We start from the raw sequence: 72,089 nt of genomic DNA on the forward strand, positions 1-72,089 counted from the left end.
TGCCAAGTTTTGTCACTTAAAACCAAACAGAACAAAAGTTACAGCCCGCGGGCACTTTATGCCCCCCCCCCCCATACTTACAAGGGTTAAAAAAGCCCATACCAAATAGGGTTAAGATGCGCAGCTACATACAACGCCAATCAGATGTCACTTTTTAATCGCACTGGTTTCTAATTAGAGAAAAAAAACGTGTGATTCGCTGAGGCAATTGTATTTAAATACAGCGTTTGATCAAATTACTCAAAAGTAAAATACTGTGAACAAATCATAATTTCCTTTTCAATCTATGGTGTCATGTTGTATTTTTAACTAAGATTTGTGCTCACCTTTCAATTTTTTTAATTTTTAAAATTACTGTATTCTCTAATGAGCATTTAATTACTTCCCACTCAAATGTATTTAAAAGATAACAATGTTATCATTTGGGGAGAAGTTTTTGTAACAAGTCTCAATTATAATTTTCTTATCGATCAACACAACACAATGTGTCATTTGAAGCCAAGAGTGTTGTCTTTCTTGAGTATAGTCAGTCACTTTACTGTTATTGTTTTTTCTTGCAAATGTGCGTGATTTTATGTTTTAGACAAAGTAGCTTTATATAGAATTCAATTTCACCAAACAATAAAACTGATGAAAGTTATGAAGCTGGTAATAGTGTTACTTCTGCAGTTTGGTTACTTAATTTTTGTGAAAGGTAAGATAATACTCTTTTACGCATTTGTTAATTTCTATATTATTATTACTCCAAATATTTATACAGGATGTAGCCAATTCCAGTAAACACGCATAAATTAGTATGCATAAATTAGGTATAAACTGGCACTGTTTATTTAATGCCTTCTCATGGCATGGGTTGACCCTACATATGTCGTTATGAAAAAAACATCAGCTCAGACATTGTTCATGTCAATTTTTTTTTTTTAAAAGTTTTTAATCTGTGTTAGTAGCTATTTTCGAAAAAATTAATTATTAAAAGAGACAAAATATTGTAAAGTTTCTTCTTCAAAGATACGCACTAAAAATATAGAGCATTTTAAAAATGTTATAAATACTTTTTTTTAAATTCATACCAAAAGAGAATGAAAAAGGTATAGTATCAATAACCAAAATGAATGCTTACTACTATACCACCTTGAAAAAGACTGGATGATAAAACTCTATGTTTAGGGAAGAAGTAATCTTAAGAAACGTCTCTTGCTTTTTGAACGTTAATGCTTCATAGATACGTATTTTGTCCGGTGCGCTTATCGACCCTGCAAAGTGTAAGCATAAATTCATCCACTTAATAATGGGTTGATTTAATTTTTGCTAAATTGGAAGAACCAATTATTGGAACAAATTCATGTAACTTTAATAAATATATGTATTCTTGTGATGTTTAATTTTAGGACAATGCATGAGAAGAACGGGGACCAGATATTATAAACATTTTGCAGCGTATAAGTTAAGTGAAAACTCTTGTATGAAAAGATGTCATAGCAACTCACGATGTTACAAAGCAACATGGACAGCTGGTAAAGCGGCGCATAACTATTTTAATTGCTTCCTGCACCCAAAAGTGATAGATCGGGCAACTAGAGAAAATGCATTCGTTGGATACATTTGCAAAGGTAGAGAAATTTTTTCTTTTATAACCGACCGAATAGGAGCTCCGTTATCTTGTAGGATTTAACAGGGCTGGCTTTTTAAATTACTTGTGCTCGTGGAAAAGGAAGGATTAAGGACGCCATTCTTATACTTGGTTTTAAATATTCCTAATTTTTCACTGATTATTTTTCTTCAACTTTTTAAGCACGACAGCCCTAGTAAGACAATTAAAGATTACATGGGATCGTTATCGTTATGAAGCATTTTTATGTAAGAAAAAAAGTTCAGAAAGGAAATTAGAACTTAAAGGTTTTGGTCCAACATGACCTCATGGTGTCTCGTTTCCCTGAAAAAAATGGTTGGAAAAAAATTCGAAGTTCCAGATACAAAAAGTAACTAAATAATTAACATGTTAAAATGTTAATTAAAGAATATGAGTGGGGTGGGAGGTAAATGTAACCCGAACAGGGTTAACAGTACCTCCTGCTAAGTGAAACATTTAGGAAATGTATTTGTCATATGGATAAGATGGGTTATATATTTTCCTTTTTTTGTAATTTAATATCTTTCTAGCTATATTTTCACGAGTTAACGGCTGGTTTATTTCATCTTTTCCCATATATAACCTTCTTGATAAAGTATTTTCTAGAATGTAAGAAACTGGTAAATAGAATAGAGTGTTCTTATTGCAGATAGTAAACCAGCGAATTATGCTTCGCCTGTCTGGCAGGACGGCATAGAAGCCTTTTTCTAAGAATCTGTTTTATAATCACACTTTATCACGTCTTCATACGCATTACTTTTATAGCTGATTGTCAAAAAGATGGACAAAGATTTACAAGTCAAAATTACCAGTTAACGTCTAATTGTAAAAGCAAATGCAAGTGCACTCTTTTGGGGGCTCCTACATGCTACAATCCTTGCCTGAATACCGTCGTGAATTGTGTTAGTCCTAATGTAAAAGTACATTATGATATACCGCTAGATTCAAAATGTTCTTGTGCAAAACAGGCGTGTGTTGTACCAGGTATGCTGTGACGAAATTTGTTTTCTAATTTATTGTTTCAACTGCTCTGCTTCCTGTTATCATTTCCTTAGAGACTGATAGATTCCTTGTGTACCATGGGAAGTGTTAGTAGGTAATAGAGAATGACCATTTGTAATTTTGGTAATGTCATTTTAGCTACCTCTATAAGTGTCTATTTTAACTATCGTGTATTCTCTCTTTTTAGGTAATTTTAGCATCGAAGCAAAGCAAGGTCAAACTACGGCATTAAGTTGTTCATTCGAATCTAAATCGTGGACTCGCAGCGGAAGAATTTTACGGTCTGGAAGAAAATACAACATTAAAAAAAATTCCATTGAAATTTGGAATTTTCAACCAACAGATTCTGGCGTGTACACATGTGGAGATAAAAAATATTATAAAGTATATCTAACTGAAGGTAATGTGTAATGAAACGGTCATCATATTGAAGTTTCTAAATCTTTCACAGTGAAATAGGATTGAATTTAAACAAAAACAACAAAAACTAACAAAGAAACAAAAAGTAAAAGCAGACAAATAAACGAAAGAAAACCATATAGCTATAACTCCAGCTTCAACACGAAGGAAAGGCTCTCTTAAAAATTAATTTATTGATTTAACATTCCTTAATTTTTTTGTTAAAAAACCTAAATTGTGTATGTTTTAGCAACTTGCAAAGATGGAGGATCAACTTACACTAGCGAAAAATTCACGGCATCTGTAGACTGTAAACAGATGTGCAAATGTTCTATAACAGAGGGTTTATCATGTTTTTCTCTTTGTCCATTCTCTTCCATCAACTGTAGTAATGGTCATACAAACATCTCTTACAAAGAACCTCCACTTAAAGATTCGAAATGTTTGTGTCGGAAACAAGCTTGTGTACGACCTGGTAAGGACGAATTAAAGTACTTAACATATTAAAGGATATATTGCACCTTTAAATATTTTTTTTATCGCAGACATATTAAAAAAAGATGTATTGCATCTGTTTATTGGTACATAGAGTTTTAAGTTTAAAGTAAGTGCATCCCTAACATTGTGAGAGAAAATATTTTTTTCATTTTTGCAGGAAAAAGTTTCTTGATTAAAAAAGTGGGACGAATAACTCTAATGTTGGTAGGGAGTGGCATTTATTACATGATCTCAAGCCTTTTTAAATTTTATGTAAAATTTTCTTTGCGGCTTTAAATGGTACAAATTTGCATTAAATTCAGAAGTTTCATATTTTTAAAGAAATTCTTGTCAAAAATAATTTAAAAAGTCTGCAATTGTATTAAAATTAATAAAATTTAAACCTAGATGTTATGACTCAAGAACGCATTCCAATATTATCCCCATGGTATATACATAAAAAGGAATGCATCAGAGCTTCTTTATTTTAGAAAACCCCACCTTAAATTTTACGACGAAAGAAAACGTTGTCTTGAAGTGTTCCTTTCCCGACATGGCATGGACATTCGATGGTAAAAAAATTAAGAATAACACCAAGTACAAAATAAATGGGACTAGTTTAGAAATTACAAATTTAGAGTCTTCAGACAATGGCGTTTACTCTTGTAATGATGGCAAAACATACTTCCTAAGTCTATCCAAAGGTATTTCGATAAACTTTACTTCTTGTTGTCTGCTATGTAACTTTTAGCCTTTTATCAATGTGGATGTACTACATTCACATTGGCAGACATAATATAAAAAACCATCGTAAATAGCTTTGGAGTCGTCTTAATGAAATTATCATTTTATTGAAAATAATTTCCAATGCATGAACCTTAAAAATATCAATATTATTTTTGGCAATTTGCATTTAACTAATTTGAATTTTAGCTAATTCAGAGTTCTTCGAATGTCTGAATGATGCATAGGCAAAGTTAGGCAATCAAAAATACTTAAAAAAAATAGAAATAAAAATTAAAAATTTATTTGTGTATTTAACTGATGTGCATTGACGTTGTATTTATTTTATCTCTTCTAGATGAAATAATGTCTAGTCCAAGAAATTCTGGCACTAGTAATAATTTAAATGCTGTGTTGATCGTTGTTTGCACTGCAGTAGTTGTTTTGGTCTTACCTGTGGTGATTTTCATTTTTGTTAAACGCATATATCAGCATAGAAAAATCCCCAGGGAAAACCAAAATACCCATCCAGGCGAAAATTCAGCTAGTGCCAAAACAAATGAGGCGTTTTACTCAGAATTAACAAGCAGACATGTTCCAAGCAAATATTCTGAATTGAATATTGATCCCATAAAAACATCAAGTTACGAATCACATGTCTATGAAGTAAACCCATATGTTATAGAAAGTCAATGTGAGAGGTATGCCGTGCCAACGCTTAGAAGGGGAAAACACAATAATTTATCTGACAATAATACAGAGGAAACATTGGAAGAGGATCAAACTTTTGAACAAAAATATAGCGATAGCAAGAAACCAGCAATGTATATATCCTTAGGTGATATAAATGACAAAAAGGAACAGCACACAATGAAAGAACAATATGAGATATCTTCAGACCTAATATTTGGAAGTAATAGACATTCGTTTTCTCTACCTTGTGAAACTGATTGCAGAGTTGACAAAAATGATAAAGGTGAACCACACGACCGCGATAAACTGGACAGTTCTCCATATAAATGTGATGAAATAGAGGAACGAGAGGTTATTGCTAATGAATTAAATAGCTATTTTGAACTTGAAACTGAATCAAACGAGGAGCGTTACATCCAATTTGTTGAGTAAATCGGCTTAGTTATTGACGTCATATTATGTACGATTATTATTCTTTATTGTACAGTTAAATAAAGTTAATCTCTTCCTTATGACATTTATTCACGAAAACAAAACAAAAACATTCATATCTAATGCTTTAATTTTGATAAGGTAACAAAAAAATGTTACAATGCCAGTAAGAAATCAATGTTTTCCTCCTTTGCAAGGCTTTTTATTAACATATATTGACTATGAGAAAAAATAACTGAAAGTATAGCAAAACTGTTCAAAAAATTTTTAACTTAAGATTAAAGGGGGTTGGGATTAGTAATTTCTTTTCCGAAAACAAGGAATCTTTAGGTCAGATTCTACAAGTTACAAGTACCCAACACTCGGCATTACGTGGATGAAAGTTCATGTTACCTAGTTTTAGGGAAGATGGTTAATCAATCTTTTGGCTTAGATTTACACATCTTATCAGCGCCCAGCAATCGGCCTTACCTGGATAAAGGTTTATGAAATTTCCTTAATAATCTTAATGTATAATCTTGGCCATTTCATATCGTAAAATTTGGTGCTACTTGGGATATTAAAAATTTTCAACTTGTATTAAGCCGGCTTGTGGGTCAAGTTAACGACTTCATTTAATCATTTTTTTGTGTGGTTGGAGCAACTTTACAATTTTCCCATTTAAAAACACTTTTTACATCTCAATGTCGCCATGGCTTTAAACCTATGTGGATTTGTGGATTTTCAAAACAACAACACAATGTAATATCTTCATTTAAAGAATGAAAATTGAGTAAGAATATTCTAAGGTCTAGAGATTTGCTTCAAGGTAAAGAAATATTTGCCATGGATATACATTACAAGGGTTCAGATTTTATAAAAATGCAATAAAAACCATTTAAAGTTACAGTGTTTTAAAAATAAACTCAAACTTTGTTAGGTGAAACCCAATAAAAATCCTAATACGTTGTTTTCCGGAATAGTTTGGATGGACTCGGGCATTTTTAGACAGGAACAGAGAACAACCTGAACCTGAAAAATTGCCCAAACTCGTCCTCACAAATTTATATACGGTATATATGAATTGTTAGCCACCTAGCTATAAAGCTACGAAGCTGTGACGCTCCAAAGCTACTAAGGAGGTAAAATTGTATTTTGATAGGAGAAATCGTCACTTGTTAAATCACATTTTTTATAAGTAAATACACGTTCTCCGAATGACAAAATATATTTTACTATTTTATAATTTTGATGTTTTAACTTTAAGATAATATTTAGCATCATTGAATTGGTGTTTGTAAAAGTTTTTAACTTAATTAATGTGAAAATGCAGTTGATGGTATTATGTCAAAATCTTTTTAATTTTGGACTTGTGCTAACAAACCTTGGTTTCATGCTGAGATTAATTAGCCCAAAATTAAAAAAAATGTTTAAACAGGTTGTTTGTTTGCTGTATGAATCTAAAGATTTCAGATTTTATCAATTTTCAGGTTAGGATTTCCAAAAAACACATTCATTTTGTTTGAAAAATTTGAGAATATACCGCAGTACATCACAGAAAGCTATTTAGGAAAAGGTGTTTTCATGTTCTTGCACTTGTATAAGAACAAGGAAAATAGCATTTTCGTGTGCAAAGGTATTTAGCGAAATTTTAAATTCTTTTATTGCCGTCATATAATGTCATGTTTTACATATTGTCACACATAGCTACAAAAATAGACTGTTAAAATGGAAATAGTTATGTCTATACCATTTAAAAACCAATGGGAATTGTGGAAATAAAATGTGCAACTTAACTATTAAAAACGTTGGCACAAATATAAAATGAATTTGCGCTGTTGAGTTGATGGATTGCAATTATTCTGTAATTATTCTCTAGTTAACAAGAATAAAATCAGCTTTTGTGTGTCTTATTGATAATACAGAATGTTTAGAGTGCTAAGACAGCATTTGCACGAGGATTTTACTTTGCCCGTTGTAAAGTGAAATCCATTCAGTCTTTGTTGATATATTGTTGACTGTCATAATACTTCGTCCTGGTGTGAAACTTCCTTTCAGTTCATATTTGTAAATCTGTGCATCAGTTTATTTTAGTCTGAATTTCACTTTCGTCTTGTGACATTTTAAATTTTACTGTTATGCACGTAGTATTGTGCATCATGTATTATATGGACATCATGTAAGACCCATTTAATCTATATTATCATGCCCGTATATGTCTGTTTGTCTGTCTGTCCCGCAAAATGGTAGCTTAGCAGCGCAAGTAGCGAGAAGCACGCAATGCGGTATAAAAAGGACGGGCAAACCCGTGGATTTTCCACGGGCTAACGACTAGTTTTGTAAGATTGTTTCAAAAGTTGATGGCTACGAGAAACCAATAAATAACCACATGTGGTTAAAAGATTTTTTAGCACCGATATGCTGTGTATCTTTATTACCTCCCAATTTTGTTAAAAAATAGTTTTAACATTGTTAACGTATAGTTTCCAGTTTGTTTTATTTTGTGGCCACAAAAATTACAGGGTTGCATTAAAACTAAGTTGCGTGTGCATCTGTTGTATCTAACCACTTATAACTAACATTTAACTATCGTAATCATCCGATAATATTTATTTTTTGTGTCTTAACATTACCCCTTACAATGCATCTGCTGTTTGTCATATCATAAAATCTGTTTTAGTAATTCTATATTGTAAACAAAGTTATGGCTACTACGATTATATGTATAATTAGCAATATTCATGCAACTGGATTATTATAAGTTGTCCAATGATATAAAACAAAAATAACGATTTGGTTTGTTTAAACCGCTTTTATCTTCAAAAAAACTGACTTCGACTTTCTAGAAAACTAACCCAGCCGGGACAAAGAGCTCTTCTTCAGCGCTGATATGTCCGTCTATAATGCATATTTTTAACGTCTAAAAGAGGTCTTTTCAAAGATGCATTTCAAAAGATCTTTTCTAGACATCTTTTCAAAGACGTCTTTTTAAAGACGTCTTTTAAACGTTTTTAAGAAATTCTTATACGACACGTCTTTCTAAAGACGTCTTTTAGACCTATTACAGATGTAGCAGCGACTAAAATGCACCTTTAATGCAACTTATTAAGTGCATCTTTAGAAAGAGATCTTTTATCTATCTATGAGTCTTCCTTGGTTTTTATTGTTTTCATTGTTTTTTTTGTTTTTTTATTTAACTTTTCAGAAGAAATAGGCATTTTATAAAATAAATTTAAGACGTTTACGTACGTTAACGACAATGATAAATAACGATATCAAAGGCGACAAATATTTTGGGATTAAAATATTTTGAATTTTTTATATTAAACTCGTGTTAAACAATAAATATATTTTACAATTACAGTAAGCAAATATAACCGGAAATAAATAAATACAATATTATTTATAATAAACACTATACAATTAAATCATTCATATTCATATTTACAAATTGTAATTATTAAAAAGCCTAGGCCAAAAGAAAAGAATCACCTTAAAATTCTGTGAAAATTGCTAGTAGTTGAAATTTTTCGTAGCAAGGGCGAAATAAACTAAATAAATATTTGAAATAATAAAGAAATCAGTTCAGAAGAAACAAAAGAGATATATTAAATGTATTTAAATGACATTCATAAATGCATTAAGTCGAAAGGGCTTTTCTTTGTTTATTGGAAATTTATACATTTAAGGTACCCGTTATGTCCCTGATTCTTTCACTGCGGGCGTTTCGCAGCTTGGTTCCAATTATGCGTCGCATTTCTTGCTTATTTGCATCTTTGAAACGCTCGTTGACAGAATCTTTTGCTATAATGCATTGTTTTAGATGCATTATAGCAAGAAGAGAAAGACGTCTTTTAAAAGATATATTTTAGATAAATTATGGATGTCTTTTAAAAGACGTCTTTTAAATATCTTCTAAAAGACGTCTAAAATGCGTATAATATAAGATTCGAATTTATTTACTTTCAAAAGACGTACAAATGATTTCTTAAGAAGATGAATTAAAGACATTTTAATAGCGTTCTCAAACAACAGATTTAAAAAAGACATCTTAAGACGCCTTAAAGACGTCTTGTGCCGGCTGGGAAGGCTCATTACACAATACCTTGCAAATAATGTGATTTGTAAAAACAGGGCTTGCTACGCAGTACGTTTTAATAGACACGTTTTTAGAAGACAAAAGATTACTAATGACATCAAGGAAGTGTATTTTGCTTTAGATTTTATAAGGTACACTGAAAAGAGAAATCAAAGTACAAAAGAAAACGGCCTAGACGTTGGGTCTTTGGTTTTTTAATAAAAATATTACTATTTTCTGAAGAAGGTTAAATATATAAACTTATAACAAAAAACTATTTTTTCCGCCATTTTGAAAAAAAGATAGAAATAACCAAAAGAGTTTTCGTGCGAACTTGTGCCTGCGCTCGTGCGCTAATTCGGCCTAAAGCAGGTCCGCTAATAAATCATTGATGTCCGTTAGGGTTTGGAAATAACTGCATCTGCTAAATGCGAATTAACGTCAGATGAAACGCATGCTTTAATGCTCACCTTCGTAGTTAGCATCTATAAAAAATTTAAAACTTTCTTTACGAAATATATCATTTTTTTTAATTATAATTTTTTTTACCGACATGTGGACTGGTCATATGAGACAGTGATATCAAAAGGAAGGAAAAAAAGCGGAGCAAAATATGGCAAATGAGAACAGCTCCAAATCATCCTAGCGTCTACGTGACGTGATGCTTCAGAAGGTTTCCAGTGTAAAAACACATACAAATATTTTTATAATTGCAGGTTGTAATAGAATAGGCAACATATAGCTAATTATTTGCAGTATTTTTTGAAAAAACTAAATTTTTGACAAGGTAACATAAATGAAGTGATGTAAAAAGAAAAATATAGGAGCATATACTAACAAAGAATTAAGGATAAGAGACAGAGTTTGACAAATCTCAAAACAGTTACTCTGCGGAATAATATCATCTTAAATGGAAAACAAGTTAGCCTTCCTTCCCTGTTTTACTTTTAAAAATCCTAAATTAGATGGGCGATAAAAGTGCAGTTGGGAACGCGTGTATTTTTCTATTGTCCAGTGACCCGACCGAGAGATGTAGGGAGCTGAAAAAAACAAAATATTTCTTAATAATTGTTTAAGGGAGTAAAATTAGCTGTTCAAACGAGCACAAAAGAAATGTTCTATCCTGGAAATATTAAAATTGGATTCGGTGGAAAAAATGAAAAATATTTAGATACGTTTTAGCCACGCTGTATTGATCTTAAACAAAACAATTTAAGGATATTTTCTACAAACGTACATCATGGTGAGGTATGCGCTAACTAGCTATACTTTTTTTGTTCGAATAAGCTCTTTTGTCCGCTATTAAAGCCCAATACAGCCAGTTACAATAATATTTCGCGTATGTGTTCAATGTAAACTTGCGTCTGGAAGTCAATTGGTTCAATAAGAGATATTCTGTTTAAAATTACAACAAACTGAACCTGGGATACTTCACTGTGTTAAAAATTTTTAATCACGATTCACTTTGTGACAAGGAGCTATAGGCTTTGTTTCTTTTATAACTGGTAATTAAGTTTGAACTTTTACAAAACTTTTCAAAATGTATAAAATCGTTAGGTGACTAAATGGGGCGGCGACGGGATGTAGCTACCATATGTTTTAATCAGAACAACAGTTGCAAGGAAGTGAGAAAAGCATTATGCATGAATAGAGGGCACTGCAACTCAGATCAGCGCTTATTCTAGGGTAATTCACAATTACAATTTAAACTGGCATAGGAACTTATTTAAGAGAAAATGCCAAGACAGGGGTATTAGGTTATTTTTAACTTAAACAAGACTTTATTTTGCAAAATGAAAAAAAGGGCGAGTGTTTTTTCTGGGACGTAGTTAAGATAGGCTGTACACTGTGATCAGTTGTTGCTGCTGGTAAGTTTCTTTGAATAATTAGGCAGGTGTCTAGCTTAAAGTATAGCAGCACCAAGCGCTTTACACGGATGTGCAGTATTATTTACCTGAACTTAAACGCTTAATATATGATTTACCGCTGCGTTATTTATAATGTGGAATTTAGTAAGGTTTGACAAACACAATGGTTTTCTTATTGGTAAAAATCACAATTTGCGTTGACTGTTTTGTTATTCGGGTTTAGCCAATCCGATTTCGGCGAGTTTGGCGCTTGTTTCAGTATAGTTAGCCAAAGTAAAAATTACGAGTATCAAAAACCAGAATTTGGAAGCACCGTATACTTATTAACTACTCAAGGATGTTATGGGTTTTACGGTCACTAAGGGTTACTAAAAATACCTAAGCGCGTACGCAACAAAGCGATTATTCTCGTATCCTTTGATGAAAAATTTTCTATTTATTAATTGTCAGAGAGGAAATACAGACTATTGGTGGCCGGTGAGTATTATTGAACAGAACAAAAATAATATAGCTTGCATTCAAATCCGTAGAAGGCGATCTTACCTCATGTAAGTCTACGTAATCATCTTAAATATCACTAAATACTGAACCACAAAATATAATAAAGTTATCCTGTCACTTCACACAATGCCAGCAGAATTTAAGTTTAAACCAACTGTATGTTTCAAAATATTTAGAATCTTGTTTGTTTTATAGAGATAACAGTTCATGTTTCTGTTATTTATATCCTCAGCTACCAAAAAAACAAATGGTAGCTAGCTAGTTATAAAAAACGTAAACAAACAGGGAAACCAAAAAGTAGTTTTAAAAACTAAGGATTTCACAAAGCAAGAAAAAAAATCCTTAAAAAGGTTTTTCCTTGAGTCTTCCAGTAGAATCTCACTCCGCTTTTCCCCTACCGCAATAACGCCCCAACTAGAAGGAGATCTCCTCCGTACGGAATACAAAATGTCTGTGTTTTGGTTGTCTTCATGGAACAACTATTCTTGTGCACAAACATAGAATCATAATGCGGTATCATTAATATCAAAAAAGAAAAATAAAGACACAAGGAACAAAATATATATCTTAACATTATCACAAGACAGATTTCTAGTTGGTAGATTTAGCCGAATTAGAAGCGGGTGAATAAAACAAGATGTCCTCCGTATAAAACAAATGCTTGTACACAAATATACAAACATAATGCGGTATTATTAATATGAACTAATTAACACACAGGCAACTAAAGTTAGAAAAACATATTTTCTATCTTAACTTTATGACCAAAAAGAATTTTGTTCTACTGTCTAGTCGTTAATATTGTTGTAGTTCATGTGTATGCCACACATGAACTACGACAACATTAAATTCTTTAATTAATGCAAGTAATGAGTTTTTGGATATCACAATCTCTGTAAAGAGACATAGAATCTATTTCTGTAAAAGCGCACATGATCATTAACGAGTTTAAAGGAAATCGCATTTGATGAGAAAAACACAGGAAATAACCATGCTAAAATAGATCCGTAATTTGCTCATCTTATTGGCAAAGAACTAATTAGCTACCTGTGTTATGTAATTCACCATTAAACTCCCGTCAATTAAGAATATTGTAAATTCTTGGAGTATGATTGTTAAAATAATGAAATCTCCTAACATGAAAAAAAATGTAAAATATACGTTTGCAATGGTATGAAAAAATCTTAGTGTCTTCCCCTGTTTTTAGGCAACAAAGCCAATTGCTAAAGTGAAAGGACGCTTTCCTGTCAAAGGCACCGTAAACTAAGTTATGAAATAATGTCTTTTTTGTTTAGAAAAACCTTTTTTAAAAAAGGAGAGATGCATTTTTATCGAGTAAGATAAGATTTTGTTTCTAAAGTACAGGAGAAGCAACTGTAAAATGGTATTTCAAATACAAAATTCTTTTTGACGTTATCATTTTCGGGCGCAACAGTAAACTCTGGCAATGCAGTTATTAACTATATTAACAATTATGGACAAATTAATGGAACAAAGTCAATTTTTCGTTCATTTTGAAATTCAGCCGAAAGAGTTAAATTTTCACTACTCTGCGGCTGCAAGGTCCTTACTTTTTCGCACCTAGGCAGGGCAAATCCTTAAAGATTTCCTAGTGACATTCTTTAGTTTAGGACAACAAAATAATTGAAATAATTAGTCGTGACCCGGGAAGGTAGAGAAATTCGTAAGAAATGGTCTTGCTAGCGTTAGAAACAAGATTATTGATTTAGCCAAAAAAGTGATGTGAGCATTAGGACTTTCAATACCTGCGACTCCAATATAGAAACAAAACATGTGATCACTTTGTTTTGAAATTAGAAAGTAACCGTCTATAATTTGTCCATGGTTGTAGCTCACGAGTTTAACCTACTGCTCGCAAAAATGCGTAGCAAGCGTCTATAACTTGTGAGAGTTGCAAGAAAACGAAAAGTATTAGCTACATACATATGCCTGTAAAAATCCCGTAAAAATCCCGCATAATTTTTGCGCAGACATTTATATGCGACTAATTTCTAAATTGTTTAATTAAGAGCTGTAAACTGTATCAATGACATATGTATAAATCATATTGAATACAAATGATGGTTATGTTTTTTTACTGTGGTTGCAAAAATGCATTACAGGGCTTATATGAATTTGTCTTATGACTTACACGCACTGTACTCGCCCGTCGTGATCAGAGTTCTCATCGGAGTGAAGCATTCTCTGTTGACAATGAAATACGGATGTGCTATGGTAAATATTCACCTATTTAATTTCTACAATGTTTACTTCAATGGAGCATTTCCTTCCCCCCTGGTTTTGACATAAATATTATTTAGTTCGAGCACTAAATAAAAAACATAACATAAAATCGAACAACTGTGGGTGAACACTGGTAATTTTCGGTTAGGATTTTTAAGCCCATTTTACATTGCAGCATTATATTGCCAACAATTTAATGTGAATAAGCGCAAAATACTGTCACAGTATATTTATGTAATGTGAAAACAGCTTGTAATATATTGATAAGAAAATGTGGCGCAAATGTTCACATGCTCTGCAATATTTTTAAATTTAAACTGATTAATATTGCAGAGGATTGTTGTTTCATATCACACATTTTCAGCAGTTTACATTACAGTAATATATTGCTGTAGTGTGAATGTGAATCGGCCTTTAGTAATTAAATTAAAAGGAATTTTTAACAAAAGTGAAAATTTTATGTCGCCATCAAAAATACGTGTGGTTAATTTATGAAGTCAATACATGGTAGGTCTTGATGAGAGCTGCCAATAATAAAAAAATCAAACCGCCATCGTCAATTTCATTATAGGGCAAAATGATTCTAATATTGTAGTACCTTTTTTGTGATATGTTTTAGCATCAAGCTTAGCGGTATTTGGTGCGGGTTTTTTAAACATACTATGAAGTATGATACTACGTTATGCAGGAAAAAAAACGAGACAATAAATTTTTACTAATGCAGCACTTTCCTTTGACATCACCAGAAGCTTTGAAATTAGTCTGAAATACCACTATCTGCTGAAAATTCAACTCAGATGTCTCAAAACGAATTTTAACATTACGTTTGAAGTTTTTAGTAGCGCGATAGAATTTATTTAACATATTTTCATGTTTAAATAATCCGCATAAGAAAACGCGAAAAGTTACCCAAATAAACCGATTTTTCCCAATTTTTGAGTGGTGTCACGTTTACAGAATGATTCCTCCTTGTAAAATAAAATTGTGTTGTAGTTTCAAGTTCTAAGGAAAATCCGAACGAAGGTTATTTTCCTGATTATGCATACTTTTTAGTCATTTTTCTTCCAGATTTATGATTTACTTTCAACTTTTTCAAAAATCTTTTTTATTCTTTTTCTAGTTCTTTGCTATCAATAGTAGTGAAGCGAAAGGTGTGTTTTGTAAATCTTTGTTCATGTTAACCACAGTACCAAAAAGTTAGCTATCTTCACTAAACAAAGGATAAATCGCAGGTCCTACTTTTGTTGACTATTTTATCTAATTATGGCCTCGGTGGCTTTGCGGAATAAGAATGAGTAGTCTAATTAGCGTTCAACTTATCAAATTAATAATTAACTCAAACATTCTTCAGCAAATATTTTTAAGCATTTATGTCAAATATCTAATAGATCTTCGAAAACTGGAATTTTAATAAAAATGATAACGTCAGCAAATCTATAGCAGACAGTAGGGATAACTCAGGCTAAAAATGTTAAAATTATTTTAAAGTGTTTTAATATCTGTAATAGGCATCTCCCTGGAATAAGCATTTTCCCTCAAAGTCCCACATTTAAACGAGCGTGTTAAAGCAAAAGCAATACGAGATATCTGAAATTCTGTGCCAAAACCACAATAACGACTTACCTGGAACTTTCCCACATGTTTAATATTGGCAGTTGGTTTAACATATTTTTAAAAGCATCGTTGTATAAGCTTATTGCGAAACCTCGTGGTATATCGGGTCTGAAAGTTAACCAAACACGTTTACTCCGCCTACACCTACTCACATATCTTTGCTATAAAAGATAGCGAATGTTCAAATTAAAACATGACTTGTTCACTGCAGGACAGACACAGAACAAACGAAAGGTAATGATACTTATCCCTTTTGACAACTTACTTTTGTTTGTTTATCCTCATTATATAATGTAATTCTTTGTTAACAGAGTTAGATAACATGTACATGCAACTTTTCTTCTCGTATAGACATGAAGCTGTATTTATTGATTGCGTTTGTTGGTATCAGTGCCTTAGCACTTGCCGAAGAACAATTTGAAGATGAATTTGATGTAGAAGATCCTAGTTACGGTTACACCGGCGTTGGTTCTCAGGGAGGACATCTTGGAAACGGACATCTTGGAGGTGGTCATATTGGAGGTAGCCATTTGGGAGGTAGCCATTTGGGAGGTAGCAATCTTGGAGGTAGCAATCTTGGAGGAGGTCATCTTAAACATAACTGTAAGTTATTTGACGTAAAAATAGAAAATAAAATTTCCTTTAAAAACATTATGTATTAACCTTTTGCAAAAAGTAGAAGTATACAAATAGCCAAAACATTTTTCAAACACACCATACTTATTGTTTACAAAAGCATATTGCTATTGCAATTATTTTCATTTCAGGTGGAGGATATGGATATGATGTCAACACACATCTTTGCCACAGCGAAAAACTTTACATCAAAAAACATTACCGAACCTGTGGTAACGCCATCTATGACATCCGAACTCATTTCTGCTTTAAAGGAACCGTCTACGCTCAAAGCGTGTACCAAATATGTGGAAACCGAAACGTCTGCAACCGAAAGAGTCAATTCTGTTTCAGAGGAATCTGTTACCTTAGAGGTGTTTACAGCATCTGTGGTAATAATGTCTGCAACCAAAAAAGTGAGTTCTGTTTCAGGGGAACCTGTTACCTTAGAGGAGCATACAGCATATGTGGCAATAATGTCTGCAAACAAGGCCAAGAATTCTGTCTCAGAGGAAGATGCTACAATCAAAGAGATTACCAAGTCTGCGGAAACAATGTTTGCAATAAACGTGCTGAATTCTGTCTCAAGGGGCAATGCTATTCAAGACAAGTGTATTTTACCTGTAAATGGAATGTGTGCAAACGAGGTCAAGAATTCTGTTCAGGAGGAACATGCTACAACAGAGGAGCATACGAAGTCTGTGGAAACAATAATATTTGCAATCGAAAGAGAGAGATTTGCTGGGATGGACGATGTTACAGCAACTCAGTATGGGCAGTTTGTGGTGGACGTGTCTACCAACAAAAGCTGTATATCTGTCATGGTGGCTCCTTATACGGTCGAGAGGACTATGGTTACTGTGGATCTTCAATCTATCGCACAAGTGATTACAGATGCGACAATGGAAAATTGTATGGAAACAAACCATACTAGCCAGAATAATACGGATAACATAAATTGAACATTTATCAGAGTTGGTGGAATAGTATCTTAGGGAAAACTATAGCAGAGCAATACAAATTTTGACAAGCATTACAATTGTGTTTTTTCTGCAGTAATACCTTTTTGTGATATGAAAACGCTTCATGTTTGTTTTTGTGACTCCATAAGTGACTTATGATTTGACTAAGATCTCTTTTACTTTTTGTTTGATTTGATAAACAATTGCATCAATTACATCAGATTTTAAAAATTCGTGATCCTTTCTTTATACTATTAGTAGATTTAATCAAAAATTTATAGTTTCGCCGTCCGTTTTTTATAATTTCCAAACTGTTTATATTACAAAAAAACAAAAAAACAAATACTCCATTTTCATATAATCATTATACCATGCAACTAGACCCGTACCAAATTTATTGAAGAATAAATTTAGGGGCCTAGAATATGACAGTCAAGAACTACTTACAAGACATACTAGACACACTGATGTCTTCAGCAGGGATCGCTCAAAGAAAGAAACATGTGGTTGATTCCCTCGAGAAACAAGAAACATAGGGTTAATTCAGTATAATTAATATACGTACGTATTAAAAACAGTTATTTTGAATTTTTTCTGAAAATAAACACTGAAGGTTGCGTTCTGATTGGTTGAAAGTTTACAGCGAAATATTTCGCCCCTAAAAATAGAAACTGCTTCTACTTCACGTCTAAGGGATGTTTTTAAAGCTAAATAAAAACAATCAGTCCCATTGACTTCCTGAAATTGCTTATGAATACAAAAATGCCAGCATGCTGTAAACTAACAGCGAGATAAGAGGAAAAGCACAAATTCAATTGCAGATATTTTTTTAATTAGCAATCATTCTTAAAACAGGAATGCATCGTATGATCAACGTAAGAAAACTTTGCATAAAGAATTTATAAACAAAGTTTAAAATAAATAAATTAAATAAATTTTTTTTATACCCAATTGAGCACATTATATAACAAAAAAAAGATACAACACTGGCTCATCATAATCACCATCATCATCATCGTCATTCTCGGCTTAAAGTCCTTTTTTATGCTAGTTTGGGCGTAATAATGGCCCTCTTCTAATCTAATGTAGATTGTGTTAGATGTGAACTCTAATTTCTCCTCATCAAGTTTATCCTTATTACTTCCTGCCAAGTCTTTCTTGGTCTACCTCTGGGTTTTTCCCTAGGAACTATTAAGTCTCTAACACTTTCTTACCCAATTACACTCCTCTATTCTTTTCAAGTTTCCCAATATCTTCTTTTATGCTATGGATACCTAGCCTGCTTCTTAGCTCATTTGAACTTTTCCTGTCTCTGAGATTGGCGTTATACATCCACCTAACCAATCATTTCTTTTTAAACGATCAAGATCTTCCTGCTTCACTGCCCATGTCTCACTGCCGTACAACATAACACTTCTTCAACGGGTATTATACAACCTATTTTTTTTCTCAATTGAGAGTGCTAGTCAACAAAGGAAGTAACTCTTCTAAGCAGAACCTACAGAACATATGGCTAAGAGGAAAATCGATTACTTTAAAACCTGATATAATTAACGTAAAAACTGAGGCAAATGAGCTGTCAATTAAGACCGTATTCTCATAAACTTCGATATCAATATTATATAAATGATTAATATATACATACTAGCCGGGAAACGCCGGGTTAAGCGAAAGTCAAGGTGTGACCCGACGTTGAACACTCTGTTGAGCGCTTACAAGAGCCGTAAGCTGTGCCACACGATCAGGTGGAGCGCTTTAGTACAGGTATACAGTATGTCGTTAATTAAGTGAAGCGCATACACCATTATAGCCTTATTTCCCGCAACGATAGCTGAAATAAAAACACAGTTTACAAACCGTTGTTACTCCATCATAGCAAAAACAATCAGTCAATATTATTCTATTTTGCGGAATAAATTTTTGTGAAAGTTAAAAAATTTATCGTGACACTGGGCTAAGCGCTTAGTACAGTTAAACCGTGTTGCACAGGCGTATAGGAATAATATGCCTTTGGAAAAAACTTCCCCACAGACTCTGTTTAAATAAAACACAACAGGACTGAGCAGTTAGTCCAGGTAAACATTGTTGCACAGGTGTGATTACCGAGAAAGTTTAAAATTGAATTGTCACATTGGGCTGACCCCTTAGTACAGGTAAACCACGTTGTACATGCGCATAGGCGTAACAGCCTTTACCAAAAAACAACAGTCTGTTGTTAACACTGGGCTAAGCGCTTAGTATAGTTAAACAGAGTTGAACAGGCGTATAGGTAATACCCCTTTACAAAATAACTTCATTGCAACTTCAGTTTTAATGAAAACACAAGGAACAGCCTGTCATTACCGGTTCAGCTTAAATAATCTGTCAGTCATTTTATTTGCACAAAACGTTTTCAGGAAAAAATAATAAAAGATGTAGCTACCTAGCTAACTGCATTTAGCATAACACTTATTGTTTAAGAATATTGTTGTAGCTGCATTTTTATACTCTCACCTTTTAGCCAAAGACAGGAGCTAGCTAAATGGCTACAGTCTCAACACAAAAATAAATGGTGGGTAGAATAAAAAGCTCTTATGCCATACAGAATAGTAATAAGTAAGGTTCTAGCTAGCTAGCCTCCAAAATCTTCGTTCTCAGCCAAAAATCCTTAAATTGGTGCGTTTAAGATCTGTACGTGACTAAAAACCGTGACAATATATTTATCTTAACAAGTTAGAACATACAAAAAAACAATATTATGAAAATAAAAAGCTTATAGAAGACAAAAAGGTAAAACAAACTTACAAACAGCACTGACCACTATTTCCTTAAAAACTAAAATGGGCATCATGTTTCGGTCCTCATGTTTCTTCGTTGGCATGCCCAAGCCGCGTAAACTGTCCTCTTTTGTTTTCTGTAGCTCGTGACCAAAAACGGCTATTGAAGTCACGGGGGTAATTATTATTAAAAATGGCGTATTAAAATAATGCATTCATTTTTATCACTAAATTTATTTTTCTTACTTATGGTAATAAATTAAAGTAATTCGATTAACTAAATAAATTAAAAAAATTTTTTAGAATTTATTTTAATCAATAATAAGATTTGCGATTAAACATCCCCCTGGTTTCTACAAATCGCGGAAAGATCAAAGGAATATCGGTAACCGTTTTGAATAGACAGACAGACAAAATACGGCTATTATTATAGATATATACATAAAATATATTAGGCAACAACGTTGTTTTTCTTTTTTATATTATCGCTTTAATTGTAGTTTTTCAAAGTGAAAAATGAAACATGCCGTATACAGTCCTTATTACTTAATTGCCTAAACAAGCAGCTCTAGCGACGATCTGGCGACTCCACCCGCAACATAACTTTATAGTTTTGATCCCATAAAATAACTTCGCAAATTCCCAAAAATGCTGGTGAAAAAGGTAAGCGTTTCCCCAGGATCAAGTAAAAAAGGATACAGCTAAAACGTCTTATTTCCGTGATGTTTTTTTTTCAATGTTAGGTGCACTGAAACTATTCTAAAGCCTATTTTATTAATAATCTAATACGGACGCTATACGCTAGAGCTTTTTGTTTGTTTGTTTAGAGATAAGAAAATGTATGTTCTGGTGCATTCGCCCACGCATATCATACAGCAAATGAGCAACTGTACTAGAAATGATGTCACTCGATAACCGCACCAGAAATATTGCTGGTTGAAGTTTAAAATGTGTATAATAAAGATGAATGTGTATACCGTGAAACAATTACGTGATGAGGCAAAGGCCTGCGGACTTAGGGGATATTACAAGCTACGCAAAGTCGATCTTATTACTTTATTAAAGTCAACCGCACGACCTGTTCCCGCGTCAGAACCAAGACCACAAGCATTTACACCAGATGCCTTGGATATATTCGAGCGTCAAGAGATGGCAAAAACCCGTCCAATTAAGAACAAGATTAAAACCTCGACTCCCCATACCCGAAGCCATGAATATCTTTGAACGCCAAGAGATGGCGAAAACACGTCCAATAGTTAAGAGTAAGCTGCGGGAGTGGTCTGACTGGCTTGTGAAGTATGTACCAGAGGGTATTAGAAAGCCGGTTCAAAGTGTATATACATCGGTAAAAAATAATATCCTTGCTCTTTATGATGGAGCCAAGAAGACCCTGATCGGTGAAGTTGAGCAAGAGGCAAAGGAGGATCATGCTGAAGATAAGCAGCAACCGAACCAAGATTTCAGACCCCAGGAGCATAAACATGCCCACCAAAAAAACTTCAGAAGCTTCCGCATCCTTGGCATAGACGGCACGGATGTCGATGGGTACTTGGGGATGGTGCGATCACACGTGAAAACCCTGATCGAGAACCAGGTAGAAGACATGGGGTTTTCGAAAGTACAGTGCTCCCTCTGGATTTTATGTAAGAAGCCAGTGGATGATACCAGCGAGTTCATCGAAGTTGATGAATTGGAGGGTACCAGCAAGTTTATCGAAATCAATAAGGTCTTCCACAGCAACATGGCATCAGTTTGTCAGGGTAGCGACGTGGAAGAGGTACTAGACACGATGCTCGCTCAAGTCAAAACACATGTGGAGAACCCAGCGCTGCCTAAAAGTGGCTTCACGATCGGCCGCATCCTACATCTCGACGTGGACTTTTACAAGCTTAAGCTGACGAGGGGTTCCTCGTATATCGAAGCACCCAAGTAAGTAGCCACGAAGAAGGCCATCATTAATTCACAGAACAACGATGAAGAGTGTTTCAAGTGGAGTATCATAGCAGCGCTATATCATGAGGAAATACAATATAATCCAGAACGTATTAGCAAGCATCGACCATTTGCGGATGAGTATAACTGGTGGGGCATCGACTTTCCCACAAGCATCAAGGATATCACCAAATTCGAGAAGAACAACCCAGACATTGCGGTGAACGTCTTGTACGTGACGGGAAAGACGATCAATATCCTGCGTAGATCTACACAGAATGGACGCGAGAAACAGGTTAATCTACTACTCCTCACGAACGATAAAAAGAGTCATTATATAGCCATCAAAAATCTCTCACGGCTATTGGGTAGTGAGACATCGAAGAATACGTCAAAAATGCACTTCTGCCTGAACTGTCTGCAAGCCTTTCCAACAATCGAATCGCCTGATAAGCACTATGCATACTGCAAATACAACGAAGCGGTTAAGATTGCGATACCAAGCGAAAAGGAAAAATGGTTATACTACAAGGATGGCCAGCAGCAATTTAAAGTACCCTTCGTTATCTACGCGGACTTTGAATCCCTACTCGCTGCCAAGACGGAAGATAAGAGGGAGACCAAGACGAAAAAGTTGAATAGTCACGTACCGTGTGGGTGATGCAAGTATAGTACATTCGCATATGGGATGTACCAGACCCCTTGTATAGATATCGCGGTAAGGAATGTGGGAAGATGTACGTTCAACGCCTGGAGGATGAGGTTAAGCGGCTCTACGCTACCTTCCCAGAGCATGACATACTGCCCCTAACGGAGGTGTTACATAGAGAGCATGAAGCGGCAAAGATATGTCATATCTGTATGAAACCCTTCGACGATGACCCAAAGAACCGCAAAGTTCGGGACCACTGACACTACACGGGTCTATACAGAGGTGCCGCACAACACCTGCAATTTCAACTACAAGATACCCAGCTACGTGCCCGTGATCTTCCATAATCTTTCGGGGTACGACGCCCACTTGTTCATTCGAGAGCTCGGAGAGAAATATGATACACAGGACATTGGTTGCATCGCCGAAAACACTGAAAAATACATCTTCTTCAACGTAAAATCAAGGTACATGCAGGCATGGGGTACGGTAATGGTGAAACGTACAAGAAGATCGAGATCAGATTCATAGACAGCTGTCGATTCATGGCATCAAGCTTGGAAAAATTGGCAAGCAACCTCGATGATGAACAGTGCAAAAATCTCCGTTGGTATTTCGCTGAGGATGACAACTTTAAACTCATGCGCAGAAAAGGTGTATATCCATATGAATACATGGATGGCTGGCAACGATTCAAAGAGACTGAGCTACCTCCTAAGGAGGTCTTCTATGGCAAGTTGAACATGAAGGAAATCAGCGACAACGACTACGATCATGCAAAAAAGTCTGGAATGTCATCAATCCAAAGGGTGCTGAGGTCAACATGGTGACTACCATGATATATATCTCGTCCCAGACGTCCTGCTATTGACTGACATCTTCCAGAGCTTTCGAGGAGTGCACCAGGAGAACTACAAGCTCGACCCCGCCCATTTGTACAACGCACCAGGCCTGGCATGGTGCGTTGATGTTTGAAAAAGGTATTCGAGGTGGTATAACTCTAGCAGTTCACCGATATGCCAAAGCCAACAACAGGTACATGGGTGATCAATATGAACCTGAGAAGGAATCGTCATACTTACAGTACCTTGACGCCAACAATCTCTATGGCTGGGCCATGCGTCAAAATCTACGCATGGGTTCAAATGGTTGTAGAATGTTGAAACCTTTACAGAGAAGGGGATCGAGAAACTTGTGGCCGATAACAAGCATGGATATATCTTGGAGGTTGACATTGATCATCCAAAGAGCCTGAATGATAAGCACAACAAGCTGCCTTTCCTACCGGAGCGAAAGGTGGTTCATAGGGTCGAGAAACTGATACCCAATGTCGAACATAAGCGGAAGTACGTGGTACATATCGGGGCTCTTCATCAAGCCCTGAAACAAGGGCTCGAGCTCAGGCGGGTGCACAGAGTTATCCAGTTTAATCAAAAGCCATGGCTGCGGGGTTATATCGATCACAACACGGGGCTTAGAAAGGCCGCCAAAAACGAGTTCGAGAAGGACTTTTACAAGCTTATGAATCTCTCAGTCTTTAGGAAAACCATGGAAAATATCCGTAATCATCGGAACATCAAGCTAGTCACAAATGAAGCTGCCTATACAAAACTTGCCATGCAACCAAACTTCAGGGGTGGGAACTATTTTAGCGAGAACCTCATGGGTGTTGAAATGGGCAGGACGGGAATAAAAATGAACAAACCGGTTTATATTGGTCAAGCTATTATAGATCAGTCAAAAACCGTCATGTACGAGTTTCACTACGACTATATGCAGCCCAAATATGGTAGTAAGCTGCGGATCTGCTATATGGACACGGATTCCTTCGTCTATCATATCAGAACAGAGAATTTTGCCGTGACATTGCTGATGATGTAGAGACACGTTTCGATATGAGTGCCTATAGCAAAGAGGATGGTAGGCCTCTCCCCATAGGCAAGAACAAAAGGTGGTAGGTCTAATGAAGGATGAATTAAGCGGCAAGATCATGACAGAATTCATCTCTTGAGATGAATTCATCACCTTGAGAGCGAAGGCCTATGCATACAAAGCCTTAACTAAAGAGGGTGGTGATCGCAAGGCCAAGGGTGTGAAGAAGTGCGTAACCAAAAAATCCATCACTTTCGACGACTATCAGCGCTGTCTTGAGGATGGTGTTGATGTATACAGAGCCTGGGTAAGTATTCAGAATAAGGGGTATCAAATCTACACGCAGGAGATGAATAAGCAGGCACTCAATAGATCAGATGACAAACGGATAGCGCAAGCGGACCAGATCACAACGCTCGCCAGGGGTCATCATCGTTTAGCGACAAATAAATGAGGGACGCTCTGCTACTGATAGCTATACTCCTCCCATACGTCTTGATCCTAACTTGCTTCTTTCGTTATCGATGTATAATAAATATGGTTCAGGATATTGCAGAAATTTTCGATATTGTTGATACTCCTGCGGAAGCGCTTGAAAAACATGAAAACAAGCGTCAGGTTTTAAAAGATGCTATTCGCAAGGGCAAAGCCCACCTATTACCAAAAAAATTTACCGAAGCATCCATTGATAAAGAATCAGACAAGGTTATCCAAGATAGATGAAGAACGAGATGATGAGGAGCAACAAAAAGATGAGCAGCGCGTGTAATATTATTATCAACCAACAAAAACAACAAACCGAGACCGCCGAAAAAATTGTTGAAGTACACACAAAGTACCCGGGAAGGGTTGGCCAGAGGCACAGACTAGCGGCACTGATGAGGGAGAGAAAGCTTGGAAGAGCTCCGTCCAAGGAAGAACCCATAACGTTTAGAGAGTTACTTTGAGAGAGATTTAAACACCCCTGAAGCAATACTCACGGGGATGAAAGAGAGAATCAGGGTCTGGCCTTCCATCTTTCTGTGAAAAGGAAGTGATTTTGGAACTCCAACGAGTTATAAGAAATGAGCGAGGAAACTAACCAAGTAAATACCAAGAAGAACGAGGGCCGTGTTGCTGCTGGCAAGAGACTTGCAGAATGGAATCGCAAGAACAAGGCCGACTTGCAGAAGAAGGTGGGGTAAGGTACTTACCAAGAGAGTCAGGAACCTATCGGAGTTCCTCCCAAGTCCCCGGGCAGTGTATACATTGGTGAAGGCCTTGTTGCTATACTCGCCTGTGTGGGAGGGGCATATATTTTCCGTAAAAAGCCCACAGCGTCTCCGCAGCCCGTGGCGATTGACCAGCCTGTCAAAACGTCTTATCAACCCAGCGCGAGGCTGGAACCTAAGCCAGATATTGATATTTTTTAAGATGAAATAGGATATAATAAACATGTCTACAAACGTAACTCCTCAGCAGAAGGAAATCATCGATATGATCTATGAAACAGTCATGGACCTAGGATTCACGTTTGCCTATGCAATGGTTGGAAATAAATTTCTGGGAACCTCTAGCTCCAGCACCAAGATGGATACCAATGATGTGATGAAGATGGTGGTCTATTTCACAGCCGGGCGTGGAAGTCGTGAGATGGCTGTAAACAAGGGGTGGATTCCCGCCTCCATCGTACCAAAACCCAAGTAAGTACCCTACAAGGTTCTATCTGCCACCGGCAGATAGAATAAATGCTAGAGATAGTAAAAGACCCGCATACAGCAATTTTTGCTGGGCCTACCTCGTGCGGGAAAACACAGCGCGTACTCGATCTCCTAGAGAATGATAAAAGCACTATTTCTACAACGTTGTTATTCTCTGCTCAACTCTCTGTTAGAACACAACCTACTTGGAAAGATCTACACTTTGGAAGGATCCCAAAGTATTCCTTATAGAACCAGGAAATCAACTCTTCTATTGGATTGCGCAACTATCGAGGTTTTTAGCAGGTGAAGAAACGCTGTTCATTATCGATGATATGATAAGCGATGAAAGTCTTGATAAAAAGCGACAACCCCTGCTCGAGTTAGCTACCAGCGGGAGACATAGGAAGCACAGTCTCTGGCTGCTAACACAGTCTTATACTGCCCTGCCAAAGAACCTAAGAAGGCAAAAGAAGCAGTTGTTTATGTGGTATCCCCACGAGAGGTTCGATATGAAGCTGGTGGATGAAGAGACGAACATGATCAACGATTGGGAGACTACCAAGATATAACGCAAAAAGTCCAAGCATGCGTGCTTGTACGTGAGATTGGAACATCCCAGAAATTGGAGCATTTTAAAGTGATTCTAATTATATAAATATGTCTTGTACCGATAGATTATATGAGGAGATGCTGAAACTGGAGTGGGAAAACTCCCAATTGGAAAAGCAACTAAAGGCCTGTCATGAAGGAATGGACCGACTCCCTTATCTTGAAAGGCAAATGGAGGCCATGCATGAAGAGCTAAATGAAGCATTGGAGAGGGAGAAAAATAATGAAAGGAATGAAATAATTTTCCATGGAACATATCTGACCTTTTGCTTGATCTACTACATATTTAAATATTAGGACCATTTAGGGTACTTGTAATATTTACCACTCTTTAACATGCTCCGGAGGTACTTCAGCACCCTCGGGTACTAGCATCAACTTCACTTCAGGCCCATCTGCCAAATAGTGGAGGAGACGGGTACCTGTCACAATACGGTTCAGCCTATACGTTTTCTTGCTCCACCAGGCGTCAGTGGCGCGTCTTTTTTGATCACCATGCTCTTCTCCAGATTGTAGAAGAATAGAGGTATAGGCCGTCGTCGGATAACGGCTTTTCCTCGGGATATTCCTCGCTTTTCGCAAGTGGGACCTCCTCAAGTTTGATGGCTTTTGAAGGTTTCATACCAATCATTGCGGTCTTGGTGTTGTTCAAACTTTTCATGATAGTATACAAGTGTTTAACCCATGTGGTACTCTGTTCATCACTGACCAACTCTTGAGCATCTTGAGGTTTGAACAGTCTCTCCGCGAGCACCTTGTTGTAGCTCTCGACGAATGCCGTGAAAGTGTGGTGGTATTTATTAGTTGCACGTTTTATCTCAACACCTTTGCTTTTTAGCAGCTTGCTCACGTCTGACTTGAAATCGCTGCCGTTGTCACACTGGAATATACTCGTATAGCGAAGAGGACCCGCTTTATATATATCCTTGAGGATATCAGCGACTTCGCTGGCTTTCTTGGTTCTCAAGGATCTGGATGCTTTGTAGCGTGAAGCTACACCGATGCCTGTGGGTATATACTTGTACGTGTTTCCATACAGCTTGTCATGGGGCATATACAACAAATCAAATTGATGGATCTCATTGGGTTTCGTGATGGTGAAATGCGGATAATTGATGCGCTTGGGGCCTTTGATATGTCTGAGCCAGAGCAGTTGGTGATTTAGCCAATGTATCACTTTCTCTTTAGGTTTTCGGCTCTGCTCAGTGAGTAGTTTGATGACTTTTCGACCAGTACAGAGATGTTCGGGTTGGTAATAGATACTGCTTAGTTTTTTCTCCTCTTCTGTGGGCCTAGATGTTTTTACTTTTGACATGTTTATTACATGTCGAAATGCGTTATAAAACGCCCTTTTGTACGCTGCAAAACCCATAAGTGCTAAGGAGGTGAGTTCACCGTTCTGTTGCTGCTTGGAGGGTGTGTAAAAGTCTGACAATTTAGGTGCCTTTTCTATCGTCGCGATATAGTATTCTCGCATACCCTCATCAAGCTCTTTCAAACTCTGATCCGCTGCACGCTCTTCATCCCGTCTCCTGTTGTACCAATCGATTTTCGCTAGACGATCCAGCGCCCACTGCGGCTGAGCAGCTTGTAATTTATCGACCGCTAAATCGTGTCGTTTCCGTTCCTCCTCTCCGTGGCCTGAGAGTTTGCTGAAAAGGAAATTTGAACCGCTAAATGCCAATGCGTTTATAGCAGCGCCTGCTATGAGCACGCCGATTGTTGCCATGTTTATTTCTAATATTCCACACTGTGAAATCTACCATCCAAAATATTCAACTGCGCATCTTGTTATAGATAGACGTAGCACTTATTTTCCCCACTTCCATCCGCCTTCTTGGTTATATGCAAAGTTATGCAATCACTAAACCTTTGCAGAGTTTTGCCAGAACAATGGAGACTGTGATCTGGACTACTGCGGAAATCAATGAACAGCGCATAGCGCTCAGTCATGAGCTGGCCTATCGTCACCTCCGAGTCGTGGCTGCCAAAAAGTTCAACGATTTGCTCGAGATGATCTTTTGGAAGCATGGCGTGGATATACAGTTCATTCGGTTCGCCTACCATCGTGATTGCAATTTTCTCTATCTTTGGATTGAGGAAGACCTCATTGACTCCGCTGTACGGCTTCACTTTTGCAGGGTCTACGAACTACAGTAAAACGCCTATCAGATACTTCGCCTGAGTATCAATCTGAAGGTTGTAAGAGGTATTAGCTTTCTTCATTGTTATAACCTTGCTGCGGAGTACACGCTCATAGGGCAGGGCAAGCCTCGAGTATCTGGACATCATGGCGCTGCTTAGGCCCTCATTTGTCAATTTATCAAATTCTAAGCAAACGTTGGTAATTTTATAACCAGCATCAGCTGGCTTGGCTGCGATAGACCCTGATGCTGCCGTACCATCTTTAATTACGTCGCTGTGCTGTGCAAAGTGCAGTACAAACTGCAACATATCGCGTAAGCCTGCTTGGTAGACGGGCAAATCTCTAGTCAGTTCGAACATTTTACCGATAGGGATGCAAAAGGTATTACCATACGCTGCCACGATCGCCTTTTCCTCGTCATTCCCCACATGGTCGCTGGCTTTTACTTGCAGAGCTCTGATGGTGCCGTCATTGGGATTGATACCCTCAAGAATTTAATTGTTCTCGCGCTCAAACTTTGGGATCCACAGATCCCGATACACTGTCAGGGTGTTGTAGTCCGAGATGTTTTGCACTTCGTGACTGTTCAAGCCGATGCGAAGGTTTTGAACTAGGGATTTGCCGATGTTGGACACGATAGTGCGTTTGGTATTAGTACCCGTTAATTCAAGATCAAAGAGGAGCTTGAGAGAGCCGGGAAAAATTACATCATTCTGCCCCACGTTTGGTACGTCGACATACAAGTCTTCGTTCTGGTTGATTGTTGAGAGGACATGACTCACCTTGACACGCTGTTTCTTGCCTTTCATGGCCAGCATCGTTTTTAATTCCTTGTGAGGATCTAGCTTAGTTCCGTATATTTATTAATAGGTTGTAGAGGGTTGAATAAATGCCTATTAACCCAGTATACAAAGGAGATGACTTTACATCAGAAGAAGACATTTCGGATGAGTCCGAGGAGTTCAGTATTGATAGCGAAATCATTTGAACCGATGGCATCCAGCTCGATACCAGCATAGCACCAGAAGAGCAGGGAGGTGCGCGTAGGCGATTGGAGTTGAGTACGGAGTCGACCGATACCCTACTTTTTAAATCAAAGGTTGATAGCTTGTACACGAATCTTAGGGATGGGCTTGGGCTTATGCCCGATGCGAAACATTATGATAGGTTCGGATTAAGAGAGGATGGCCAGCTTGTAGTAAAGAGGGTTGTGACTGGAAAAAGATCACTACTGGAAGTAGTACTCACGTTGCAAGATGGCAATTTTCCAACTATAAAACAGCTCCAGAGTAGGCTAGGTAGTGCACGCATGAAAGCGATAGCGTTTGATGACTATCAGACACCAAAAAAGGGTAGTAGGGCAGAGGCCAAGAAACTTATGTGTGATATCGATCGCGTTGTGGAAAGGACTGATGACATCGAGATGCTGCCACTGGTCGAGAACTTGCTCGACGACACGGAGAGTCTTATCAAAGATACTTCCCCTGGTGGGGATGGAAGCCTCACGGAACGTGAAAGAAGAGGGCTCAACCTCGAGCTTCAAACGTTGCAAGGTAACCTGAAGCAACTAAAGGGTAAGATGATATTTTACGATAGCGAAATAGACAAAGTAGGGGCTAAGGTGAAACATCTCGGGAGCAAGGAAGCTACGCCTGGAGTATCCGAGGAGCAGCTAGGTATCTGGAACGAGGATATCGCAAAGGCAAGGAAAGAGCTAGAACAACTAAAGGATAAGAAGGAAGATGCACGAAAAGCACACGGATTACTTTCCTCAGATACCCAGAGTAAACTAAAGCAAATTAAAAACACTCTGATGAAAATCGCGGGGGATGATAAAACTCAGGATCCTGTTCAAAAAGCAGGGTATTACTATAGCCAGTATCGTCTCCGCTGTTGGTCTCCTGATTTCAACCATCGTGCTCGCCGTTACGGGAGATGGAGGTGCTGCTGGAGGAGGTAGTGCTGGAGGAAGTACAGATGGGAACGGTTTTGTACGGAAACAGCTTGAAAGACTCGGGACATTTTTGAAGTACCTAACGGTAAGGCTGGCTCGGCTTTACCGGGGATTATTGGCAGTGTGGTGTTGTCCTTTTTCAGAGTTGCAGCGAGAGTCAACGAGTTCGCAGCAAAGCATTTATACATGGTCATGGCTGCTTCTGTGGGGATTGTTGTGGCTTACGTCGGGGCTAAGAGGGGAAAAAGGTCGTAAATTCACGTCTAATTTGTTGATCAATAAATTAAACTTACTTCCACCAAATATATGCGAGGATCAGTCCTACTCCCAACGTCATAACGGTAGCCTTGGTATCCTCATGGACATCCGCAGAACCTATCCGGGGTGGGGTGGGACCCTGCACCATTTCAGGACTTGGTGTTTGATGTTTCAACTATTCGATAGTCTGCCTCAGAGGTGTGGTGAAGGCTGCCTCATGCTTGACAGCATGGCTCATGGCTTTGGTGTTCAGATCTAACTCTACACCGACACCTACGCTAGAGTGCGTAGGTGTCGGTATCATGGCATATTTGTGCATACTCCGAGGTGGAGTATGGGTTCTCGTACTGGGAAAAACCTCCTTCGTAGGACATAGGTACTTTCATTCTCGCAAGAATACGTCTCATGTGATAGTACATGTGGAATTTCAAAATGGATTGAACGAGGGGTACGGAGCCACTCATGTGCTTGGCAGAGATACCCAACGCCGTTGTCGCGCAATGAAAAGCAAAATTCACCTGGATGTTCCAATAGTCCAAGGCTTGCCCCTCCCAATTTACACTCACAGATTCGTTCAACAGATTAGTGGGAACTTTGATGTGGTACTTGGTGAACTGTGGGAAGGCCACGGAAATGTTCTGAGTCGTAGACAGGTAGAGCTCCTGATGCTCTAAATTAGTTACACCAAGAGGCAACTCGCCCCTGTTGGACTTAAACTTTGCCTTTGGGCTATACGAGTAAATGTTCATGTTTCTTTAAAGAAACACGAGGCAGCTGTAGGTTACAGACATTTCGAAACCCCACCATATTAAATCCTCATCTAGGTAAGAACATGAAAATTGCTTTGAAATCCATCAGTATCCGCCCAAGGTGGGTCAATCTTTATAAAAAGAGTGAAATCAATATCTATAAAGCGGGTGCCAAGATGAGTGACGGGACGTTTAATGTAGGGCCATTGGAAGTCACAATCTCTATCGAGCTGGGCTTGTATAGAATCGAGGATCTCTCGGCTATTGTCAAAAACCAAGCATGGGATAGGATAAAGCTATTTGTACTCAGAAACGGCGTGTGTAGGATTAGGGTTAATAAAGGTTATGTTGTGATAATTGATCAACTGTTGCAGGACCTTATGGGGTATGCTTTTAATAACAAGGTATTATTGTTGTAAAATCAAAACAAACAAAAAAACAAAACTGCGCAAGCTCAGATACAATTCGCTGTCGAATTCGCCGCTCAATTCGCTTCGTGAAAATCCCCCTTAAGGTTGCTGGCGGAGACCAAACTCAACTCCGTTATCGACCTTATCAGTAGAGGTGTGGAGAATGGGGTTATTAGTAATTTTGAATTTAGCTTAATTATGCAGGAAAAGCAAAAGTACATGCTGCTCAAGGAACAAATACGTCAGAGAACCAGGAAAATCGTAGAGTCGCTAAATGAACGAGAGAAACAGCAGCTATTGGAGAAGGGACGCGGGGAGGGCAAACAGGAGTTTATGAAAAAACTTCAATCTGTTCAACATGTAAGCGGTATCTAGATGAGCCGCCGACTTATTCATAATCTAGTATGTTGAGCTAGATTAATTGATTGTTGCGTGAATTGAGCAATTCTTCAGTATCTGCGTCTATCAGTAAGTCTCCATCATATAACACTCGTCTATGCTCCTCCTTAGAGCATTGTTCAATACGCTTATCCAATGCTGTCATTGAACATGGTGCGCAGTAGGGTCCATCGGTTTGAGTGGAGGCATCCTTGTATTTAACCTTACGAATCGCCTCGATAAGGGTGGCCTTATTCATGGTTGAAATGTTACGGATACCAAACGCCTTGGCTTCCTTTTTTAATTCGGTAATGAACATGTTTGTTTTGGTATGCTGGATTAACACACATCAAAACCTTTCACATACATTTAATCTACTACGACGAACGATTCGTCATCGGGGTCGGAATCGCTAAGGTAGCGGGTGCCATAAAACTTGACAACCTTATACTTACACTCCTGCAAAGAGGTTTGCATGTAGTAATTTGAACCTTGCCTGTAAATGCCAGATAGCTTGATGATGGCATTGCACTCGCAGCTTTGTTTTCGTGGTACTTTTTTAGAATGGAAGTTGGTTCTGACTTTACCCTCCCCCTCCTTCACCTTGGTGGTGATGTACCTTTTTCACGGGTGGGGTGGTGAAGTAATGACCCTCCAGGGATTCTACTTTGGTCAGGATACTCTCATACTTCTCTAACCACTCGGGGTGGTTATAGATGTCGAATGACATGGTAAGAGAGCAGCCCTCATCATAACGTGAGGCACCATTGGAATATAGCCCTTTAGGTGTTTTAATCAATAGAGGTGATAGCTTGTTGTCACTATTTTTATAGCCAACAATGAAGCGTTCATCTTTACCCTTGTTTGCTGGAATAGCATCGCTTAACGCAATATTTTCAATGTTTACATCTTCGATATTTAGTGGAGTCGCTTCGGCATAAAAGTCTCCTGGGTTAACATTCTCGTTACCGAAGTGGAACATCCTTTTATTTCGTGGAAACTGGAGTTCAAATAGGGTTTGTTACAGGTACAGCTTCGACCATTATACGTAATGTATTCATAATAGCAATACCAACAGAGCAGTTTACCTTTTATGAGGAATCTCCGTCCACAGGAGCATCTGTCATAGGTGTCGAATACCCGTTCAAACTCATCACATTGTTTCTTCATCGTTTATTTACTCCACAAAAGCGCAAGGTCTGCCTTTTCGTCCTCTGAAAAACACCAATCTATAACTCTGTCTGGATGCCTTGCCATTGGAAGCAAATCCTCCTTAATCCTAGCTTTCTCCGCTTTCCGCTGATGATAGCCTTCGAGCAGCGAGGGATAAATATTATCCCTTTGCATTTCCTGAGTCATAAAACCAGTCCGGAACATACTGCAGAAGCCAGTCCCTCCCTTGAATAGCCCTAATACACATTTCCTGTGTCTTTAAATGATCCGGTACATCCCCCAGTGCTCTGGGATGTTCTTGAACCGCCATGGTGCACATTTCCTGGGTCTTTAAACGTTCTGGAACATACGCAAGGGCCCATGCATAATCCCGAACAACCCTGTTGCACATTTCCTGGGTCTTGAAATGGTCCGGAACGAACTCGAGCAACAAGGACGCTGCTTCAATCGATCGAGTCCAAATTTCTTGGTTTATGAAATAATCACAAGTTGCATTACTATGATATCGACTCATATTTATATTAAATCCTAGCCTCAAATACTAATCATGACCCTATGGGAATTCCCCTATTCGATTTATCGGGGATCGGAATTCATCGGATGCTGTCGGAATTCGGGATTTAGGGGAATTCCTTATATTGTGCAATGACGCGTGACATCATTTCTAGTGCAGTCGCTCATTTGCTGTATGATATGCGTGTGCGAATGCACCAGAACATACATTTTCTTATCACTTGTTTGTTTGTTTGTTTGTTTGTTTGTTTGTTTTTTTGCTTGTTTGTTCCGTATATGTAGGCTAGATACTATATAATAAAAAGCAGTTACGCAGGTTATTTTACTTTGATTTAAAAAATCTTAATAACATAGCAACTGCAAAACCCTGTACTTCATTGATGATATGTTTGTCACGTAACCAACACTGTTGTTGTTTATAATAAATAGAAACCTTGTGTTTACAATTATATTTCATTGATGCCAATACTGGGGTGAAAAATCATCTGAAATGACAAATTTCAAGACACTTATCTAGGGTTTCATAACATCATACATGAAAATACAAAACGATGTGCAACACTGATTTAAAATTTAAAGATATGTCTTTTTAAATACTTAAAAGAAAATAAAAGTCTTCAGAATGAATTTCCATAATGTATCTAATATAGCTATATAATTATATTATATGTTCCTTAAAAGATGCAATCAAATTGCTTTAAGTTCTTTAAATCAATATAAAACCATAAAATAACTAGCTAAAGACTAAGGGGCTGTTGATATGGAGGCAGGCTTGCTCGGTTAACTGGCTGGCTCGGCCAGCCGGGGTGATTTTCATCTCGTGTTCATATGAAGTTTTTTACATCTCGGCCAGCCGGGGATGGAAAAGTTGTTTACATTTCACAAACGATTCATTAACAATGAAGACAAAAGAATATATTTCGAAGTTTAAATAATTGATGAAAATCTTTTTAAATCTATTGATAATTTCATCTCGCCTAGGCGGGCTGGCTCGCCTGCATATAAACACATTTTTATTGTTATATGCGTTTCTTAAGAACAGCGAGATACCGGCTGACCGAGACCTCGGTACAAACAAGCGAGATCTCGGCAAGGCGGGCTGGCCCGGTTATCATATGAACACATTTTAATTTTAGCATCGAGATCCCGCTCAGCCGAGCCAGCCCGGTCAACCGAGCCAGCCCGCCTCCATATGAACAGCCCCTAAATACATACGCAAAAAGCCACAACAAGTAACCAGTATATAAACAACCAACAACCAACATATGTGCGATAAGATTTAAAATGGCAGAGAAAATCAGCCAAAAACAAACAAACGACACGCCATCAAAAGCTTTTCGCTCCTGAAGTTGCATTTCAACCACTACCCACTTAAAGCGTGAGTGAATAAATAAAAATTTTACCACGGTCATTTTAGGTCTATTTTGGTTTACCGCTTTGACTTCTAAAACATTATTATTTCTGTAACATATATTCTGTATTTGTTTTGTTTTTATATTTACGATAGATATACTGTCACGTTTCCTAGCCATGCAGAAATCTTAAGCTAACCAATTTTAAGATTTTGACTACAAAAGTAGATTTTGAGGAGGGAGCCTGCTGAAATCAAATAGCTAGCTAACCTTTTTACTTCTATCCTTTTAATGTCATTATTTAGTTTGGCATACGCCCTAATTCCTTTTGTGTTATTTTTACCAATTTAATTATTACAAAGCTGTAACTTGGGTTGCTCATGCTATTAACTATAACCTGCTGAAAAGTGAAAGTTAGCTAAAAGTTAGTTAGTTAAAAATACCAGTTAGCTGCAACAAACGTTCTTTTCCCATAATTGCTTGCGCAACAACAGGCTTTAGAAAGTGTTTTAATTTAAACTAACAATAAATTTTACACGAATATTTATTCCACAAAATTAATTGCTGATTGATTTCGTTTAGACCAAGGTGGCGATAAATAATAATACGCCTATATGGCTATGGAACACGGTTTACCTGCATATATTAAGCACTCAGGCCGGGGTGAGCAACGGAATGTATCCTGTGTTTTTGTGAAAAATGTTTTATGCCTATACAAATGGGCACCTCAGTTTACCTGTATATACTGAGCGCTCAGCTCACTGTCATAATATAATTTTCAAAATTTCACAAAAACTTACTTCACAAAATAAGAAAATATGTTCGGCTGGTTGTAAACTGCTTTTTTAGCTAAGTTGTGTAACTTCCGAAACACTATATTGGTATGCGCGCTTTATTCGATTAACGACACACTATATACCTGTACTAAAGCGCACTACCTGAATGTTTGGATAAGTTTACGGCTTTATTAAGCGCTTAACGCTGAGCTCAAGAATAGGTCACATGATTATTTGTGGCTTAACCGGGAGTTTCAACGCTGGGTACAACAGTTATCTTATGCTATAATACTCAACTATCTGCTTGTGAGCCAAAGATGACAGGTGCGAGTAGCGACGGGGAAATTCCCGCGGGTTTTTTTTCTAACAGGCGAATTCCCGTATCTTTCTCACAGGCCCACAAGTAGTCTATTTCGATGGCTGCGCGCAACCTTATTTCGGAATCCGATGGTTACTGGATTTTTTTATACCGCTATTGTGTCATAGCTGTATTGACGAAGACCATTTTTGTTCGGAAGTGCTGCTGTGATTTTTTTATCTTTGTGACCTTTTTCTCTTCTAGATACTATGTTTAAAATATTTATTTCCTGTGTATTTAATATATTCTATACGTATCTCTGGCGGTAAAGCAAAATTACAGTCAAAGGGGAAAGATTGCCAGACATAAGGATGAAATCTCTAAGGACATTAAAACTTTCCTTTACTTACATACATGTACTACTTCAACAATAGTTTTGGAACTTTAAAAACAACTTATATTGCAAAACAACGACACGTTTTCCTGTTGTACATACAAGATGGTTGCGATAATTTGCATTCTCTATTTTTAATTGATAGTTGCGGGAAAGTTTTTTTGTGAGTATTAATTTAACGCAAGTGTGACCTAAAGTATAACTGTACGGCTCAGATTACCTGCACTTAGTTGCTTTCAACGCTTGCTTACACTTATTGTTCACATTTTTGAAAAATAGCAGAAGATAACAAAAATTTAACCATAAATTGAAGTAGAAAGTCATAACAACCTTGACATGTAAAAAGGATTTTAAGCTTTTCAAGTATTTATTATTTTCTTACCTATTTTTTAAAACAACTTTTCTAGGTTTTCCTGTTCGCTTACATCTTTATAGCGAGCAAAATAACTGCCTGTTTGCCAACAGTGCTATAGTTCTTCCTTCTTCTGGACAGTTTAAAATTTTCAATTGCAACTACGGAACATGTAAATTCCTGCAAAATATGAAAACTCTTTTTCTAAATAGCATAATTCCTCAAAAAATGTAAATGCAAATTTTCATTCTCCATTACAAAATAATGATGTGTATATTTCTGCTGAAGGCTTGCTGAACTTGATCAAGTTGAAAGAAAAAGAAGAGTCAATAACAATACAGGATAGGTTCAGCAATATAAGAGAAAAGGAAGGTATTCGCTAAAATTATGGATGTGCTAAAGGAAATGTCTGAAGTGGAGATAATAATTATGAAGAATTTAAAAAATCTTAGCAAATACCGCAGCGAGATTTTGTTTGCTAGACGGATGCTCGCATTTATCAGACGTGAACGAGTTTTGGTTGAGAAATACTTCCTTCTGTCGACCTATTTGTGATCATTATTGATTTCACATCGACAAACAAATAACTGCTATTATTATATATATTATTATATATATATATATATATTATTATTATATATATATTATTATTATATATATATTATTATTATATATATATTATTATTATATATATATTATTATATATATATATTATTATATTATTGGTTGTGTTCATGGGGAAACTATTCTTGTTCAAACATACAAAGATAGTACGGTATTATTAATAAAAAATGAAAAAGAAAGACAGAGGGAACTAAAGTAAACAAATAATAAAAATATTTTCCGCCTAAAATTAATGAACAGACTGATTTAATTCTTTTGTCTAGTGGCGGCATTTAATTCTTTAATCACAGCAAGTAATGAGAGCATGAATACCAAAATGAAGAAAAGCTATCAAAAATTCATTTTTTAAGAAAACGTGTATGATCATTAACGCATAGAAATAAACTTTAAGATTTCATTAGATGATAAAAACCATGCTTCTGTGGATTTATAATCTTCATAAAGAAATGGTAACTTTGGTAACAACCTTATTAATTAAATATGTTATGTAATTCACCATAACAAACTACCGCCAATTAAGAATTCTGCAGGGTCTTTGAGTGTCATTGCAAAATTCACTATTAGCCACTGTATTACTATATAGGAAATAAAGAGAGAAAAAACCTATTATGTAACAATGTAAAATGTTTATTTGTGAATTATTCTTAAAACATCTTTGTGTTTCCCCCTTTCCTTTGGCAACAAAGCTAAATGATACGGTAAAAGTCAAAGAAAGCCTTATTATCAAAGGTACTGCGAACGAAGACATAAAATTAATGTTCTTGTTTAGTACAAAGGTGAACTGGAGAATTTGAAGACAAAAATGATAATGTCCTTGAGACGTCCTTGAGAAGCATGCTCAAGGACGTTTTTAAGTAGGCCACAAAACACACTAAAAAACCACCAGAATCTAAAGGGCACGACTAATTAAAAGGTAAGGTACTGCAATTTATTTACAAAAAAACCCAGAATAATACAAGTTTTTGGAAAACATGTGGCGATTCAACTCAGAGTAGGTGCACGAAGATAAAATATGTAAAGTGAAGTACAAATAAACACATTGTAAAGTTGGAATGTTAAGTAGACCAGCACACTCTACACTGTCGTTTTACCATTTCATTTTAGCTTTTCCACTCAATCGCCAGTTGGCTAAAATGCGACATATCGATCATACTAGCTTGCTAAGGGAACGGAAAACATTAGACATGTACTTGTACCTATATTCAATTCAGAGGAAAGAATGTGAAGAAAAAAGCCCTACCTTTAACTTTTTGATCTATAACATCTTATTCTAACACAGAATTAACTTGTAGTAAGTAAGTAACTGAGTTTGATTCCATATGGGGTTGGTTATTAAAAAAAATATAAATTATCTCAAAATCAGGTGGTCAATTACGGCTTTTGTTACAAGTCGGCAAAATAAAAAACATACAACATTTCCTATAAATATGGTTATTTTACAAGACCTTGAGAAATCAAATTATTAACAATATTCGATCTTAAAAATAACACCAACGAAGCAGAGCTTCCTAAAATCAAATTGAGCCTAAAAATTACACCAATGCTTAATTAGTAATGCTAGCTAAGATGGGGTGTCGCATGAAAGATGCAGCATTACAGAATGAATGTTCGGATCAGTTTATTTTTTTCCATCAAATAATTTCTTTCACACATAAGTCAGCGGTTAACGTAAATATAAAAGGCGATAAACATTTCATTACATAAACCGTAGTTGTCATATCATCATGATTAAGCGTTCCGGACTCATTGCACAAATGTATCAAAACATTGTGTAAACTTGTGTTTAAAAATTATTATTGGCTTTAAAGTTGGACCGTAACATAAAAACAAAGCAAGTAAACAAAAAATGAAGTAATTAAAAAAATAGTTTAGTAAGTATAGCTTCCTGAGTTACAGGATTTAAGCATTTAAACTTGATGAAAAAGAAACAAGTACAATAAAGCAACGTAATTTTTTTAACGCCTGTGGGGATGTTAGGGAAATTTTAGCCAAAATTAGTTAGTCATTATTCTTTTAGGAAAATCATATCCAAAATGTGACACATGGTAAAATCCATTATAGTTCAACATAAAACTGACCGCAAATTTTTTTACCTATGATCGGAATGAAAACACAGGCTGGACAATTAAAATTCTACCTAGCCACATTTGGTATAAAGCATTGGAATCATAAATCTGTGGCCTGTTGCTAGGTTAGCTATACTAGCTAACCATAAGAAAATATTAAAATGTTTTACCTACGTTTGTAATGTTTTGATACTTAAGCTGTAGCTAGCTAGCTCTTAAACAATGTACGCTTATACTCAAAATCTATTTTATTTAGGATTTACATGAACTATTCCTTTAGCACGTAGCAACGTGAAGAAAACAAATATTTACCAATACACATAATTTAGAAAAAATAAAAATTATAACAGAACTTTAAAATGGCTCCCGCTCAACATATTTCCCAGATAGGAGAGATCAAACATGCAATTCCTAGTTAGGTTTCACTCACGGAAACATGTCTCTAGGAATTTTAAAAAGCTTGCAGGGTTTGTCACTATAGCTTTAAAGAGAACCCTGAGTTTTTCAAAACAAGTAGTTTGAATACTCTACGCTCTTGGCTCCTTACAACCAATAATGCTTTTTTATTCACGCCTAATATTTTTTTTTCTTTTTTTAATAGATATTTGAAAACTATAATGTTAGTAAAAATGGTAACGTCGTTAAAAGATATGGCAGATAGTAGCTATAATTTAAGCAAAATTGTTGTAATTATTTAATAGTGTTCTAACCTTATTATGCCAGTGGAAGGGAATGGGGGGGGGGGGGCAACTAACGCCCATTTTTGTTTGACTATACAAAACTTATGTTTGGAATGTAAATATTAAATAAATATAATAAATAGATAGTCTTCGTTCACATCTTTTAATGTAACACATTAAAAGCAAAATAATACTTAATTAACAGCCTATAACCACAGAAGCAGCTTACTTGGAACGTCTTTTACATGTTTAATATTGACAGTCGATTAAAGGTATATTTAACGCCATTGTTGCATTAGTTTATTACGTAACATCATGCTGTACTCGGTATTAAGCTTAACCAAACACGTTTTCTTCGCCTACACCTACTCACCCATTTAGCTATAAAAAATAGCGAATGCTTATAATCAAACATTGCAGGACAGACACTGAACAATCAAAAGGTACCAACGTTTTTAGCAAATTATTATTATTATTTTTTTTGGCGTAGCTATGTTAAGATTTTATGAAATATTTCTTACTATCTAGGCATGAAGCTGCATTTCTTGATAGCGTTTGTTGGTATCAGTGCCTTAGCACTTGCTGAAGAACAATTTGAAGATGAGGCGAACGTAGAAGATCCAAGTTACGGTTACACTGGCGTTGGATATAAGTCAGGACATCTTGGAAGCAGAAATCTTGGCAGCAGAAATTTTGGAAGTGGACATTATGGAGGAAGACATCTTGGAAGTGGACATTTTGGAAGCGAGCATTACGGAAGCGGACATTTTCGCGCTGGACATGTTAGAAACAGACATGTTGGAAGCAGGTATGCTAAACGCCGTCATCTTGGAGGAGGCCGTCTCGGAGGTGGACATGTTAGAAACAAATATGTTGGAAGTAGGCATCTTGGAGGCAGCCATCTAAGGGGTAGTCATCTTGGAGGAGGCCATCCTGCAAGTGGTCATGTTAGAAACAGATATGTTGGAAGCAGGCATGCTGGAAGCAGCCATCTAAGGGGTAGTCACCTTGAACGAGGCCGTGTTGGAAGTGGACATGCTAGAAACAAATATGTTGGAAGCAGGCATCTTGGAGGCAGCCATATAAGGCGAAGCCATGTTGGAGGAGGTAATCTTGGAGGTGGAAATGTTAGAAACAAAAATGCTGGAAGCAGATATCTTGGAGGCAGTCATGCAAGGCGTAGCCATCTTCGAAGAAGAAAACTTGGAGGTGGTCATGTTAGAAACAGACATGTTGGAAGCCAGCATGTTGGAGGCAGCCATCTAAGGGGAGGTCGTTTTGGCGGAGGTCATCTTGGAAATGGAAATGCTAAAAACAAACATGTTACAAGCAAACATCTTGGAGGCAGTAATCTAAGGGGAAGAAATCTTGGAGGAAGTCATCTTGGAGGTGGACATGCTGGAAACAGACATGTTGGAAGCAAGCATCTTGGAAGCAGTCACCCAAAGGGTAGTAATCTCGGAGGAGGCCATCTTAAACATAACTGTACGTATTTTATGATGCAAAATAGAAATAGAAATAAAGATGATTCTGCACCGATAATGTATTATTTTAGAAAATATAAAACTTTATTATTAACTAAATTTTCGAACACAACGATATTTGACTTTTTATAAACATATATTCTCATATTATTTATCAATAATAGCTTATGTCCATTAAAAATTATTCTTTATGTAGGTGGAGGATATGGATACAATGTCAACACACATCTTTGCCATAGCGGAAAACTTTACATCAAAATATATTACCGAACCTGTGGTAACGCCATCTATGACATTCGAACACATTTCTGTTTCAAAGGAACCCTATATGCCCGAAGCGTATACCGAGGATGTGGAAACCGGAACGTCTGCAACCGAAAGAGTCAATTCTGTTTCAGAGGAACCTGTTACCTTAGAGGGGTTCACAGCATCTGTGCCAATAATATCTGCAACAAAAAAAGTCAATTCTGTTTCAGAGGAACCTGTTACCTTAGAGGTGTTTATGGTATCTGCGGCAATAACCTTTGCAATAGAAAAAGTCAATTTTGTTTTCGAGGAAACTGTTATCTTAGAGGTGCCTACAACATCTGCGGCAATACTGTCTGCAAACAAAAGAGTGAATTTTGTCTGAAAAAAGCCTGCCACCTTCGACGTGTGTATTTTATCTGTAAATGGAACGCATGCAAACGAGGCTATGAATTCTGTTTCAGAGGAAAATGCCACAATCTAAGAGCATACCAAGCCTGCGCAAACAATGTTTGCAACCGAAGTACAGAAATTTGTTGGAGTGGACGGTGTTATAACAAATCAGTATGGGGACTATGTGGTGGACTTATCTTTAAAAGAAAGCTGTATATCTGTCATGCTGAACGGATGTACAAGCGAGATTACTATGATTACTGTGGATCTTCAATCTATCGCACAAGTGATTATAAATGCCACAATGGCAAGTTGTATGGAAACACACAATACAAGCCGGATTATCGTGGATAAAAAGATATAAATTGTACATTCAATGTAACTACAGTGTAAGAATAGCAAACTATTGCGGTGAAAGACTAATTCCAATATCATTGCAGTTGTGTTTTTACTCTAGCACTAACTACCATTTTTATGTTTTTCTGATGGTATAATTGCTTAAGTGCATAATATCCTATCCGTGAAAGCAGCAATTACCACATTCAAAATTCTTTGTTTTTTTTCTTTGATCCAAATAACAATTACGACAGTAACATCAAAGTCTAAAAAAACGAAATCCTATCTTTTTTGCGAACAGGTTTGCACGAACCAAAATCCATATTCTTGTCTATGTGATAGTGATAGTATAGGGCCAGGCTATGCAAATCTGACTTAGAGATCCACAGTTAAACGCACAAAGTTTTTCACAAACGCTTCAGAAAGGTTTTCGATGGGAATGTTTCCATCACAAGCAAAATATTTCGCTAGTTTTTTCTGTCTAAATTTACTCAGGATATTATGCAAGATTGCCATGTTTTTAAGTTTTCTACATTGGTTATATTTTTTGATTCAGTCATAAATAACTGCAATTGGCATTTCTCTGTCAATAAAAATATGTTTTCTATCAACAAAATAAAGTTTACCGAAAATAGCTACTTTTTGTTAAGGTTTAGAAAATGTTATCGCATCCATCGGGAAATCAGGCATGTTATGTATTTCAGTAAACATTCTGACTTAAATTTGTAATTATCTCCTTCAATATAACTCGTTTTCTGTCCGTCCAGCGGGTCGGTTTGGTATTAAAGGCTACCAAGAAGATCTCCCTTCCGCGTGATTAACCCAAAGTTCATTCAAAAACAAAAGCTGATGAAAAATCATATGGTTGTAAAAAGTTGGAGAACTTAAAAGCAGATTTTTTTTGTTTATTATACATTTCCAGCCAGAAATTTCTGCTGACTCAGCAACTTAGAAAATATGTCAAATTCATTTTGTACGTGCTAATGTCTATATTTTAGAGAGATAATTAGGAACATTGCTATAGAACAAACACTTAGCAAATAATGCAGCTGTTTGGGCAACAAAAAATGGTTATTGCAAAAATGTCTCAATATGAGCCAATCATCAAGTTACACATTGTGATATATGAAATGTTAAAACTACGCTTAAGACCTGTGGACGAAGTCGTAAACCAACTGTAGCAAATGATGAATTAAATCTATCAATCCTATCAATCAAGAATAACGTTAGTGTCCTTAACCTCGTTCCCAGGTTGCCCTCTATTTATAAAAAGTATTCCAGAAACAAGGTTTAATTGCATCCAGTGCTACAAAGTGAAGAATATAGCATAAACACACACGATCGGGAGGAAATTTGATCCGATAGCTGTATTGTGTCCAAAATTGTAGCGAACCTTGTGTACGGATGCACGATTAAACGGTGCAGGATATACCTTTAATGGGCTAAAATCTGAGCAGTGGGTTTTTCCATGGGCTTAAACTAGTCTCCAATAACCGCAGTTAGGTAGTCAAATCGCTTCTTTTTGTGCTATCTACGATTCACAACACGCTAACGACTACTAAATATATAAAAAACCTTTCATTATACATTACACGATATTAATATAAAGCCTAATGCCATTTGTTATCGTTATGGATTGATATCCATTGCGGTTTGTAGCGGCACCTGTACTGGTTAATAGGTTCGGCAAACTTTGGCGAGCTTTCAACCATGACTTTGATTCTGATTTCTCTCTGAATTAATTTTTTGCCGTGTCGAGGAACTCGTGTTGTACTAACCTACAATAAAAAGACAATGGTATTGTCGAAAATTTAAGTCTTGATTAAGTAAATGAAAGTTCCTAAGTTCGGAATGTACGAGTACGGAAGATTGAGAAAAAGTTATTCAGCAGAAATATTAATAAAGAACATTTGTTCTCTTCCTGTATCGCCTTTAAATGCAGAAGAAAATCAGTCGTGGCTTTGAATTGGTGCAAATCGTAGTATTAATTTCGAGGTAAAGCTGTTTATTATAATTTTATTGATCTCAAAGTAAGAAACAAGTAATTGCTTTGTATTGCTGTGCTAGCAAATGCCAATAAAAAGATGTGTACTGTTACATTAAACAAATTCAAAAGAGCTTTGTGTTGCCTGAGATTTCCTTCTTATTTGCGTTAGCAAGACATTTCATAACAACACAAGAGATGAAATAGCTAGCCAGCTGATGTAAAAGAGCTTTAAAATGTGTAACAACTTGTTGACGTGTATTCATTACTTTATACGTTTACTTTTGTAGATTTAAAGCTTCTGGTAGTCGACAATTTCTGAATACTGATGGTAATTGTTTTTAACGTGTTATAAGGCCGAAAATGAGTAAACTAGCTTCGGAAGGAAAACTTTGACAAGACTTTATGATGTTCTCAAACTTTTTCAGATATGTACTAAAGAACTTGTAATGCTGGAAGGTGTGGAATATTGTGGTTCTACCAACATGGTGAGAATGACTTTTGTATATGTAAATATATGTCTAATGTAGCTACATTATCTGTTTTTCAAGATTTTGTTTTGTCAAAAATATTATAATACCCGCATACGTCTGTCTGTCACGCAAAATGGTACCGCAAATAGTGAGAGGCACGCAATGTATAAAAAGAACGGGCGAAGCCGTGGATTTTTGCACGGGCCACAGATTAGTTTATTGCAATTATCGGATAATAGCTATAAAGCATTTTCGATATTGATTCAACATTTTGACAGTTTGAGCCTGAAATCATACCGTAACGAGTAACGCAATGATTTTACAACAAAAATAGAAATAGTGTTTGTTTTGTTATAGTTTATTTTAAATCAAAGGGGTGCAAATATTTTTTTAAGCAATTGTTTGTGCGCAATCAGTGCTAATTCTTTCCTGTTTGCAGATTGGTGTATTGTGAGTTTGTTTTTTTACCTGTTTATCACGTAAACACTTAAATATTAAGTAGCTGGCTAGAACAAAATCTTTATACAATCCTGTCTTTGTCAAAAGTGTTGTTTTTGTTTTTTGTTATTTGCTATGATTTCAAAATGAAAATAAAGCTTTTCTGCATATGCATTTTTGTGTTGTTTCTTCTGCTTATTCTGGTCCAATGTTTTTCATCTGACAGCGACTTGAAAGTATTGTATTGTGTGAATGCGAAAATACCCACATCGGCCATGCTGGTTACTATGGTTACCATCCAAGAGGGCGGAAATCTCTAAATATGGCTGGCTATAAAATTTGAAGGGTTACATACAGTCAGAGCTTGCGCCTTTAATACGTATTTCAGTGATATGATGAAAAAGAATATTCTTAAGTTGTATACTTCCGTCATAGTAATAGCCGTATTAATACTGTGACGAAGTAATGGTCTAAGAACTTGAAATGTTCATCTTAGGCGATACGTTTGACAGCATAAACAACCAGTGGTAATAATAAGTCGAACCTTTAACAAAAAAAATAATCATACGGCATAAATAGTAAGACAGGCAGAAAATTTAAGAAGTTTGAATAGAAATGGCAAAATAACACAAGTTAGTCGGAAGTAGTTCAGACAGAACGCATTACATTGCGCTAACAAGTTCAATCGTTTCATACCAATATTGAGGAGTGATAAAAAACACGTATGTAGTAAGACATCACATTTACTCTCCACTTCAGCATATTAATTATGATATATATCACGAGATACACATAAAACACAGAACCACAGGCCACTGAACGCAAAACACGACAACCAACATCCATCATGGAGGACTGCTCTTTATATCAACAATTTTTTAAACCACCACGAAAAAAAAGCCATTAGTGAAGGTTTTATAGGATAAACCTCGAAAACCTTGTTTCGCCGTCCGCGACTGATACCTAAAAAAACAGTTTTCTTTGGTGCCATAATCATTCTGTGAAGTTTATCATTATACATTTAAAAAAAAAAGATAATTAAACTCAGTTGCGAAAGGATTTGTTGTTTATATTGATGCAATTTTAATTCTGTCAACATAACCTTTCCAATTCGTCCATCGATTCGTCAGACGAATTGAGATGTGAATTAAATGACGAAAATTCCATCGACTGTTAATTTTTGTGCTGTATTCATGCTGTCTGAGAGTCTGATCTTCTCAGGCGATTAGTTCGTCTCAGTATAAATACGGCTAATGAAACCTTCTGATTTGTACCATTTGCAAAAGCTATCTAGATTATAGTTAGCCCTGGTATACGTATTTAATTACAATTTAAGAAATCGTTGAAAGGCAAATGACACGTAAATAATCAAATTAGAAATTAATGTTTAACAACTTACATGCAAACAAGATTCCATAAGGATAGATCAAGCTATGTAGGTGGTACATATTTTGTCCTTTATTCTGTATCCATTGTTGTGGGCGACAGCATTGTTTCATCATGTTCTGTATTGTTAGTTGTTTATCTTTTTCAGATCAAAAGGGATGAAATCTCCCTTTATCTGCAGATAATTTGTAGGCTGAACAAGATCAAATTAAAATAGATCTTGTCAATATAATTAGACGACACAATAGGAAAATATTCACATATCACAGCAGGGTGTTTGTCAGATATAAATGAAGATAAGAGAAGACGGTTATTATTAGAAAAGATTAAAAATGTTCTGTGAGATAAAATATTTATAAGTTTGTGAACCTCCACTGCTTCTTTCCTTTAACTAGCACATGCATAAACTCAACATGTGTCGGAACATTATATGAGCAAGGTCAAGAAGTTGAATTGAGCATTAAGCAGTTTCCAAGTAAGACACAATTTTTTTGTTAGACATCTCTGTCATGTCATTTGTTGGTAGTTTCTTTGCACTGGTATTGTACTTGTAATTTTTTGTTATAGGGGGGAGGGGTGGCTGGGGTGGCAGGAAGGTTTGGGGTGGCTAGTAAGCTGCAGCCCTATTTAAGAAATTTGCTTTGCTCGAATAGTAGATGAGTTAATATAATGATGCATACACTTAGGTGCTGATCACACAAATAGGGAAAATCCAAGTTTTCCCGGATTGGCTTGCTTTGTCTCGATCTCGCTTTGATAAGGAAGTTATCATAAGAAATAAAATGTGGTCGATCGAAAAACGAGTCAACACGCTTTGTTAAATCGACATCTTGGTTAAAAATAAAAATTTCAGCAAAACTATGACGCAATAGACCTTTCCCGAATTAGTTTTCTTAGATGTAACGCTGCTTTTTCAATCGTAAATCTGTTTTTTAATATCCTCGCCTGAAACTTCATATAATGTTCATATAGCACCAAAGCCATGATCGTATAAAGCAAGGTTGCCCAGCTACCCGGATTGGCTCAGATGTGTCATAGAACAAGGCGATGTAAAATTAGAGCTACACCCAACACTGAGTTGGGCACGCCTCGGTAAAGGATTCCTCGTAAATAGTTGGTAAACAGAAAACACACAGTGATATTATCCTAACTAGTGTATTAGCATGCATATTAAAAAGCATACGGACAAGTTAAAAGACGATTTGTAGGGCTCAGCAAGTCGAATTCCATTATATTTATATTTATTATTATTATTATTTATTATTATTATTATTACCCGCAAAGCTAGCAAGAATAAATTCCCACATAACATTATTAGTTGAAAAAATAACCCTCATAGTCGATCATAATTGAACACCGTGTTAGCTATTAAACTGGAATTGCTGCAGATTGTCTACTAAAAAAACTGGATATGTTGTTTTTGTCTGGAAAAGGTTAATGATTTTTTTTCATATCAAAACAAGTCGATATCTATTGTTTTAATTTCATGGCTGGAAACAGACCATTCAATACGGTTTTATAAAGTTCCTCTTTTCTATAACTTTTTTGGTGGTTAACTTAAGAAATAAAACATTTTCTGTTTCCTAACCATTACAGTTACAAAAAATAACTACATTTTTTCAATTTACACATTGAGAGATTTTTTTATAATTTGTTATCTGCACTAATCAAATATCAGGCCGTCTGTTTTAACAATATGTAAAAAATATCATAGAAAACAATGAAATAGGAAAATGTGTTAAACAATAAATTATTTAGCTGCCTCCTCCTTCTGTTTGTATCTGTTGTCTGTGTTAACTAAACTATTTTTTAACAATTAACCATTTCCTCGTTGTACAAAATACCTGCTAAAAGTTTAAAAATAAAATATGGCTTGCAGGGGCGGATATAGAATTTATTTTATGTCAGTCACAAATTTTTCGAAGCAAAAAAGCGCAGTCGTTTGCGTAGCAAACCGCTGCGCGCCAAAACAGCTGGGGGTTTTGGGGGGCGCTGTAAGCCCCCCAAATGGGGTACGGGGCGAAGTCCCGGAAGTTTTTGCTTTTTACGGCATTCTAAAGCGTTAACAGGCTAAATTAAAGTCCAATCTCCTCTTACTCTTTAACGTGTAAAACCACTCTTTTGCGTTAATTTTGAAAAAATGTATTTGTTGTATAAAGTTAGGGGATAATAAAAACAACGGTAGGAATTATATATTATCAGACTGTTTCGCCCAATATCAGGGCTCATCAGCTTGCCTAGGCAACATTCAATAACATTATATATTATTTAGTGTGCCAGACAAGTACAGTCAGTTAGCGCTCCAATAAACCGGGTACTATTAGCAGGAGCAAGCTAAACCCGGGGGTAAAGTGCGTGGAGGTGATATAAAACGAAATAAAATAACGTAATAGGTAGTTAAAAGTTGCCATAAAGCTCCTGACAGGAGACTCCTAGAACAGGTGCTATCAGCCAGAGCAAGCTGAACCTGTAGAAAGGAAAAAGAAGTAGCAGAGGTGGGGTAGAAAAGTAAATATAGTTAAAGTGTATAGTATTACATAAGGTAAGTATTTTATTTGTATCTAATTATTTATTTCAAATTTATTATATAAGTTCAAGACGTCTTTTGTCTTTAGCAAACTTATTTATGACTTGATGCACATCCGGCACTATTTCATTATGTATGTACATGAGAGCAAGTCCATTAAGTCTGTCAGAGACCATAGTTGTGCGAGTATAGCTTTTTAATTTTCTCATGGATGAAAAAGAGCGCTCACACTCAAATGTTGTGACAGGTATATCGAGATATCGAGATCAAGCCTTGATCTCGATATCCGTGCATGCATTTTAAAAGTTCTAATTAATGCACCGGATTAAACGAAGCGTTGTATTTACAAATCGGCAGGGAATTATCGTGAAAATAAAAGCTAGTCTGTTTTTATGTTTATTAAATAAATTAGACTAGACATCTCATCATGTGATCCTTTATACAGTTTCGTCTGCGAAATTACTAAAAAACAAATTAAAAGAATCATAAATTACATTAACATCCCTATTTCAATAATATTCGTGTTGTGTCTTTTGAAGCACAAAATGGTAGCAGAGTAGCGCTAAGTCTTTTACTCTTGTCGCCATGTTACTGAAAAAGCAGTGTTTTGATTACATTAAAGCTATGATATTTGACTATGCCATTTAGACTATGAAGCCCCTCTGCACACTGTGCAAACTGTTGTTTGATGAGTGCAGCACGAAGTTTAAGCAATGGCAACATGTTTGATGGACGATGTGTTCCAGTGGTGATCATTTTGAAGATCAATTTTTGACTTTCTTTTATCTAATTATCTCCAGATTTTGAAGTATACGATTTTTTTATATGTTTTACTTGTTAAGATAAATGTTTCATGACACTTAGCTACAATCGTGGTCACAATATGTTGGGACAAGATTTTATTTTTAGGTCATTTGGTAAATTTTGAAATTCTTAAAATGTGCTAATTGTTGCTGACGTCAGCAACGATACAAAGCACTTCACCTAGAAGTACGACACTGTTTATCTGCGGCTAAACGCCTAGCTAGCCTCTTTAATAATAGCCGTAATCCGTCTGTCCTATTGTACGCGAAACAAAGTCGTGTTGCCGAATATATTAAGGACGGCGAACTTGTGGATTTTTCCACGGATTGACGTCTAGTCTCTTTAATAAAAGCCGTATTTTGTCTGTCTCTGCGCGGACCCCCAGCGGAGTTATAAAATTGTGCTACGGAAACACGAATATCAAATGCGATATATTTTTATCCACTTTGTTGCCACGGATAAATTTAAAGGACGGGCGAACCCGTGGATTTTTCCACGGGATAACGACTAGTCTCTATAATAATAGCCGTATTTTGTCTGTCGGTTTAAAATGGCTGCCCCTAAAAAATCTTACGCGAGAAAGCTCAGCATTCTGTACTAAGGTCTTGCAAAGTGTGTCAAAACTGTAAATAGTCTAACCAACCATGAAATGCTCTTTTGTCATTTTTGGCGCACCTTGATATGAAGGTTCAAGTCATCTTCAGTCGTTGCAGACTTTTTTAGGAATAACGTGCACACGACTTATATATCATGTGGCTTTATCTTCCCTTATTTTCAGTTCTCACGTCCACGCTTTTGTTGATTATCTTATCTTGGAAATTTAACTGATATTGAGTCACGATTCTTATGAACAAATAGTAAGATCTTAGGTACAACATTGTTGATGCAGGATTCTTATTTTACAACTTGTGAAATGTTTGAACAAAAGCTCTATTCAAATTCCTATTTTAAATCTTCCGCAATCTTTTGTTTGAACTCATGTTCCATTACTTCCGTATAATCAATTTCTTATTACATAAACACGAAAAGATTTTTATAAAACGCTTATCACGCCAAACTTCTTATAATGACCTACAACATTTAATTTTACTGCACAAGAAACACCTATTACCCATGTTGAGAATACTGGCTATAATTCATAAACTGCTGAATAAGATTGTAGAGGAGAGTATATACCTAGTGAAATCGTGATAAAATTATCGAATACCTTTTTTCACGTTGCTGACACCACTCAAATCTACTCCACTTAAATGCTAAAATGGTGTCTCCGTTTTGGTTTCAAAGGTCTAGTTCCGAATTTATATTGAAAAGTTGTTTTTCGTGCTTCTACGCTGTACTTTCTTATACTTACACTGTAAAAACACTTAACAACGTACAAAATATAGGTCAAAAATTGTTTCCGAGATATCGAGTTTTAAACTTTGTAAACAAATTAAATTGAGAAGAGTTTAGAAGAATTATTCTGTTTTCATTTTTCCTTTTTTTTTTCTTTTCCCTGTTAAAAATTCATATTTTTTATTTTAAAAATGTTGAAAATTATAAGCTTTCGAATGTTATAAAAATGAAAAAAATGACAAAACAAGGATTTTGGTGTTTGCTGTATACTTAATGCTTGTTTTTGTTAACATTATATAAAACATTTCAATATTTAAAGATACTTAATATTAACCGGAATAGGTGATGCCTGTCAAATTTGAAAATCTGACTTATTCAACGCAAACGTTTTTGCTCCTAAGGTGCAATTATCGTCAAGGGTGACTTTGCGTCCTTAATTATCTGTCAGTCAACATTCAGTAATGAGAACATTATCTGCCTTGCATTGGTTTTTATGCTGGTTGATTGTCATTTACCTAGGGGATTGCACAAGATTGCGTACTCTGGACGGAATAATATTATATTTTTATTGAGAAAGTAGGCAGTTACTTAGTATTTTCCCAATTTTACAATGTAAAGTCTATATCTATATTTTATATTTGAAAGTTTAGGCGTGTAATAAAGGCGTACGTTAACATCAGATGGCGTTTATAATCCGTAATCATTACTTTCACAAAATATCACAAAAACAAAAGCATAGTGATATCGGATTGACATGTTTATTTTGTTTTATAAAATTCCTCTTCTGGTTTTATGATTTACTTAAAATCAACAATAATAAAAAGGTTCACAATGTTTTCACAAAACAAGCCATAACAAGTATTAATCCTTAGTTTTCCTTCTGAAGATAATGGCTTTGAAAAAAAAATACCCATCTGTTTATTATTTCCGCCTTTACAGCACGTTTAATGTATACATTTTCTCAACAACTCTGATCAGTTTTTTACGCCTTGTTATCTGTAATATAAAAAGAATTATTGTTATAAATAAAATTTGTCATTGCATATTAAAACAGTGGGAGTGTATCACCTCCCTTCCGTTTTCAACAAAAAGTATATCTTCGATAGCTAATTTTTTCCTGCTCCCACACAAATTTATTTTGATAATATGATATCTTTCTTCAAAGAACATGCCAGTGTGCATGGTATGCAGTTACCATGCACCACGTTTAATATAAAAACATGATTTCTGTTGCAGACATTGTGAAAACTAATAAAGTATAGCGATTCTTCTGCATGTATGGAATACATGCAGAAGATAAAAAACCAAATAAAAAGATATTTTTAATATTTTCTTCGCTGAGATTGTTGGATAGAATAATAAAGTTACGACGTACAATTTTCGCAAAAATACAAGAGTGAACAACCGTTGCTGCATCGCTAATGTTGTGGTTGTTGCTGTTGTGAATTTGAAACATGTAAGGAATTCATAAAATGGAAGGACTGTGGTAAAAAAACATTAAAAGAGACAGGTTTTTCTATTTTTTTAGAATAAATTGACAAGAAGATTCTGGTTTTTATTGTTCTTTAATATACATTTGCCTTTTTTAGCATGGTTTGCTTGAATATTTTTTATAATGCTTGCTTCATTCTAAAAAGAATGCGCAGATGAACTCTTATCTTCAGAATAAGTAACAGGAGCTAACACGATCAATTAAGTTAGTAACGAGAATAAACGAACGCAATAAGAAAGTACGAAGCAAATTTCTTTTTTTCCTGCTCCTTATCTCTTTCTATCTATTGAAATGAATTGCATATTTTAGGTTTTTCATTTTTTTAGTTTAATGTGTGTGAAGATAAAACTTTCTTGTCCTCTTTTTTCTGCTAAAATTCAGTAAGCAATATACATAACTTACAAATTTTTAGAATCTGATGAAAGATTAATAACTAACCATGTTTTTACCGACATCGCGTTCGTTGTTAAAGCGCGCGGTGAAGTTACATGTTTGCAGATATTGAGCAGCTTACCGCTGTGATGTTTCATCTTAGAAATTTTAAAAAGAATATTAAAACAGTCACTGTGGTTATTTTGGTATTAGCTGTGTATAAAAACGCATTGTTTCTTTTTTAAAGTTAGAAGTCTTAACATAATCAACACTAAAATATCGACTTGAAACTTGGCATTAGTATCGGTATAGACTGTTTTAATTAAACGGAATTAACTTCATAAATGAATCAGTCAGGTAGTCATTAAATACGTCGTGGATTAGGGGCGTCGCAATCCTGCATCAAGTTTAAATAAATATGTTTGGTTTTCAAATCGAGGTGTATGCTTGTAAAATTAGTGTGAAATTCAGTTTCTTTGCACATTTAGTCTGTTTCTTAATCTATTTTGCGTAATTACAATCTAACTATGTTCATAGACACGCCATTGAACGAAACAAAGTGCAGCAACAAAAATATTTAATAAATCTAATCATAATTATTTCACAATGTTAATGTTTAAACAACACTTTAGCTTACAAATTTACATTCTTACTAATAATCTTACTAACTCTGCTTTTAAGGGACTGGTCACCAGATCACAAGGGAACTAGATTACCTGCTGTTAGGGTGGATTACCTTCTATTGATCGAGTACAATGTTGAAACCAGTCTAGCAAAATGTAATGTGGATATATCACTACATAGTGCCATATACACAATCTTTTACTACAATCATCCATTCTTCATCTCTAATCATGGTTGCTAAGTGATTTTTTGTCTTTATCTTTTTAACATGACAAAGTGTTTAGCTTCACATGACTCTAAATATGTTAGTTAAAAAACCATTTCTCAACTTTTGTTTCAAAAACATTTTTTGACAAATTTATAAAGCCAGACTGTATTATAAATAGTACATGTCATAATGTCAGAAATTTTGTGAAAGAAAATTTTCCATGTGACCTAAAAGCTAATTAAATGAAATTACGTTTCCGAAAAAGAAATAAAACTTCTCATAGGTTAGAAAAAATACACATTTGTATTTATAATGCTTTAGATACAGTAATAAAAAAGGAAATATGGATTGCTTGCAAATTTTAGCAGTGGTGCTGTTTTTACATACCATCTCCGGATACAGCGTAGAAAAGGCGAACACTATTCAACGACAGTATGTCAAACGTGGAGGTAGCTTTGGTACGACTTGTTCCTATTTCAACTGGAGACTTTGCATTCCAAAAAAAGGAAAAAAAGACAATGTAAGTCTAACCAATCTTATTCTCCTTTCTTCAACTCCTTACTTTAATAAGTCCTTGGTGTGTCTGACAAATATAATAACATGCTTTGAAATACAATACCTTTTATGTATTTCAAAGATTAATTTAAATCCACATATTATGCTTCCTCCTTTTTAAATATTCCAATCCACCATGTTTCAGACATCACCAATAACAAATTTCTGTTGTAAACTTATTCATGAGAGTGATTCTGTGAAAAGTTTGGGCGGGATTATAATACCTTCTAGCTACAAACAATAAATTTACATTCTCTCTTTTTCCACAAACTTTGGTGCACAATAGATCATTTTCTAGTCTATAATAATAATACTTTTTACTGCGTAGTCAATATTGTGCATTAAAAGACAAGTTATTGATTGTAAAAATATGTCAGCTATAATCAAGAAAATAATCAAATAATAACCTAAGAACCTATTTATGTATCTTATAGGGGAAGAAAGATGAAGTCTCAAGGATGTTAGCTAAAAGAAACGAGGTACAAGAAATCTTGGATGAACACCGCAAAATGAAAAAACAACTACTGGACAGAGTAATGAGTGATAGAGAAAAAAAGATTTCAGACATTGAACATGTTGTAGATTTAATATTAAACATGTAAATTGTGATTTTTATTTTTTTGTTATTATTTAGAAATGTTAATGAGATATCGTCAATGCACAAAGAAGCTGCGCATTACTCATATTTCTGAATGTTATACACGTTTTCAATGTTATGAATGTCTTGATTGCCACGACCTTCTTTTCGAAAAAAAACTCTTTTTTACCATTCATCAAATAATCATCTTCCCAAAAATTAAAGGATTGGTGCCTGAGACCAACGATTTACCCTCAGTAGTACTGGGTAGCCTAATGTATTCTTTTTCTAAAACATGCGACGCACTTTTTAGGACAGCAAATAGTCTTTGTGAGTTAAGGCGGTCCTTTTTTGGCTATGTTTTCCCGATTTTACCTACATATTGACAGGACCGTTTTTAGGATATAAAGAAATAACGAGCATTCCCCAGTTTTTTGAATCGTGTAGATGGATTTTTTTAAGATTGTCATGTTTTGGATTTTTATTGAAATGTTAATGCATAGAAGGCAAAAATGCACTTTATAAACACTATACGTCTGTAATGTATTAATTTACGGATTATTTGCCTAGTTGGCGCCTCAATAAGCAGATACATTACGGCTAAATAGCGAGTACCGTGACACACTTGTGGGACCGCAGGGAAACTTTTCCTATGCTTAAATAGGATGGGTTATTATTTCAAAGCAATAGCAAACTACGCGGGTGGGCCTGCTTCACTGTGTTATATTCCCCGATACAAACTTTCCTGCACACGAAGCTACACTTTCCTACATAATAGACCTCGATAGTTGACATGTTCATACATTGGTATAAAAATCTCGCGTTTTGATCGTGTTTAGCATTGCAATCGTTGAATTTTATATTAAAGTCCAACATCAACACCTAAAGGAAATAATTGATATCTTTATCCGAGTTAAGATTGCAGAACCTAGTATCGTGTTCACTATGTGAAGTGTTTCACGTAAGTCCTGGGAAAATGATGCTGTCTGTTTAAATTGTTAATTTTTAGCAGCTGCCCCGGATATCTTTTGCCTAGAATGGTGTAAGTCTTTTTGCCATCATAAAAATAGTTTCTGACTTTTATGGCTTATAAAAAGGTTTAAGGAATGGGAGCGGGATAAAAATATAACAGAATAACAGAAGCAAATTATTTTATTGTTAGTAGTTCTGTGTTATCAATATATCAACAAGTATATCTGCATATTTTTCAAAGAAATATATTTCTAAAAAACAATACTGACATTGAGTTAAAAACAGAAAGCCGATTTTGCTACAATACAGTATTACCAAACTCATGATAAATATCTTACATATACTGCATCATTAACCTTATCAGCTGTGAAATTGGAAATTCAAAGATTTTTGTTTTAATGTCATATATTATTTTTTTTAAATCATGACATTATTATTATTATTCCGAATGTTTATACAGGATATAGCCACTTCAGTGTTTGAAACACTGTTATCAATGTGGGTCCTGTGTTCGGAATGTATACATTAAGTATACACCGGCATTACCTACCCAATAACCACAAGGCCAGACTACTTTGGATGAAACTCTGATTGACCTGACTTGTGTTTTTATTCCACTGTATTTTGGTGAACAAGTGTTGCAAGGAAATCAATAGTCGTGCTATTGTAGTACTTGAGACACCACCCACATCAAAGTTGGAATTATTAAAGCGTGAACTTTTTAGCGTCTGATATCCCCGAAAAAAAGCCAAAAAAGCAAACGATAACTTTAATCGACTGAAGGATACATCACATTATCTCTTTTTCAACAATTTCAATATTCTGCAGGTTCCACAATGTTCCTTTTTATCAAACACATGCAGATCCTAATCAAATTAAATTAATAAGACGTATAATATATGTCAACTAGCTCGCAAATCACAGACGTTGACAGTCATAATCAATTTTTGTTTCTGAACGAGTATTTCGCTAATACTTTAGAACTACAAGTCCTCAGGTGTGCAATCTGGATCAATATTTATCACCATGTGTATAATAAGCTAAGTGGCGGCGTCCTCACTTAGGAGGTTGATGGTCTCGAGATCGAAACCGATTACGTTACATTTTTTCTCATATTTTTATATTGACGTTTCTATGCATGCAGCTAGCCAAACTATTTTTACTTTTCGTTAATCACAATTAGACAAATCATTTCTTTGCATATCGAAAAAAGTTTATTGTAGTTTACTTAGGTTTGATCACAGGTCTAGCTAAGCTACAAGACTCCTTTGAGTAGCGTGTGCTACTCCTAAACCCAACTCTGTTCTTTTTCGCATTCTGAGCTATAGAAAAAAACAACAACCAACCAACATACACGTGATATTTAGCACCAAAACGTTGTAAATTATTGCTTTAATTATTGCTGCAGTAGTTGGAAAGTGACATAGATTTTTTTCGTCTCCTTTTCTTATTTTTTTGCTTATGTTTTAGGAAAAAAATTGTTAAGCTTCGAAATGAACGAATATTCGCAACTTTTCAATAACATCATAAAAAAAACTGACTTAGGTTGGATTTAAACTAGTCAAACACGGGAAGTGCTCAAAATCAGTAAAAAATGCCATCGTGGAACAGACGTTACACTACCTTATCAATATTTCTACAAGCTAGAAAATAAAATATAATTTCTTGTGTTTCTCACGTGCTCGAGCATTATTTTGTTTATACACACGAAATTAACTTGTAATATTTATTCCCTTAAATCATCTACTTTGCCTTAGCAAATTCCTCGTTCTTCGAAGACGGATCTTAAATTTTATTTATGTCAGTTCAACCTATTTTTAGGAATGTTAATGTATAATAGGCAAGGTGGTAAACAAAAGACAATTCTACAAATTAATTTTAAACTGATTAGTTCTTGCGTCCTCTCTTAGTGCCGGTGGCATAAAAATTCACGCATAAGGTAAAAATTAAGTGAAAAATACAAAATTGACTTGAAAATTTGGTACAACAGGGTTTTAGAATGGTTTGATAAAATTGAGCAAAAAATATTCGTCATAGGTCCTTCTTTTCCAGCCCTTTTCGATGCCACTGATAAATAGTTTTTTAAGAGAATGTCACTTTTGTCTAAGAAACAAAAAGTAATTCTCTTTGTCACTCTCTTTTTGATGCTCGCAAATCTTACCGGAGGATATTGATATTATAGAAAGTTTGGCTAAATGTGGCAAAATAAACTTTCTTCATTTTCTTCTATAAATACGGATGGAAAGATAATCTGCACTCTCGTTAAAAATGAGACAGCTTTGAAATAAAAACTCACGCTTCGACAACTTGTAAGTTTGTTTTTCGACCTTTCGTTCATTTGTTTTACTGCCTTAGACCCTGTTTTGTGCGTGGACGGTACACAAGAAAGCAGACGCAACTATGCGAACACACGGGGGCGGTAGAATAAAATACGGTACATCGGTCAGTCTAGTACAGTATGACGATGACGTTTCATAGCTTAAATACAAACAGAAAAAATACAAAGATACAAAAGGATAAGCACAACATAAATAAATACAAACATATCCTGTGTCGATAGACATACTATTACACGTACAAAATAAAGCATGAAACACTAACTATTGCGTCGTTTACTGCGCTAGCTACCCTTTTGCTGCTTGAAGAAACTCCTTACGTTAAGATTTCAATCAAGAACTACGATATTTTCGATTCTCACATTTACCACACGCTTGTCCTATTCGTACGGAGATTAGAAGCAATGTGACAAGTGCGCGAAAAAACTATAAGAACCCAATTAAAATTAATGTGACGTGACGGGTCTCCATCTCCGAGACTGATCTTCATCCTTCATGTTCAAAACAGACCCCAATATATAAATTGAAGCCAACTTAACTAGGAGTACACGCAGTCTTACATCAGAATGACTACCTCTTCGTATCTACCCACTATATACAAAGCACCAACTAAGCTTGCAAGACTCCTTCAATATTAAAAGGTTTACGAGGTCAGCATGTGACACAGTTGGTAGAACAGCACCTTTAGGAATTCATCAATAGGCTTTATAAATATACAGTTGGTTACATTTTTTTCAGATAGAACATATTCTTGAAAATCTTTGTCAATTCAAACATAATCCGAGTGTTATAGATTTGATTTTCTTAAGCATTACTGATGCTGAATGGCAAAAATGTGATTTCATATAAAAAATCCGGATGAGAGATCCTATCTAAACGATAAAGATTGAAAACCCTTTTTTCCCCCGAATTATTCATGCTCATGTTATCAACGTGGTACGTATTCAGAATCTTGCATTTAAAGACTTCTGAAGCAAGAAAAATAATGTAATAACGTCATTGGGATCGAAAAAGACGTCATTGCGGTTGATCGACTTTCTCTATCTGGTCTGTAATTTATCCCAAGACCTGTATATCTGCTTATTAACCCCCTGGTAACTATAACACTGGTAATAGATAATATTTAATCAGTACAACATTTTAAGATGTTTAGGTTTATTAATTTAGTAAGAGGTTGGCACGAATTGAATGAAAAAGTAGAAAACATTTTTTACAAAGTCTAGAAAACTGCGGCTACTCACTTATAATCTAAGTAAAATTCCGACCACAATATTTACAGTATTTCAATAATTTTAACAGGTTGCATAACATATAACTTCCTTTATATGAATTTATTTAGATGCATGTGTTCTTTTTGCATGCTCACGCACATAGTTATAAACCACAGAAGTAGTTGAAAGCGTTCCATGCATTCATTATGTTCCTCACTGTTTCTATTAGTATTCCAGTCGATAATTATATGCTAATTTCATCTGGATGCTTGACGTCTTTTAACCAGCTATCTCGGATTGAAGTGCGAGATATTTTCGCCCCCCTCCAATATAAGGCAATGCACGACAGCATTATAAACTCGCTGACTTTGTAAGTTGCGTCTTCAAGTCAATTTTTTCTTTTGATTTTATTTCCTAATTTACTAGTGCTGTCAGACGAAAGGAAATGATTTATTGTTTTTTTTATAAAAACCGAGGAAAGGAGTAGATATTTTGTTCGATCTTGGTGGTTGCATTTTCTCTTTTAATTCATTTTCCAAAGTAAGTAATTTGGGCGCGCAAAAATTACTTCTCCATCACAATTATCTTCGTAAAGGTTGTCTGACAAACAATCTAAATGAATGAAAATAGAAATGCAATCGTCATCATTTAGATTGTAAATCGTTATCAAATAGGAAAGCCTATATTAATTAAAAAATATTTATATATCCTAGAAAAATCCTACAGGCATAGTGATAATTGATGACGAAACGCATGAAAATCGCCTTCAAATGTATCACATGAGAGGGTTGGAAATTATTGCGACTATATACATTAAGGTGTTTTCACAAACAATTTATTTTAATTGATTGGTATAATTATTTGCGAAAATTAGCTATGTTCCTTGTAATTTTGGCTGCATCAACAAAAAATATTCAAATTCCTGTGTCGATTTTTTTTTGTCCTTAAAAAATCGTTGTTCCACGAGATACCTTTGGAAATATATAATACAAATACCATACCGATATTTAGGTATTGATAAGGTCACTTACATTTCGTATACAATTACAATTTTACATCACATATCGTAACAGCATGCCTCAAGCGACAAAAAAGAAGAAAATTAACTAAATGTAATCATCAACTGAAAGAAAAAAACATTGTCAAGTGTTTCTAAGTTACGTAACATATTTTTATGTTTCTTCAGAACAATTATAGATATGGAAATACGATAAGAATTCATTGTATATATTGTCCTTAAAAAAAATCCTTTTTCCGGACAGTGAATTTATTTGCAAACTCTAGAGAACTAACCCACTTCCTAATAGCCGCTTTTCATTTACTGGAAAAAAAAGTTTCCGCAAAAATATTTCTTAGATCAATCCTGACATACCGTATCGGTCAGAAAAAATCAGAAAAAAGTGGCCAAATATTTAATAAGCAACTAATATATTTTGCCAGCCAACAATTTTTATCGACTTTTTTTACCCGACTAAAATTTTTTGCCGATTTTTTCTTAACAAATTATTTGTCAATTTTCTTTGTTTGGCCAATTTCATTGCCCGTTTTTAACTTCAGTATTACCTATGAAACCATAAAGGCAATAGAAAGAACACAAAAAAACAGCCTCGTCTCAGTCTCACATTGTTCCAACTAATCGTTACATATGACAAAGAAAGCCGAGAAGAAAAAGACGAAGTAGAAGTTGATGACCAATGCAGGGAAAATATTGAAATGAAAGAAAAAGAAAAGTGAATTATCTAAATTAATTGTTTTATATAGTTTTCAATGTCCTCTTGTTGAAGCATAAAAATTCAACTTTTCGTGTATGGTCGTTTTCGATTTAGAAGTTAGTAAGCAAAAAGCGACTAATTTTAAATTTTAGTTAGCAAAGTGACTAAGTTTTGTCAAAGTGACCAAACTCTTTTTCGACTTTTCTTCGCCGACTTTCTTTGAAGTAACTTCACGGCAAAAAGGGGAAAAGTTTTAATTCTGTTCTTATTAAAAAAAAGGCTTGCAAGAAAAAGAAACTGCAAAAAAACTGTGTGGGAATTAAAAACATAACAAAAAAACACAAAATGAGAATATAGCATCTTACATATCCCTGATCAGGAATTATTTTCCCCCTGTTTTGTTATATTACCATTAGATTTTGGGGAATCGTGGAGGAAGTATTTCGTCAACAGATTTTTTAAACTAGAAAGGTTGAGTTTATCAGTGTGTGAGGGCATACATTGATCAATTTAAATAAAGTCATACTTGTTATGTTAGACAGACATGTGTATTCAGCATGAAACGAAAGAAATGAGTAACCAATGTTTTTATGTTTGTTTAATTGCTCATATGTTTTTGTTCAATATCTTTAAAACAATCTTGAATATCATAGTGGAATTATAGGATATACTTAAACGTTGCTTCCGAAATCCAATGTCAGTTAACATGATTTTTAAATCTGTATCGTTATTTTAGTGTTCTTTTCGTGCGTAAAATAATCCTTGAACATTAGATTCGAAGTACTTTGAGTTGTTTTTGCTTTTACTAAAGCACTTTAAGATACTATGGCAGTATATTTACCTCTAACAAAGGCGCACTTGTCGAAACAAAAGTGGTAATATTTGCACATGCGATGGTTGACTGGCGTGACAACAGACTGATAATTGTGTGGCTAAGCTTAGCAATCGCATTGTGCCCTCACAAACGTGATATGTGAAAACAATAACAGGATCGAAAAAAAAATCGTAAACATTTTTTTTATAGCCAAAATGCTTGGGAAGAGGATTAGAACTGGCAAAGAAAGCGGGTCGTTTATCATATCTTTCTGTTTTTAATTAGAATTAAACAGACATGGATGTCTCAAACATTTATGTCACTTAGTCTTAGAAAATCTATTTCCAAATATTTAGCAATAGGCGTTCACCTTGTCTATCTCCATACTTTTGTGGCCTTGCACAAAGTTTTTCACGTTCTTGTTGCCAAGTTAACAAGAAGAAAAAACAAACTTACCCACCATGGCAATGATAAAAAAATGTTTTATGTTTGTTTGAATAACAAATTATGTTTGTTTGCAGTGTCGTGTTCTTTATTTGCTTTTGGCAAAAACGTTTAAATATGTTGTATACGAATGAAGGTAATTGACTGAACAAACAGACAACGTCGTTTATCAAACAAAACATTTGAAAAAAGAAGGCTCGACGATCCCTCAACAAGAGGACGAAAAGATAAATCAATAATGTCTCATAAAGAATCGCAAATCACCTTGGTTTTATTGTTGTTATTGGCTGGCGTGGTTTTATCTAGTGGTATGTAAAATTACTCGTCTCCTTTTAAATCAAGTTCTTAAATGACTTTAGACGTTTGCGTTTACCATTGAGGTAGTTAAGAGACTTTAAAAGAGTATTTGCTTTTCGTCATTTGTCAACATGTAATGTTTCTGAGTATTTAGACTTGTGAGGGACAAGTAACTTTATGCGATCAGTGTCCTTTTATAGTAAAGCTTCTCGATGAAAACTCGAATGATTTTTCTTTATTTTTTATTGGGAAAGGATTATTTGTCCCTAGAATTCTTCCCTTGAGAATTTTACAAGATGCCTAAAACAATTCTATTTAAGCAGTGAACGATTTTACTATGAAGCAGGACATTTGGAGAATATTGTACCTTCACTTGCTCGCTTTGTTTAAGACCATATTAGCCAATAGCTTCTTTTAACCTCATCATGAGAGAATAAAAAAACTAGCCTGGTTGTGTGGAAATATGACACAAAAACACACTGCAACCAGACGCTTAAAGAACAGTTTTTTTATCTTTTCTATGTTATCCTTTTTCAAGGCTTAAAAATCAACGGTGACGTCAGGAGACTGAATGACGTCATCCAATTTTTTATGCAAGTTTTCATTCATTTCTGTACCAATTATATTCCCAAGTTTTTTGTCGATCGATGTCCATTTTGTCACTTTCGGAGGAGAGAGCCTTGTTTAAATCCCTGTTGACTCTTCTAAGCCTCCATCGCCTCCATTTTGTCACTTTCGGAGGAGAGAGGCTTGTTTAAATCCCTGTTGGCTCTTCTGAGCCTCCATCGCCCTGCCTAAATAGAGTTTGAAGAAATTCGATTTTAACGAAGGTTTTTTGTTCGGCTTGTGACTTTAAGCAAAGTAAACAATGTCAAACATTTTTTCTGCTATACGTATATTTATGTTCAGTAACTGAGACATTAGTAAGAAAAAAATATTTCTATACACTCCAGACAGCAATCGTGATAAGCGTGACACCCTGTACTCTGTTTAAAACCTTGTAATAACATTTACATGTCAAAGCACTGGATATTGTGCAATCTGTCCAGCAGGAATACCAAGAGGTTTAATGTTTAACTTTGAAGTACAAAGACGTCAAAAGAATCTGTATACCACGCCCGTAGTCGAGGGTTTTAAATTTCACAGCGCGACGACTGCCACTGGTCAGAACGACATACATTTTTACATCACAGTAATGTTGAACCTTATTTGGTCCCAAAATGTTTTTAAAACTTTCTTTGTATGATATTACCCCTGTTGCCATAGTAATCATCGCTGAATAGGTGATGGGTGCAGAAAGCAATAAGACAATATTTACGTCTTTGAATCTTTATTATCATTTTAACAATCTTAAGTTTGTTTATATTCTTCTGTTTATATAGTTTATATTCTACTTTTGTTTTATTAAAGAATCTTAAAGCAACGCTGTCTAGAAGCCAAGGAGTTTATACCTCGCAGTTCGAGTTTATCATTGTTGAAAACGAGTGTAACTTACCTGTCACTTGACTGCAGGCTTTTTATTGTGAGCTTCCTTTCGATTTGCAGCCTCTTGAGAATGTTACAATCTTTTGAATGAAAAGAGTAAAAAAAGTCAAATAGCCTGTGTTTCTTTCTTGTATAGAACCAAGCACAACACCTATTTATGAAACGATGGATCCCAAAGCTCTTCAACAAGCAACAAGTCTAATGCAGATTAGAAATTACCTTAGTTACGCTGTTAACATGGATATTGTCTTTCTGGTGGACGTCAGTTACAATACAACGCAGTATCTCACACCATTGGCAGCATTGGGAAAACTTGCCACTTCGTGTTTGACAGGCATGCGTGAAGGTAACAACAAGATAGCTCTTATTACCTTTGGAAATACATCTAGACTGGAGTATGGATTTCGGGAGTGCTTTAAGGAGGGGTGCCTAAAAAATGTTTCGGACACAGTGATGTAAGTAAATCATTCTTGTATGTTTTTGTCTTTTCAGCTATGTAATGATCCGATTAAGCGCCCAGCATTTTAAGTATTTTAAGCTCAAATAAGTGCCCACCTGTTAAAAGGGGCGCTTAATCGAAAACTACTTTAAGTAACTGGGCGCTTATTTGAAAATTTTACTGTTTTTTCACTAAAACTAAGATGATATTGGTGTTGTATAAAAAGTAAAACTAAAAAACACTGAAAGGACTAATATTCATTTTGTTACACCTTTTGTTTAGTTTTAGTTTTCAGGAAAAAAAAATGAAATACACCTTTCCCGAGACTTATTCCTCTGATGTGCCGCAACTTTTTCTGTTGAGTTTTATGGAAATCGAACAACAGATTTGAATTCCTTGTCAAAAATGTGATAAACAAAGAAAATTTCAAAACAATGCAGCAAGGAAACAACTAGCTATTTTAATATTTAATTTAAATGTTTGTGGCATGTCCAACCTTTTTTGGAAAACGAGACGGGACATGGTAACTTGAGCATTAAGAAGACTTTAACTGTGATATATATCTCCTCAAAATAGCACTTCTTGTTGGAGTATCAAGTTAAACTTTTACACATAAACTAAACAAACTATGCTGAATTCAAATATGGTATTCATATTTTACGAGTTTAAACAAAGCATGACTCATGGTCCCGGGAAAGGTATATTGAAAAAACCGTTGTCCTTAATTTGTACAAAATTAGGAAAAATTTATAAGCGTCCCCCTCGATTAAGCGCCCATGCAAAAAAACAAAAAAATTAATAAACCCCCAGGGTGCTTGTTCGAATTATTACGGTATGTAATATTTACATATACTTCAAGTAAATTTTATAGGATCTTCAGAATTTCTTCTTCCTTTGAAACTCATTTTTGTCACTCTTTTTATCAGGTGAACAATAAGATTCAACCTTTAAAAAAAATCCGTGCTTTTTTAATTATAGCTATCATAAAATATATTAGAATCAAAATAAATCTTTTTTCACAAATTACAGGGAGAGATCAGAGGGCCGGAAAATTGGCAAAGGATTACGATACGCAAAACGTTTGCTGAAGAAAGAACAGCGGGACTATAAAAAGGGAAGTCATCAAAACCACCCAAGAAAACAATGCATTGTATTAGTCACGTTCGGAGTTGATGTAAGTGAAAATGAGTTTCCCATGGTGCCAAGAATATTAGGTAATGGTATTGACATGATCGTCATCGGAGTTGGAAAAAACGCTGCTAAAGATGAGGCGACTCTTAATAGTATAACAAAGCCCTATACGAAACAGTCCAAAAGAAGTGGAATGATTCTGGTGACAGAACACTCAGAGTACTTGTTCACTCTACTGGAAAATGCTGTCAAATACAGTAAGTGATTTCAAAATACTTGTTTTCGAAGTATTTGTTTATAAAAAATGTTTATTTTATACCTGACGTAGCTTGATTTTTAATGCATAACAACCGCAGCTTTTTTGTGCGTGAAGCGAAATTATTTCAAATTAGACTGGAAATGCTATGCATCGAACATCAATTTATATTTTCTACCCAACAAAGAACAGAAATTATATATGCCAATGAAAAGCGACGCCAGAAATTAATGCGACGGGTGAATATCTATATTTACAAGCGCGCATAATCTCTCATTGGTAAGCTGATGAAGACATTTCTGGGGTCGGAAACTTAAATTTTGTATTACTGACCTGAAATTTATAATCTTATCGTCAACCTAACACAAGGATTGCTTAAAAAATGTTTAGTAATATTATCTTTTACCATTTTAGCCTGCTTCTAGTAGATTCCAGGATGATAGATATGTATAATTAAGAAGTATTTAAACATGCAGACGAAGTATCTGTAAACAGATATTATTTTAACGAAGAATCAAGAAATATTTGACAAAGTTTACGAACGACTGGCACAAACTGAAGGACTTTATGATAACAAAGAGCTCGCAAGAACTGAAAGTCAACGCAGTAGTTTAATTCTTATTTTGACTAGTTGTTTGGTTTTTTTATAATATTTTTGTTTGTTAAATATTTCTCTTTCTTGTTTATATAATTTTAGTATTTATGTGTACTTCACTTTTCCATATTGGTGTTACCTCAATTGTCGAAACAAAAATGTGACATACAAGTAGGTTGCCCCGATATTAAACGCAACAGAGTTTTTTGCAGATTAAGTCGAGATTAAGAAAACGAAATAAAGAGTTTAAAAAAGTTTTGCTACATAGTCACCGGATATTTAAGAAAGCATTTGTTGCAGAAAAAATTTTATACAAAAACAGTGTTCGCTTATAACTGGAAATTTCATTGTGAATTCAATATAAAACACTAGTAAAAATGCATTACATTGAATTTTAGCCGCATGGACCAAAAAGCTCCAGTATATAACAGAGTGATATTCAATGAAAATTTTTCTTAATTGGGCGAGTTATCAATCTTTATAGCTGGCTTTATAAGCATAGTTATCTTTCATCACTATTCTGAAGTTAAAAGGTTTCTAACTTAAAAATTGTACTTTAAAAGTGATAAGTTGGTACGTTACTGTCACCATTTCATACAATTTCATACTGTAACCCTATTGGAGTGCATTTTAGCCAATCTAGGTGGCTGAAGGTAAGTCTTAAACATAACAGTCCTTTAGTCAATTAATACAAAAAAGTTCCATATATTTACAATTAGGCCTCTAGTAAAATGGTCCCCATTCATAGCACGGCATTTTTTTTGTTTAATGAGAAGGAGAAGTTTATATCAACCAAATAGACTTACGCTATTACTTTACATTATTTCTTTAAGTAGCACAAACAGGAGGTTAAGAAATAAATATAACATTTGGATTAGAAGTTTTGGTATTATTTATCATTACCTAATATTGTATATTTTGCATTGATCTTATGTCGATATGTTTAAAATGAAACATTTTGGTATATAGTTGTTGGTAATGAAAATAAGTAAATTCTGATTACATTTTATGCCACCTGAACTTTGCAGACTCGGCCTTGCTTCCAGTATCCCAATATGACATCGATTTTTAACAAATGTTGAAGTGTTTTGAGTCACGATTTGTTTATGATAATATTAGATGTAAACTTAATTTGTTGACATTGACGAGAATCTTGTATTGGAGAAAAATAGCTAAATAAAAGAATCCTAAATTATCTGTTGAGTTTCTAACCCAGACTTTGTTTTTAAATAATTATAGACAGAATTTTACCAATGAAGAATGCTGGTATTGACGTGTAGACAACGATGCTTTCAGCATTTGTTTCTACACCTGAAACAACATATTACCCGCGTTCTATCTTACGGCTTTGAAAAGTCACGCACCCCCAACCACCCTCTTCCATCCAAAGTTGACGAAGATAGCATGGTGTTGACATAAATCTTTGCACCAATATGTGTTAGCGCATTGAAAAAAAATTGAGAAGAAAATATATTGATTGACGTCATTTATTTAGGCTAAAAAAGGGCTAAATGGTGGAGAAAAAATCTTACAAATAACTTGATGTGCGTAATTACTTGATATATGCATAAAAAGATTAAAATAAAGTGGTTAATAAAAATATATAAGAACAACCCAATGGCAAAACACGTGACGTCATAACAGAGCGCCGTGGGAAGAAAATAATTTAATTTTTTTTGTATTATTTTATTGAAATAATGCAAGTGGCCTTAAATAATCTAGCGCCAAATTGGAGATCACGTTGTGTAAATCTTCTTTCTAACTGCGAATATGAATGCATTTCATATATTGTCAACTTAAGAGGATTGACATTAATTGAAGTGGAGTGTAGGAGTACAGGCGTGTCTAAAATAAAATATGTATGACCTACTACGTAAGAAAAAGTTCGTATAGATTCAACTTAGCGTAGATTCAATTCTATTCAAGTTAGGGTATGAGATAAAGGAGGTATAGAGGGAAGTTGCGGTTGACTCAGGAATTGATTTTGGTGTGTGGTTACAATGAGACAATTTTGGTGTGTGATACAATGAGACAATGAATTACTAGCAAATTACGAAAAAATATATATACTTCCATGATAGCGATAGTTTAATCGTTAAGACTTAACATTTCGAAATAAAATACAGTAATAATAGATTTAGTCAAACGTAGCTCTTCGAACCCGTTTTCTCTCCATAGAGAAATACTGTAAAAGTACAATATTAATATGGAGCGCGTTATGCTGCAATAATAATGAATTGCCACAAAGAAATGTTTAAAAAGTATTATAAACCTCACTTCAGACCGTTGTATTTCGACAAACCGTTTCTATTAGGAAAATTATCACAAGAAGTACAAAATTCCAAAAACTTTAACCAGACACAATACTTTGAAAAAATAATGAATATGACAGCAAAAATTTTATTCTGGCACAACCGCTAGTTTCCAATTTGTGTTTAAATAATCTCTTACGTCAATATCGCTATTCAGTCCCAGACAATTGATAGAAAACGTGACAGCAGCTTTTTACCAAAGAAAACAGAAAAGTAAAAACTTATACTTCCATGATGTTATGTACTGCTTGAATGCGATATCAAAAAATATTTTTTAAATTTTCATTTGTTTTGTCTCATTTGTAAACACTTTTTGTTTGAAAAATCACTCAGGTCAACATTGCTATTCATTTCCAGGCCATTGTTAGAAAACGTGACAGCAGCCTCTTATGAAAGAAAACAGAATAGTAAAAACTAACTTGTGCTTTCACGATGTTATGGACTGCTTGAACAGAATATCAAAAAATAATTTTTAATAACTTCATGAAGTTTAGAAGTACTACGAACCCTTCTCAAGCAAAAGTTTTAAAATGAAATTTTGAAATAATAAATTAATTGGGTTAGAGAACACTTAATTCCCTTTACTGAATTCTTTTCTAATTTTTTTAAACAATAATGCATTAAAATGGAACAAGAGTGTTGCGTTGGTTATATGACTACATATTTCTATAATGTTGGTTACCAGGTGGTTAACCAGGTGCTGCGAAGGAGATATACAGGTGTTATGAATAATATACAGACCAGATTTACGGAGTATATTTAAAAAATATTTTCATTTAATTGTTACATTATTTGCTTTGAACGTAAAGTATTGTTTATTATTGTAACTTTTTTAACAATTAATTTTGTCACAAACTCCAATTATTTCAATGTATTTCTATGTATATGAAAATTCTGTGACATTTTTCTCTTCGGATCACTTATCTTCATTCCATGCACAATGCAAAAACTGTTATCCAATTACCACTTTCACTATCAAACCTAAAACAGTCGACATTTGCTTTATACATAAAACTAAGTATTGACACAGGGGTCATGTTTTCAATTCTTTATACTTAGTGGTGTTTACACCCATGCTGAGTTTTGATTCATAAAGCTTGCTCTAATGATAGTTAAATGTAAGATGTATAGCTTTGTTGTAAAGCGTTTTACTGACCATTCAGAAAAATCACGAAAATAGTTTTCAGGCCAGGAAACCGTTTTATTGACGTCAGCAGGAAATAGAAAAAGCTGAAATATAAAGTATTATATATCAACTAGTCGATAAATCCCGTGGAGTAATCCACTTAGGCAGAAGAACAATGGAAAAATAGGTTGTTTTAGTTTTTTTGCTGACGTCAGCAGTGCAACTACAAAATAAATATATTTTTTTAGAAATTTGTATACCTGTTGCCTTCATCGTATAGATCTTGAAATGCTGATCAAGAAAATTTATATGATCATGTATCTTTGACAAACGGTTGCAGAGATATCAAGGTTTAAAGGTCAGCAAAGTCCCTACCAAAAGTTACAAAAAAAAATTCTTAACAAATTTGTACACCCGTTGCACTCATCGTATTTTGACAAACGGTTGCAGAGATATTGGGGTTTGTAGGTTTTGTGATGACGTCATCAAACCGTCTATTCCGAAACGGATTCAGGGAGACTCAGGTTTGGGAAACTTACCCAAATTGGTTCCAGGTGGTCCCTAGTTACCCACGCAGGAGGTGACGTCAGTTATTTCCATCCGTTTCCAAGTTATTTAGCCTTAAATTTAAAAGTGCAATGCAATGGCTTCACTAATCTTAATATACTTTCCTTTGACGTCAATATTGCTTTAACGTCAAAGTTTGCTAATTTACAGAACAAATTTATAGGCGATGTTTTATAGACTTTATCACAGAAATTTTATCCACTTTGCAAAAGTCACAGACAGAAGCTCCGTATTATTATAAGAGATGGGAAGTACATTTTACTCTTCATCAAAACGATTTAAAAGGTCATTTATTAGAATTGATAAAGTCACAGG

The 72,089-nt window shown here is 35.2% G+C and overlaps 4 protein-coding genes across 4 annotated transcripts; all 4 read left to right on the forward strand.

The window, feature by feature from the left end:
* Window positions 1–126: 126 nt before the first annotated feature.
* On the forward strand, window positions 127–5,545 carry LOC130625909 (uncharacterized). Its single transcript, XM_057441036.1, has 7 exons — window positions 127–694; window positions 1,389–1,610; window positions 2,396–2,614; window positions 2,820–3,032; window positions 3,282–3,506; window positions 4,000–4,212; window positions 4,590–5,545. Exons 1-7 carry the CDS (start codon window positions 631–633, stop codon window positions 5,354–5,356), a joined length of 1,923 nt encoding a protein of 640 aa, XP_057297019.1. The 5' UTR covers window positions 127–630; the 3' UTR covers window positions 5,357–5,545.
* A 35,695-nt stretch (window positions 5,546–41,240) lies between these two features.
* LOC130625084 (uncharacterized PPE family protein PPE62-like) lies at window positions 41,241–42,459 on the forward strand. Its single transcript, XM_057440162.1, has 2 exons — window positions 41,241–41,286; window positions 41,372–42,459. Exons 1-2 carry the CDS (start codon window positions 41,241–41,243, stop codon window positions 42,457–42,459), a joined length of 1,134 nt encoding a protein of 377 aa, XP_057296145.1.
* A 5,484-nt stretch (window positions 42,460–47,943) lies between these two features.
* On the forward strand, window positions 47,944–56,185 carry LOC130626050 (uncharacterized). Its single transcript, XM_057441160.1, has 3 exons — window positions 47,944–48,058; window positions 55,267–55,465; window positions 55,935–56,185. Exons 2-3 carry the CDS (start codon window positions 55,289–55,291, stop codon window positions 56,100–56,102), a joined length of 345 nt encoding a protein of 114 aa, XP_057297143.1. The 5' UTR covers window positions 47,944–48,058; window positions 55,267–55,288; the 3' UTR covers window positions 56,103–56,185.
* A 7,263-nt stretch (window positions 56,186–63,448) lies between these two features.
* Window positions 63,449–68,974, forward strand: LOC130626015 (uncharacterized). The gene is made up of 4 exons (XM_057441129.1): window positions 63,449–63,874; window positions 65,485–65,803; window positions 66,817–67,175; window positions 67,589–68,974. Exons 1-4 carry the CDS (start codon window positions 63,805–63,807, stop codon window positions 67,597–67,599), a joined length of 759 nt encoding a protein of 252 aa, XP_057297112.1. The 5' UTR covers window positions 63,449–63,804; the 3' UTR covers window positions 67,600–68,974.
* The last annotated feature ends 3,115 nt before the right edge of the window (window positions 68,975–72,089 follow it).

This window comes from Hydractinia symbiolongicarpus, chromosome 14 (genome assembly GCF_029227915.1).
Source record: "Hydractinia symbiolongicarpus strain clone_291-10 chromosome 14, HSymV2.1, whole genome shotgun sequence".
Lineage (NCBI taxonomy): Eukaryota > Metazoa > Cnidaria > Hydrozoa > Anthoathecata > Hydractiniidae > Hydractinia > Hydractinia symbiolongicarpus.

What these genes read in the sequence shown, in the direction of transcription:
- LOC130625909 (XM_057441036.1), top strand. Translation starts at nt 631, where the DNA reads ATGAAAGTTATGAAGCTGGTAATAGTGTTACTTCTGCAGTTTGGTTAC. An exon ending in ACAGGCGTGTGTTGTACCAG is followed by an intron (nt 2,615 to 2,819) that starts GTATGCTGTGAC and finishes CTCTCTTTTTAG; the next exon opens with GTAATTTTAGCATCGAAGCA. An exon ending in CTTCCTAAGTCTATCCAAAG is followed by an intron (nt 4,213 to 4,589) that starts GTATTTCGATAA and finishes TATCTCTTCTAG; the next exon opens with ATGAAATAATGTCTAGTCCA.
- LOC130625084 (XM_057440162.1), top strand. Translation starts at nt 41,241, where the DNA reads ATGCTTATAATCAAACATTGCAGGACAGACACTGAACAATCAAAAG. An exon ending in AGACACTGAACAATCAAAAG is followed by an intron (nt 41,287 to 41,371) that starts GTACCAACGTTT and finishes CTTACTATCTAG; the next exon opens with GCATGAAGCTGCATTTCTTG.
- LOC130626015 (XM_057441129.1), top strand. Translation starts at nt 63,805, where the DNA reads ATGTCTCATAAAGAATCGCAAATCACCTTGGTTTTATTGTTGTTATTG. An exon ending in TGGCGTGGTTTTATCTAGTG is followed by an intron (nt 63,875 to 65,484) that starts GTATGTAAAATT and finishes TTTCTTGTATAG; the next exon opens with AACCAAGCACAACACCTATT. An exon ending in AATGTTTCGGACACAGTGAT is followed by an intron (nt 65,804 to 66,816) that starts GTAAGTAAATCA and finishes CACAAATTACAG; the next exon opens with GGAGAGATCAGAGGGCCGGA.
- LOC130626050 (XM_057441160.1), top strand. Translation starts at nt 55,289, where the DNA reads ATGGATTGCTTGCAAATTTTAGCAGTGGTGCTGTTTTTACATACCATC. An exon ending in AAAAAGGAAAAAAAGACAAT is followed by an intron (nt 55,466 to 55,934) that starts GTAAGTCTAACC and finishes TGTATCTTATAG; the next exon opens with GGGAAGAAAGATGAAGTCTC.